The 72,089-nt window shown below is 39.1% G+C and overlaps 2 protein-coding genes across 3 annotated transcripts; one reads left to right on the top strand and one right to left on the bottom strand.

Moving 5' to 3' along the window:
• Positions 1–12,275: 12,275 nt before the first annotated feature.
• Positions 12,276–41,046, top strand: tub (TUB bipartite transcription factor). Its single transcript, XM_085355003.1, has 12 exons — positions 12,276–12,313; positions 22,037–22,088; positions 27,283–27,445; positions 30,586–30,723; positions 32,641–32,793; positions 33,600–33,721; positions 35,469–35,660; positions 35,841–35,953; positions 38,979–39,093; positions 39,879–39,977; positions 40,106–40,277; positions 40,913–41,046. The coding sequence occupies exons 1-12, from the start codon at positions 12,276–12,278 to the stop codon at positions 41,044–41,046; spliced, it is 1,491 nt and encodes a 496-aa protein (XP_085211129.1).
• A 4,076-nt stretch (positions 41,047–45,122) lies between these two features.
• Positions 45,123–49,248, bottom strand: ric3a (RIC3 acetylcholine receptor chaperone a). Of its 2 annotated transcripts, none has more exons than XM_085354981.1 (6): positions 49,131–49,248; positions 46,854–47,071; positions 46,658–46,733; positions 46,417–46,513; positions 46,059–46,216; positions 45,123–45,895 (listed from the first exon to the last, which is right to left on the bottom strand). In XM_085354981.1, the coding sequence occupies exons 1-6, from the start codon at positions 49,246–49,248 to the stop codon at positions 45,123–45,125; spliced, it is 1,440 nt and encodes a 479-aa protein (XP_085211107.1). The 2 variants fall into 2 exon arrangements, with proteins under 2 accessions (XP_085211107.1, XP_085211117.1); XM_085354991.1 differs by having other exon boundaries at positions 46,059–46,210.
• Between the last annotated feature and the right edge of the window lie 22,841 nt (positions 49,249–72,089).

Raw genomic sequence — 72,089 nt, 5'->3', positions numbered from 1 at the left:
CCAAGGAGGACACACATTTTGTATTTGCAAAAAACACAACAACAAAAAAAACTGCATTCACAATGCATTGTGAAAGGGATAAGGGTGTTTAGGTGAAAAATGTTGGTGTTAAAAACCACTCTGAACACATAATTATACAAACGTGACCTTTTTGCATTTGGATGTTTGCTGGCTTTTTCCCCTCTTCTCATACTGTTTCAATAGCGTTTGCTTTTACTTTTGCAAACTGCAAGGGAATGAACACAACTGCACTTGTCATGCAGTATTATAGAGGACACTTAACATTTACACAATACCACACTTCTTCAGCCAGCAACAGCTATGATACAATTTCAAAACGATTCTGTCCAGCCATTGACTTTAGACTGTGGAGTGGTAACAATGTGATATCAGCAGCTGCCTGAAAGGGGCTACTTGTTTCTGCTGCCAGCTGGGAAGGCTTTGCCCAGTTATGCCAGATCGCCCCAGTAGAAATTTGTTGCAGCGGTAATTCACCTCTGCTCAGTGAGGTTATTTTCATCATTTTAGGGCCCCCAATAATATTGATCTTGCAAGTAAATTGGCTTTTTTTCACCCAGCTGCACGAGGCACTGTGGATAAAATCAAAGCCTGCTATAGTGTTTAGAAAATAAAGGTAGTTGTAGCTGTGTAGTTGGTGAACTTTACTGCCTTTAACTACAGAACAGTTGGCATTGCAGAACAGTTTTTCCACCCCGGTGCAGCATTTTTTATTTTCATTCATTTATTCATTTTTGTTTTAAATACGTGGTTTTAAAATGGGTTTTATCATTTGCATTTACATGTTATGATATGAATGTGATGCTGAAAGTATTACATAAACATACGTGTTTGTTTTTGTAGTTATAGTACATTTTCTCAGTATAGATCAGATCTGGAAGTTGATACATACATACACTACAGCAGAACACTAAAAGAGACGTCTAATACTGTGGAGTCTCTGAACAGTGATTACATGAGGGGAAGAAAAGAAAAATCTGGAAAGATACATTTGCACTGTGGATTTCACCTTTTTTTTCTCGTTTGCATTTGAACTGTATTCTTTGCAGTTTTTCCTGCAAATTGGTTTAAAAGGCCCAAAAAGATAAAATATGGTAATTCTGCTTTCTCTAGCTGGTCTCTTTATTCATTTATGCTTCCTCACTTCCACCACTGGTGAATGTGTGTGGGATATGCCCTGGAGCTGGTTGCTATGGAAAAAAACCATGGCGTAAAATATGAAGTTTTTGAGCAACAAGCTTGTGTGTTTGTGTAACAGCAGTGTAATCATAAATCATGTTTTAAGGCCATATCCATACGTACTGTCATATACATATACTGTGTATATTCTCATTTAATCTCTTTCCAAGTTTATAAAAAAACGACGTCATATATGTGAAAATAATTCCTGTAAGTTAAATTTCACTGTTTTAATGCTTGACCCCACAGCTTTTATACTCCTTGATCAGTATGACTTCAAAAGGGACAGTTGTCCTTAATATGGTGATTTCAAACACACAGTGGCTGTGTGCACAGAAGCACCACCCAAATGCTGCTGCAACCAAATGTTTTCAAAGGACAACTAGTCAGAAAGGGAGGTGAACTATGATGACTTTATTCAGTTGATCCAGTATATGCAGTAAGGCACTGAATAGTCTATATCCATGACGAAGCACAAAAAAGGTTTTATAAAGTATTGCTATTGATATTTGAATGGCTCTACTAAGAGCCAAATGTTCTTTTTCTGATATGTGCTAACTCGAGTTCTAACACCAGAGTTCTGAGGTATCTTGAACATGCCATAGGGCTTTTCAGAGCCAGTATAACTTATCACTGGGTTGAGTGGACAACCCATGTGGCATAAGGTCCAGGTTTGACTCCACCCTGAGGCCGTTTAGTTTCTCCTAGTGTTTCTGTCTTCTCTCCACTGTTTTATTGCAATGAAGGTTTAAGAGCCAATTTAAAAACAGTAAAGATAAGAACCCAGAAATTAGCATCATTAGTGGAGTCAGAAAAATTCAAAATGACATCATGAGGATGGCAGCAGCCCTGGCAGCCCCTGGTAATCATGGTCAAACACTTGGTAATAGCAATTCCAGGGTGATCCTGAGCTCCTGGTGAATGGGTTGAAGCCCACAAAGGTCCATACATGGGTGGCATGGTACTGTGTAATTATGCAACCCTCATCCATGAGCAGACCGAGTGTGAGCGCGCAGTCTTATCTCGATCTGTCCTTTCATCATCATCAACATATAGTTGTTTATAGCAATTATTGGTCTTCTGATTAACTCAGAAGACCAACTCAAACTCACCTCAGCTGCCACCCCATGTGGGAATGAAAAGACTGAACTGGAAGTGAGTTCAGTCCTTATATAATGTGTGCCAGCTGAGTTCAGGGTAGTCCAGCTTTCTCCCACAGTCCAAAGTCATTCAGCTAGTGGGGTTAGGTTAACTGGTGATTCTAAATTGCCCATAGGCGTGAATGCGAGTGTGAAAGGTTGTCTGTCTCTCTGTGGTCGCCCTGTGAAAGACTGGCAATCTGTTCAGGGTGTACCCCACGTATGCCAGGTGGGATAGGCTCCGGCCCCCCATGATGCTGAATTGGATAAGTGGAAATGAGTGGACTGAAAACTATATTCTTTTTTAAAAATATGTATATATATATATATATTTATTTATTTCTATTAACCCTGCTTTGTTCACTTTGTTTATTAAGCTGTCTTTAACTGTGTGCCTGACACACACAGATGGAAACTTGCTTGGAAGCACAGAATGTTGCGTAGACCAAGTGATTTGTTTTTTTCACTCCAGTTTTTAATGTGTGATGATGTTTTTAATGTTTAATGAGATTCTCACTGTACTGATTAGCTGAAGTCCAAAGTACAGAATGATTTTTGTTCTGTAATGATTAAGGGATGTAAAAGTGTTGGGTCCACTGACGTGATTAGGTTAGATAAAACAAGACCAGTCAGCATTTCATACTGCTCGGTCTCCAGCACATCTTTTTTTGTGTAATTACAGCTAATTTAAAAAAAAAATTTTTTTCACGTAAACCAATATAGTTCCAAACTTTTTTCATATAACATACTAGAGATGGCACGATACCACTTTTTTATGTCCGATACCGATACTGATATCATAAATTTGGATATCTGCCGATACCGATATGAATCCGATATAGTGTTTTTTAATCAACAAAACTGTTTTTTAAAATATCTTGCTGCATTTTGCAAGTCTGCAAGTTCATACTCAAGTTTAAAACAACAACTACACTAAAGCTATTCTGTTATACCTGTATACAAAAAAAATATTTCATAGTTCAGCAATACTGATCAATCTAATAAACTTAGACCTACACCATCCTCCCTATTCTGGTATTTTAAAGAGTACTTAGCGTAAATATTAAGCAACCTAACTAATAGGGTTCCAACTCCCAGCAACAACAAAAAGAAATAAATAAAAAATAAGGAACCACCCCTCACGCGCCACCTCATGATGCTTAATCGACGTAATCAACCTTAATTTGATGCAGTGTGAAAAAAATGCACAGAAATCAATTATTTTTCAAGAAATATTAAATAGATTCAACATCTTTCTTCAACAAAATTGCAGACTGCACAGATGGTACCTTCCCAAAGGAAAAAGTACTATAGCTTACTAGGGTATATATATTAGACTTAATAGTCACTATATACAGTAATTGACTTCTATTCATTTTACATCAAATTAAAACTTTGGGTGTCAGATAATTATTTATTAAAAGCTCGACATTTTAAATGAGAATAAGAAAGAAAAGTATGTCTTTGTGCCCCCTTTTCCCTGTTCATGCCCTATCGGCCCCCCTGGCTAAACTTTGCTAGATCCGCCCCTGCACAGTTACCAGCCGTCAGCTACGTAGAAAAAGATCCTCGAGTAGAAAGTAATATTAAATACATTCTAACAACAGCTTATCAAGCTTAAACGTGCTGCTGTTGTTCAGCCGCTGGTTTCCTCTTTCTGGTGCAAAGTGGGCCAAAAACAAACAAGAGACACGGACTCGCGACAGAAAAGCCGATCAGCTGATCATTAAGCAGTTTCATGATTGAAGTAGCAGCAGGAGAGGCAGTCGCTTGTTAAGCTTAACGTGGGAATGCTTTACAAACATTCAGAGATGGACTTACACACTTGCTTTACTTCTCTCGGGGATAACTTTGTCGGAGATGAAATGCCGGGTTGCTAGCGAAGCTCCAAATGCTATCCAGACCACCGACAGGTCCGGCATGCCACAGCTGCTCTATCACGTGATGCATACTGCTCCGACTGCTAACGTTCTGAGGTGAGTTACGGCGTATTGCAAGTTTTGTGAGGTGCTTTCGTGATATTTAATGGATCGGATTACATTTTTTATTTTTCTCCGAAATCCGATCCAGTAATTTAGGTCAGTATCGGTCCATCTCTATAACATACCCACACTTCTTTTTGCTACTTTTAGCTGTTTACCATATCTAATATTTTTCAGATGTCAGCTCATCATTTTCTCTTAATGAATATGTTTACAGTACCTAAACATTCAACAATCACTGTAAGCAGCTTTAACTGTTAATGCTTAACTTTAAGGTTGATTATTTCTTGAATAGCATTTTCACTACTTTAGTTACTAGACCTAACAGTTGTTAATTATGTAACAAGAAATCCCAACTTACTGTCCATAAGATAGCAATTGCTGCTCATTTTAATCTCATATTTATCCCTAGTGCATTCCTATTGTCTGTTTTAACTTGTGTAGATTAATCTGAAAAGCTGTAATTTGTATATTTCAGGTAAGTCAAGTTATTAGTACCCACACTTACTTTACTTGCACTCCTGTACTTGTACCCCTGCGTGGTAATAACTGCTGTAAATGGTAAAGAGTAGGGAAAATTGAGTAATGGCAGCAGATGAATGAAGATATATGAATGGAAAGACCCAAAATTGATATGGTGAGTTGCATTATCAACGACCGATACCACTGAAATGCTGTTGAGAAAGACCTTTGTTTTGTTTTTACTTTTATGACCTTCATAAAATAGAAATCCTAGATTGAAATTTAATGTCACTGACTTTTATTGCATTTCCACAATTTTCCACAACTCCAGACTATAGTTGATATTACATTTTCACTTTTCCAGCACTCTAAAGACACCCTAATACTTTTCTAATGGGTATATTAATTATTTTAATTTATGTGATGCTGGTCAAAACCATATGGAAATTTGCAGATTCTTCAGGAACTGCAATTCAAAAAGTTGTGCTATTCTGCAGCACCTCCATGTGTCCACGATTCATCACTACACCCTCCTGTCTGAGTTTGGCGAGTCCCCCTGTTGGCCAAGAAAAATAAACCCTGCCACTGACTGCAGCATCTCAGTAATGTGCACTGCAGGCTCAGCCAGATTTTAATTAATCATAGCTATGGCAACTAGCGAGGTGGTAATGCATTTGTATTTGAGTTTGTGCGTGTGTGTCTTTTCCTGACGTAGATATTGTGGTTAAATAGCCTAGCAGTGAGCTTTTAAGTGGTAATTAGTCTCAGCTGTTGCCATGGTCACAGGAATGAACCAGTGGAGGTGTGTGTGTGTGTGTGTGTGTGTCACAGGAGGCAGTGTGACAAATAGAGAACAAGAGCATCTTATGCCTCCTCATAAAGAGGCTGTTAGGATGTGATGTGTTCACAGTAGTCCCTCCAGTTTTTGGTTTACATACACAGATTAAAATCATTCATAAGGACTGCCAGGAGTCACAGTGACACAGTCAGCCTTAGTTTCCATGGGAAGGCATTTCAGTTTGAACACGAATTCAATGTGAATCAGCTGACTGTTTGTTCACGTGTTGCTTATGAGGAGCAGAGCAAAGGGCAGAAGACAAAAAAAGCACTGCCATTTAAAGCTACAGTTGCTTTTTTATTTGATTTGCAGCATCATGTAGCTCACCATTTCCTGCTTTTATCTGCAGTAAATTGCTGTATTTAATTACTGGGGAGTGGGGGTGGGTCTGAATTAGAAGTGATGGCACTGCAAAAACTAATTTGTGAGTGAAAGATAAAACCTAAAGAAGACAGAGAAGTGCGAGCAAAAAATCGCTTAGAAACGGTGAGTCACATACATTTAATCCGCTAAAGATAGATACAGGACTCACACACTGTATAGCACCTGACAAAATGACACTCTCATTTAACATCTCTGCCTCTCTGCTGTCTTTCTGTCAGCAGGGTGTGAGGTATGTGCGCACATCAATGTCTGTGTGTGGGATGTAATTCCTATCACACTGTTTGAACCAAGGGCAGGGCTTCAACCTCAGACAGGAAAAATCACAGCAAAGTCATACCTGGGAGTACGCTTTTCTCAGCTTGGGAAAAATTCAATGACTGCACTGAAAGTGTAAGAGCTGGAAAATCACACAGAGGAAAAATGTAGGAAATAACTCATCTGTCCACACTGGGTTTCGTGCCTCTTATAAGCTGTGCATCTCTGTCTGTATCCCTTGGATACAACACAGTTTAGCAAAGCTGGAGACATATAGTGTGAGGGATTTGTTTGATGTCTGGGGTTTATTAAGGCAGTGTTTGTGTGATCTTTAGCAAACATCTCAAATGCCTGTCTGTTTTGCTTTGGAGCTTAAAGCTTTTAAAAAACATTTTTGTTACATTTTTCTTGTTGGTTTCTTTCACAGCGGTGATGCTGGTAAACCTCGCTCCATAAAAGCACAGTAGACGGGGCATCTAACTGATGCAAATTTGCAGCTTCCACCCATGCTTAGTCAGACAGACATCTTTTAGTACATAATAGATTAAGCTACTATTTAGGACTTCTTTTTCTTTCTTTCTAAAATGTCCATTTGCAGCCACAATGTGCACGTGTGCATGTATTTACAGTTTACGAGTGCACAAATAAAGCTTTTCTGTGGTTTGGAGGATGGAAAAAAACTTTAGTGTATTGAAGCAGTCCATCTGGTTCCCTCACTGGGACACTGGGACACTGTTTCATCCAGCATGACATTTTCTAATCCAAATCATGTTTTATGCATGCCCTCTGATGGCCACTGAACAATGAGATAGAAGGACTTATGTTGATACAAGAACTATGTATGTTTGTGTGTGTGTGTGTGTGTGTGTGTGTGTGTCCCACATGCTGATTCCCCGGTGTGTACCCAGTTTTACACTTCCCTAGTTCTAAAGACGCAGAAGAACCAATACTAAAAATGTTGCTATTATAAATGTAACCAAATTATGAAATTGTGAATTTAGATTCCCCTACATTTACATCTACGAGTAAAAAAACACTGCATTGTTCCCCTTCTATTGCTTTTGGGGAATCAATTGAAGGTGCATATTAGATTCAGTCACTGCTGGGCGCAAGCAGTTGTGCCCATTCACTTTTTTATTCTTTTCATGTGTAAGCTTACACACAGTTTCTCACTGTGTTTCTGAAGCCGTGAGATTTACTTTTCAGTCACACTCACAAACACACACATAGTCTCTGTTTCTCTCTCCCCCTCTCTCCCTCAAAGATTTACAACACCCCTTAAAAGAAAGATGCCACTGTTTAGACAAAATGCCTCACAGCAACCTTCAGAGGCAAGCTTTTTTGGTTTTTAGCCGCTTGCTGTCGCTCTCGATTTCTTTGAATATCTGTAGGAGTAAAAAAAAGAAAAACCTGAGGAGTCTCCATCTACATCCATCTATAAATAATTATATCATCCAGCGAATTGCAGCTAAGCGTCAGACTGCTGCTGATTCGTATCAGGCCTCGCTCGGCCTCTTGCAGACTCAAAGTGGGAGTTTTCTCTCAGTTAGTTAACGCGTGTAGTCAGCTTTTCCGACAGTGTGTTCCACAGGAATTATCCAGCGCTTTTTTACTGGGTTTATTGTAAAATTGAACAATCAAATGTTATCTGATTATGACTGAGATTTTTTCTCAAGTACATGGAAGTAGCTTGATTATGCTATCCGCCCTCTTCCATGAGTGATAAGAGGGAACAAAAGGTTGTCTGCTTGCTTTCTTGCAATCTTTTGTTAGAGCGATTTTCTATTATATGCACTAATAGAAATCAGTTTGTTGTAGAGCTGTTTTTCTTATGCCAGTCATGCCTTCATGTGTAAATGCAGCATTGTCCTATTATTCAGAAGCTCTTGACAAAGAATGGTTGACAGTCAAGCATGGCTGAGCTTCCGCAGCCCTTTCTTTCTCTGCAACATCAAGTTGTACTTACTCACAAGATGTTGCACCATCCATGGAAGGCTTGTTACTCTACTGTTTTATCTTGCATAATTAAAGCTCTTAATCCTGATGCATACAGGGTTTTTTTTTAAGTTTACACCAACATATTGGCTACACAATCCCTTGGCTCTCAAAAATGTGGCAGCTCCCTTGTGTGATGACATAATGTGGATCCACTCAGTGACTCACTCCTTAGCTGAGGCCTAATTACCTCCTTCGGAGCCCTCGATTCAAGGCTGACTACGTCATGAAAGTCTCGAAAAGCTGCTGGAAAATATAGCTTTCTCTAGTCACAATCTGGAGGGCTACAAACGCTGCACAGCACAGCATTTTTTTTTTTTGTTTTTAATGGTGCATCAAACAGGTCCTGGGCTAGATTTTTGTGATAAGGTTATGAACCACTCCTGAATGGATCGCCTCTAAAGCTGGACAAAACCACGTCAGTTTATAAATAATGGAAACCAGGCGTGACCTCTGTAACATGCTGTTGTGCAACACCTTGGAGACATGATTTGCACAGTGAAACTTTAAAAGCATAAATTTGTCAAAATACTTGTCCACTGTTGGCAATTAACTATCACCTATGCTGTACATTCTACACATTCTTCCCAAATAAACTCATAAATTTCCGACTTTGGAAGTTGTACAGTGCACTAACCACTTTGTATTTTTGGGAGGATAGGAATGCAACTGCTATGGTTGTGTACTTTGGCGCCAGCGCAAGGACTTAAATCTCAAAAGTGCTGAAAACAGCCCGATTCTCTTGCACGTTAGCGGCGATGTCTTCACTGCATTCAGTGGTTCATGGAACTGTTGCATTTGAGCACTGTGCTTTTTGGTTGATTGTTTCTGTCACTCATCAGTTAACTTATGACCTGCACGGCTGATGATCAGGCTACTATATTATTAAGGCTGTGCACTCCGCAGCTGTGCTTCAGCCAGTCTGACGAAGGCAAGCAGATACAGGCCAGAGATCCATTTTCACATCAGTGTGCCTTCTATGCCAGGACCATTATTATAATTACTGATACTGTCTGGCCTCCTGTTACCAACAGAAAAATGCCTCTGGGAAGAACTCTGCACAAATTCTGGACTTAAAAAATTTAATTTAAAAAGAGGATCTTATCATTTGGTTTTTAATGCGGTAATGGTTGTAAAGCCAGGGGGAAAAGATGAGGAACATGATGGAAGAATGGATGGAAGAAGGAAAGAAAGAAAGAAAGAAAGACTGTTTGCTGTAGTCACTAGGAAAGTCAGGCCTCTCAGGACCAGCGCCAGACTTCAAAGTCTTCCTCTCAGCATCAAATATTTATCACAGTCCTGTGCTTACACCTGTTCCTTAGTGGGGTTACTTGTTTTATTTACTTCCACTTTTATCACACCAGCTGACTTGCAGAGAGCACACCATTAACCACAGAGTGAATTAACAGTTCAGTTTATTGACTGTCTTTGACATTTACCTCCTTACCAAGGCTTACAATGCAATGCCGGTTTGCCATACATTATAAATCTCTTGTGCTGTCGTTCTTGGACCCGAGGTGTATGTGAGTCAGTGCCTTGCTCGTGGGCTCAGACAGAGCTGTTCCATTACTGTGTTGTCTTTCCACCAAGATACTGTTACCAGGAAGATAATGCAGGCTGGCATTCTTGGATATTTTCTTTCTTTCTTGAGCTACCTGTTATGGAAAGAGAGAAGGAAGAAGAAAGAAAAAGAGGAGAGGAGAAGGCAGAGAGGAAACTGGGAGCAACCGGGGACCAATGCAATTACAATAATTGTATTTTCAAATGAATTGCAAAACTCAAAACCCAGCGTCTTGTGGGCTGTGAGGAAAAACTACTACTACTACTCGTTCTTTTCTCTTTAAAAGAAAAAGACCTTGGAATGATGATTGTGTAATTTGCAGAAGAAACAGCAGCAGCCTTACTGCCCAATTCAATATAATTCAAACAGTCAACGTTTCACCTGGTGGTTTGATATAGCAACATGTCACTCCTTTTCCAGGGCCAAATAACAAGCTTCCATGTTCAACAGGAAACCAGAATTCTCCTTTATATTCTCGGCCTTCATAAAAAACATACACAAACGTTTTGTCTACCATTTATTCAAACATTGTTTGTGGTTTCTGACGCTGTTGGAAACGACTACATAAGGGATTGATATGTGTGGAATTTTCTGAAAGCTGATATAAAAAAAATTAGTTTACTGAAACATAAACAACAGGCAAGGTGAACCACCTTTGCAACATGACATTTTGGAAAGGCCATACCGTTACAGAATATAATCAATCTTTTTATTGTGCTTTCAGTAAAGCAGCCGCAGTGTGCTTTAATGCTATTGGCTGTACAAGAGGATCAAATATGTATTTATTCATTTATTTGACTGACCGGTTGTATTTCAGACTTTCTGTCAGTTTTAGTTATATAAGGGCATGCTGTTAATACACATGCTGATTTCTGTCACCCCACTAACTAATTTTTCTTTACATGTAGAAACACAAAGAGTGAGAAATCATAAGCAGAATTCATGTTGTAATAACAAGCAGGGTGTTGTGTTTGAAGAATATTAAATCCAAGTCATTCATTTTTATTTTTCAAGGAGCCAAATTCTGTCAAGATTATTTTTAACGCATCTTATTTCTCAGCTGGCTTTTTTTCCCTACCAGTATTCGGTGTGGTGTTTATTTTTAGACTTGCAATGAATAATTGAGGGACGATGCTTGAAAGCCTTTAAAAGTAGCTGCGCTCTTTGTCTGTCTTTGAGTAACACTTTGCACAATAGTGAACTGGAGCTTGAGCATGTAACAAAGATCTGAGCCCTGCATCAGCCATAAGTTTGTGTGCGTCCCACTTCCTGGCTATTTAGGAGGGAGTCAGAAGGCAAAATGGTTTCATTTGTACCCACTGGAAATAGATTTTCTCCCCCCCAAAAAATAATTTTCAGGATAGCTGCAGGTCATTTTCCACATGGCGTCTAAAAAGAAGATTTCTGCGTTTTCATACTAAACTCACTCCTGCACCAGGTTCGAAACAAGGAAGCCACTTGGTTTAACTGTCTATCGATGGACTCCTGAATAACCCTGGGAGCACAGTCAGTGATGTGTGTTTGTGTGCTGACAGTGAGGGGCTGCAGACGGAGGGCGGAAGCAGATGTGTGTGAGAGAGGTTCAGAGCTGTGGCACTATCACAGGGTGCCTTTGTCTGCCCGTAGAGAGTGTTGAATTAAAGGCTGTTAACACTAGTCTGCACAGTCATATGCTAATGCCTCTTACTCTGAAAGAATAAATAAATTATGGGCCAGAAAAAAAAAAATCTGAATGCCTGCTTATCATGCCTCATACAACACAGATAGTGTGCAAGAAAGATACAGGGAGTCTGCGTAAAGAGAGAGCGAGAGAGACAGTATGTGTAGGGCTGCATTAGAACGAGGGGGTGGCACTGCACAAAAATAGCGCTAAAGGAACATCAAAGATGCAAGACAAAAGGGATTCTCTATAACCTTTCTTACTTTTTGCACCTTTGACTTTGCACTCACTGCGAGCGTAGGTGATGTTGCACGAGCAATAATGAGCGATAGATTGGGCAAAGAGGCAGAGATCGAGATTTGGACCGAGAATAAGGAGGGGAGGGGGGATTTAAAGGGAAAGAAACAGAGGGAGATTTAGATAGAGCCTACAGAGTAAGTGCGAGGGAAGAGAGCCAGCGCAGAGAAGGAGCAGAGGCAGCGGATGGGAGAAGAGAAGAGGAGAGGCATTGACTGGAAGCATACACATGGAAGAGAGAAGAAAACGGCTATTTCATGTGTTCACTGTGCATGACTGAAGAGTGCGGCTGTCTGACTGGATTGTTAGTCATCTGCTGCCCCACAACTAGAGGACGTACAAAAAGCACACAGGCAGGCTGGGAATATAGAGCTGTGTGCAGAGGATGAACAGGCGGTGTGGGCTCGCTGGCTGTGATCGCTGTCCTCAGACCCCATAGCCTCTTCCACTGGTGCTGTTGCAGGCCGTTAGCCTTGCAGTTAGACAGCACAGTCATAAATACAGAATGAGCTCCAAGCACTCCTCCGACTGGATTCCCTACAGGTACTGTACCACATTCCTGAGAACACACAGAGGGGGCACAGTGTTCATCTTTTGAAGCATGTGTGATTATTTGAGCGGGTGTTCAGAGATCAGACTGATTAACAGTAACATCGAGCTGGTATGATGACAGAAAAGCATACAGTAATGTGTTTTTTTTTTCTTTTTTTGTGCAGGGTTTTTTTTTTTTTTAATTTTTAGTTTAGGTGGCGAGTTGTTGAAGAATCACCAAAACAAACAAACAAAAAAGAACAATCCCAAAATGTCAACTGCATCAACCTCTGATGATCTCATATTGTTTCACAACTGTCCATAATGTGATTCAGTGCTGTCTCTGATCAGTTTGGATCCAGTTTGATTGCTGTGCATATCAAAGATAGAGCCACGTTCACATTTGTACATTTATTAATGTCCACTTTTTTAATCACTGAGAAAGTTCTTCACGTGTAAATGTGCATGTTTTATGTCTCCTTTCTTACTGCATGTGCCAGTATGAGCTTCACTGAGCCATGCTGGTGCCAGTCATGCCGTTTTGTAGCTCTAAATCTCCTGTTATAAAACATAAGCATTTCAAGTGTAGTACGAAAGCTGGTGGCTCCTTCCTCTAATTGAATGCCCATTGCCATGGTTTCCCTTGCTTGCTTTGAGACCATTGGCTTATGGTTGCTATAAGTTACGGTGGCAATCCGCAAATTTCAGAATGAGACTGCATCAGGACAACAGCAGGAAGCAACCTCTGTGGGTTTTATTTTGAATAAGATTCCTCCTACTATGGCAAAGTTGAAACAAAAGCATTTAATGAAATGCAGTGAATGCACAGACTTAAATAGCTAGCAGCGCAAATTACAACTATCTCTCCATGGCCTCCTTATCACTTGACCAGAAAAGCTGTTAACGAATGCTAGGCAGCAATATTAAATACTAACTAGATATTAACCAGTAAAAGTATCCGTAGCAGTAACAGTACTTGTATATACTATTTGAAAGAGGTCATGCCAGTGAGCAGAATTTTGATTTCATCTCATGAAGCTGACATTAAAAATACATGGGCCTCTTTGCAGGGAGGGTTGGATACAGCAGCACTCTGTAGATCTGTTAGTTCGAGGTATAGAGCGCACAGAAAGCAAGTAAATCAAGGAAACATGTTGCTCAAACATCCACATAGAATTGGTGATGCTTAATTTGTTCTTCTCTGTGTATGAATTATTCATCAAATCAGGGTTGTAGTTTTTTTCCTCTAATGTGGGTATGAAGAAATTATGTTGTCAAAAATCTGTTAATGGTCCGATTCTATTTTTTTTACGTGACCTTTTCAGAAATAACCAATTTAGTAGAGCAAGACATGGTGTCCTATACCACAAAAGTACTTAAAAGCTTTATTATTTACATTCCCACCTGCAAGGTCAATCTACATCTGCACAACGCTCATGAGATTAATTTTCCAGAATTTCATGCATTTCACCATGCAAATGACAAAAATAATCTTGCTTTTGTGTCTCCATAATGGATTGCCTGTAGTGTTGCACACTGCAGATTCATCAGCCAATTACTGTCACATATTTTAAACCTGATGATGCATGCAAAACTATTTTAAAAATATGAGGGTCTCATAACTTCTATTCTGTTCTCCATCCAGTCCTACATTCAACAGCAGCTAAGGCGTCATTCAGTTTATTTATTTTTTTTAAAAAAAGACTGAAAATAGGCAAGCTATTGTTTCAACGAAAATCAGAATCCTGGGCAGTGTACCATGGTATGTTGGTACAGATGATTTGAACCCAGCTGATTTATTGGCAGCCGATATTATCTTGCCACTCTATCAGTATTGACATGTTTAATGGTTAATAAATGAAAAGAAGAAGAAAGACCCTTCAAACATGTAATGAGCGCTTACATTGCATTGTCTGTTCACCAGAGTGCACTCTGCAACTTGCCCGTTTGCTACAGCTGATCCGAGCAGAGCCTAAAGGAGTAAATAAATAACTACAAATGACAAATGTTAGAGAAATCTGTTTATGTTTTGTGCATCTGAAAGAAAAGAATATTGTCCCGATATATCAGAATGTTTGATTTGGAAATCACCAGATATCTGTATTGATATTTGTCTCAAAAATCCTGTATTGGTCGGGCTCGACAGATGATTTCGGCACTACTTCCACAATGTTAGCAACAGTACTTTACAGCATAAATATGTAAATAGCATACATTTGATTTCAGACGCAATTAATTCTGATGAATCTAGGTTTTCTTTATTCATCAGATAGAGCTAAGGTGCCTTTTTCCACCTTAGTATTGAATCAGTCCAGCAGCCAGTCTGTCAGTTTAAAAACCACAATAAAAATACTGAATTTATATGGCAACAAAGACTTTGCAAACTTGCATGCAAGTATTCAGGGATAAGCTTTTCATTTCCTTTCAAAAATTGCTGAGGTGCTTTTTTTGCACCTTAGTTTTAAATGATATTTTATAGGTTTTGTAGAGGTGATTTATTGCAATGGATAGGCCCGGATGTCAGTGCTTTACCTGGTCAGTATGCACTACAGAGGTGTGTTAAAGAATGACCAGGCTCTCCACATAATAATGAGATGTTTGACCTGCACTACAAAAGCACGTGTTCATGCCATTATCTTTCAGTCTTGATCAATAGACACGGAGTGCTTTGTTTGTCTGTATGTCTGACAGCGTGTGGGAGGTAAATACTTTTTTATTGCATCTGTGTGGGCATTTGTCATCAAACTAGAGTCTGTGGCACAGCGCTATCAGTTTATTGAATGATTTTACATGGTCCACATTCAAGACTCCACTGACATGATTCTGACACATGAATGAAGCGTGTAAAAAGGTAAAAAGGTTCATCAACAATGCTCATAAAGGAACATTAGTTTATGCCCAATTACTCTATTGTACCTTCATGCAGCCAGTCATAGTGGGTGATGGAAAGAATTTCGTTGAAGTTTCTGGTAAGCAATCTGAGAGATTGGTTAGGGAAAAAACGAGACGAAAGATTTAAACTGAAATACAGGATTGCATGTGCTTTTAAATGTTGTAACTAAAAAATAATTTCTACTGAAGAAGAGATCAACCAAATTATGCAAATATACGTGCCTCATCATTAGTTGTGTGTCAGGAAAACTGGACATTTTAAAAATTTACAATTAAAAATGAAAAAAGTGCGATATTTAGTCAGAATGTGGGTAATGTTACTGTCACAGTAGGGAAAATAGTGGTGCAGACCTCGACAAGAACCAAATTATTGGGACCGTGTGCAATGAATGACGATTCGAAGATGGGTGGGATCCAGGTCTGCGGCCAATTGCAGCCATCTATCTATCTATTGTGAAAAGTGAAATGACCTAAAAAGCACTAAACTGTAACCTTTTACATACACAGAAATTCACATGAACTACTTGCATTCAGAGTCTGGGCAGAACCTCATAGATTTGCAAACTGACTCAGATCAATTGCAACATGTTTGCAATCTGTGCTTATAAATGGGAAGCCAGTTATTTACAAACCTTCAAATCTGTCTGAGAGTGATTGCAGCCAGTTTGTGTCAGACATGTTTAGAGAGAGGTTGTTTCCCACCAGGGGATGTGCACAATTGCCTTGCAATGGAAAGTGGTCGTCCAGACGTTGAGGGTGTTGCACACTCAAAAAATGCAAACAGATTCAGTGTAGTCACAGAGCAACAACAGATTTTTTCTTTCCCTTTTTAGTATTATTAAAGCCATTAGAGACATTTCGAGGAATTTTGAAACACAGTATTGACTGTTATCACAAGGCCAGAGTGTAATCGAAAGCTTCAGCAAAACTTTACTTCTTCTTGATCAAAAATGTCAGTCAAAAAGATTTTGTGTAACCTTTCAACAGAAACAAACTTTATAACCATGTAATGATAGTCGTAGTCATACTTTGAAAAATGCTGCAGGGTCATTTCTATGACAAACTGAACTTGCTCCTGCTACAGGGTCTCCAGGTTGGGAGAGATTAAAAGGAAGCTTGAATAAAGTGACAGAAGAAGTATGTTTTTATGTTTATAACACAAAGCGATTTCAATCACAAGAGTGGAACGCCAAATCTGAGCTTTGATTCATCAAACATCAGAAGCACATTTTTCTCTCTATCCTTCATCCTCTTCTCTTCTACTCTTCTACTTTAGCTCATTCTCTCAAGCTGTGCTGCAGGAAATCTCCGATTGCCCTTGAATTAGGGGCCGTGGATGTTTGTTAGAGGTCTCTTAGACGCCTGTCCAAGAGCTGAAGGAACAATCAGTGAGCCTGTGGTCAGTGATTAAAAGCTCTTGTGGTAAAGAAAATAAATAAAAAGTAGAACCAGCTAATCACTGGTGCTGAATGAATCCCGTAGCTTTGTTAGTAGGAGCTACTATTTTATTTACTTTAATAAATTATTGGTATTGGAGAGTATTGGAGAGCAGAGGAAAAGGAAGCACAGCAGGAGTAACAAGTTAACTTGAGTGGGGTTTGATCTTCTCCAGCAGTACGTATGAAGTCCTGATGCCTGTCTAAAATTTGCCTCAAATTTGCACAGTGTTAAAAATGTGTGATTAAAAAATCATCCTGTCGCTGTCTTGGAGAAAAACGTTTTACAAGAGCACAAATGAAAGGAAAGGTCAAACAGAATTTAAGTGCTGTTGGCCGGCTATGAGAAACAATGTTTAACAATGTTACCGAGAAATCTGGCATCTGTCAAATTATAACTTTGTTTGTAGAACACAAATTGTCACAAATACATTCATAATTGGATCTGTTGTCATTTTGCTTTTCTTGATCTGTAGTTGTTTACTCTAGTTACGTAGTGCTTTATGTAACAGGGGGATGGACGGACTACAACACTGACACAAGCATTGCGGGTTGCTTTAAATTAAAAGCTGTCGAATCATAAACAGGCAGTCTACAGTTAATTGCTGTATAAATGCTAAGTTTATGACCTGAATTATAAAACATGCAACTTCACGTTCCTCGCAAAAGGAAAGTTTTTTTTTAGCTTTATCTAAAAAAAAAGCACTGTCACATCATGTGGACTTAATTTCAAAGAATCATCAGATTAAAAAAACAACAACTAATGGACACATTTTAAAATATGTGGCTGAATATAAAGTGTTACATTGCATCTTCCTCCAGACCCATGGCATATGCCCATACAATAGTCAAATAGCTCTTCTATTCTGAAGCCCTCCCGAAGGACCAAGCTCCTCATGCTATCTCTAAGGCTGAGCCCAGTCTCTCTATGGCGGCAGCTCATTTCTGCCACTTGTATCTGCATTCTCATCCTTTCACTCACTACTTTAAAGCTTGTAAATATAGGTGAGCGTGGGAACGTATATCGATCCAGATACTGACAGCTTCACTTTCAGCTAGAGCTCGTTTTTCACCACATCATTGCTGATGGCACACTAATCTGTCTGTTCTGGGTACACGAGACATGAAAACTAGCTGTATTCATTTACAAAAATATTAGGAACCTTAACCAAGAAGTTCGTAGACCCCCTTTTGGCTGCAGTTATAATTTCAAGTCTTTTCCAAGATTTACAAACCTCGATCATTGTTCGATTTAACAGAGAGCATCAGTGAGCTTCTATCTTCAGGTTTCTTTACAGATGTGCAGTGCTGTGTAAGTCTGGGCTTTGGTTGTAAGTTTCACAACAGTGTTATGATAAGAGAACTTGGAGTTTTCTTTAAGTACTCCATTTTACTCAATTCATTCTATGCTGTCAGCCTCTCTAAGCCTTCTGTGGAGAAGTAGAGCATCTCAATGCTGCCAGCCCAATGCTGCATCCAAGGAATGGTGTTAGCCAGAACATAAATCCTGTTGGTTAAACTGTTGGGTCCTTGTTTACCTCACAGACCAAGGATATTTGTGATCAGTTACAAAGTTTGTTTCTATAGTCACAAATCCAGGAAAATATGTATTTATAGTCTTGGTCTTTGTCTGGATGTCTGTACAACCTCTCTTGTGTCTCTTAGGTCATGTTTTGGAATTTCTTGGATTCAACTTGTTTTCTGTTAAGCATTTTTGCACCTTGTGGAGTTTGGCTTCCTGCCTTAGTTCCACATTCAGCTGCATTTTTTCCTGAACGTTGACAAGAAACTAACTGCAAATGGTCACAGACTTCATCCCCATCTTAGAAGCAACCATTTCAAAGGCAACAAACTCAAAAGTTAATCGCACAGTTTTGATTGTGCCGTGGCTTCCAACCATTAGCGTGACTGTAGCATAAACAGGGTTCACCACACTGACAGTGCAACAAGTGTCAAAGCAAAGATAATATAGTTTCATAAAAGAGTTCAGCTTTAAAGTAAAGAATATAAAGTAAACTTGTTAAGTAGATTTCTTAACAAAAGCTTCCACTTTGTTATAATGGGCCTTTCACATTGATCTTCAGGGAAAACTGCAATACGAAACATCCATTTAAAATCTAATTTACAGCACAACAAATTTCTGATATTGATCATTTTTGCTACTGACAATAAGGGAGAGGAATAGGAAAGTGATGACTTGCAAGTAACCTCATTCTTCTGTATCTCCACAGTATTGCGTAACCTCCTCATACTTGTGTAACAATGCTCTCCACATTTTAACAAGCACTCCTCCTTTTTTCCCCTCCCTAAATGTCGAGTATAATCATGATAAGTGAGAAGTCAGCTGTTTGATATGAACAGCCTGTCACTTAGTGTATTAGCTCGTTAATAGCATTTGAATCGGTTTTGTTTCCGATTACTAAAGTAATACACATTGTTCAAATAAACATCGCCTTCCCTAACGTAATTATTACCTGGCAATTATTTTTTCTACTTTTGGTCAGTCATTACTTTAAGCTCTAAATCATGATGTGTATTGCCAACTATTCGTAGTATGAAATGTTATCAGGCTGATTAGCAAAGACTAATCGGAAGCTTCAGTCCTCTTATCATCTTATCAACAGTCTTTTCATTTTAAACACTTGATTGTGATTGAAGTGGGTTATTTAAAGATGAGTAAGTGGTTATTGGAGTATTGGTGGTAGATATAATATTAATAAGGTTTATGTCCATCCTCTTCCAATTATCTTTATCGGGGCTATGGAGTCAGGGCGTAGAAAGGTTTATATATTTGCAGACAAAGTGATCGTGCATATTCTTTAATCTAAAATTAACAATGCAGGCGTGTATTTTGTGCTTTAGAACGACACAATATCCCAGGGTGCCCATGCTATGCTGACCTTTAGGCATTTGCAGATGGCAGTATGTCATTATGTCACGTCAAATATTGCTCAAGTGAACAGTGGCGTTCGTGCAGACAGAGATACAGTATACGCCGGCTCTGCTGAGGATAGCTGACTGTTCAGCAAAGCATGCTCAGAGAATCGTTGGTGCAGGATGAGGTCAGGCGAGTGTGTAGGTTATTGTGTGGTGTGTTCTTGCAGTGAGCTTGTGCGACTTCCTTTTGTCCTTAGGGTCTATTTGCATTGCATCAGATACCAAATTCGTTGCAAAGGACACAGGAATGCTTTTGAGAGATATAAAACATTTCAGTGAGCATGGGGATAATAGCATCCTCTAAAAGACCAACACAATACCCTGGTGAAAGGCTCATCTACTAATTGGACTGTGACTAAAATACTGTAGCTAATAGGGAGACTTCTTTATCTAGTTTGTGGTGATACAGGCAACACAAAGCCTTTCACTTTATTGAAGTCATTTAGTAGATTCCATTAGTGTCCAGCTTCCAGCAAAGCTTCTGGATTCCCAGAAGCTATCGACGGCAGACACATGCAGCAAGAGACGTTTCAGTGATTGTCTCCACTGTGAACAATGTGGTCAGTGTACCGGTGACTGCCTTATGTTACCTTTAAGGGTCAACTGGTAAACATGTAATGCTGGATCTGAAGCAATTTCTGTTTCAGTTTTATTTATGTAGCAGAAAAATCATCAATATGCCCCAAACAGCCTTTAAAACCCATCATCCTTAACTCGTCTGTTTTTACTTTTCTTGTGGCAGACGTTCCTCTCCATTTACTCAAGGATACAGTTTCTTAAGTGTTCTTAAGTTTGAGCCATGGATTCAACAAATATCCACAGAAATGTTGTTTGCTTCAGTAGCACTTAATCTTTGTTGACTGAGCGGAGTAGCTGTGTGTATGTGCGTTCAGTCGCTCAAGCTGTGTTATGCTTCCTCGTCACAAAACATTTAAAGCTTTGCTACTGCTAATTAATTTATGGAGATTATATTGGACTTTTGCCATTTATATTCTGTCCATTGCTAGGAAAATCAAAATGCATCATCAACATCACTTTGAACAATATTCAAATGACACCTCTGTTTATGTTTTTGCTGTATTCGCTGAGAGACTATCTGACAGCTTTCTAATAACTCCCCTGACAGTTATTATTGTATGGAACCTTTTTGAAAAGTGATTTAAGTGCTTAGTATGCTGTTATTTAACTTCTGCATGGTGTATCACGATAAACCACCCAGAGGATATAAGTATCTTTATCTAAAATGCTATGACACTGTTAACTCAGCAGAGCCATCTCCTTTATACTCGTGTTGCTGACGGGTGCATTGTTACTATGCTTTGTATCTGAAATATTGTTTTCATGTACTCTACACATTCTCATTTGGGCCGTGTCCATATTCGGTATCTGCAGCAGATACTGTGAAAAAGAAAGATTTCACAGTACTCTTTCCAGTTCTGTGAAACATTAAGTACACTGCATGATTTAGTAGCTTGTAGAGCCACCTTTGGCAGCGGTTACTTGAAGTAATTGTTTTGTGTTTGACTTTATCAGTCTCTCTCATGATTGTGGAGGAATCTGTCCCACTCTTCTTTCTATCATAGCTTCACTTAATTTGCATTTAAATATATTTGTTTATGCATGGCTGTCTTAAGGTCTGACCACAGCATTTCAATCGGGGGCTGGACTTTGACTGGAACATTGTATCACCTTGATTCTTTTCTTTTTTAGCCATTCTGTTGTAGATGTACTTCTGTACTTTGGGGCATTATCCTGTTAGATGGCCTAATTTGGGCCAAGCTTTTGTTATTGGACAGATGGCCTCACATTTGACTTTTGTTATACAGAGCAATTCGTGGTTGACTCAATGACTGAAAAGGTGCCCAGACCCTGTGGCTGCAAAACAAGCTCAATATCAGAGTATTGCTAAAACCTCTTCTTTAAGAGGTGCTTGAAGTTGCTGATGACCAATTAATCAAATGTATTTGATTAGCAGAGTATACTTAGTTTTTCCTAAGTCCTGTCAAAGCTTTCTTTTCCACGTGACTGTAAGTGAAAGCAGTTTTCAATAACAAAAAATGTATGCATTATTTTTGTATCCTTCTCTGGTAAATGGTGCCCAAAGCATAATAATTATTTACATGAATGATTAGATTTTACTTTTCAGAGAATAATGACTTGTATTATGTATTTTTATTGTGAAGAAGTAATCACAGCAGAGAGGATGATATAGCTCATGATGTGAAAACAAAATACCTCGAGGCAGAAACACAGTCATTGTTTTGTGAAATTTGCGAGAAGCTTCATTAACATATAGTGTTTTATTAGGTAACAAGCTAAGACTTTAAGATTTTATGTATATAATGTTCTTCGAAATTCCAGGGAAACAATTTAATTGACTTAAGTAATGTCATTATTCTATTACAGATATAACAAAGAGCTGAAGAGCAGTTTAACCTAATCACTCCTCTTTCTTTGCTCTTTCTTAAAGCACTTTAGATGATGAGGGCACCAACCTCCGCCAGCAGAAACTGGACAGACAGGTAAGACTTTTGTGCCTTTTACTGTACTGATAAAAGAGTCACACCAAGGCTAAATCAATTACGGGAGGGCAATTTTTCGTGACACTAACTTCTGCTGCTGCATCAAGGGACCACAAATAGCCAGCTAGAACTTCTTATTTCTCTAAGTGGTATTCTATTAGTTCTCCCTTGTTGGTACCAGGCTGGGCCCAGTTTTGATCGACTTGAACAAAGTGCTGGAAACATTCCTCAAAGATTTTGGTCTATACTGATATGAGAGCGTCACACAGTTGCTGAAGATTTATCAACTGCATATCCATGATGTGACTCTCCCATTCCACCACATCCCAAAGGTGTGCTGTTGAACTCTGAATACAGTGAACTCATTGTCATGTTCAAGAAACTAATCTGAGATGATATGAGCTTTGTGCCAGAACACGGGTACACTGTGGACATAAAGTGAGGGACATATGTAAACCCCAGAGATGGTTGTGTAGGAAAGTCCCACTAAATCAGCATTTAGTGAAATACTCAGAGTAGACCTTTCAGGCACAAGCAGCCATGATATGTTCAGTCATTTTAATCCCCTTTTCCCCCATTCTGATGCTTTGTTTGAACTTAACTTTCTTTTAATGCACGGTGCTTTAAGTGCAATATAGATTCTGTGCAGTTTTATACATGCAAACTAGCTGTACCTCATAAACACTACACAAGGAAAGTTACATCAGCACAAACTGTGTGCAGTGTGTATTTGTTTAGTAAGAGGAAAAATGTATAATTATGTTTTCATACTTGGCCTAATGTGCTTCTGACGTTGTTTTATACTGCTAGAATTGCAGTTTAAATTAGATAACCAGTTGGTCCATTCATCACCAAGAATATTAAATTAGCGACATTAATTTCACAAACTAGGGGGTTTCCACATTTCCTTCATAAGGCTGTGGGTCAGTGACAGACATGAACATGCTGAGTGTACTATAATGTTAAATGGAAATTGTTTAAAGTTTCAAAAATCTAATGTGCCAAACAGCAAAAAAAACCGTCATCACCGAGAGCCCTAAGTATACTAATTCTAAATTTACATGATTCGAAGCTTTCTGCAGCATTGCTCTCTTGTTCTGTACCAGTGTTGCCCTTTGTTGTTTTTTCCCCCACCAGTTGTTCTGTGATAATGTCTCTGACCGAAGTAGGTCAGTTCTGTACAGAAGAAAAAAGAAATAACACATCAAATGCACCCTTTTATGTGAGCGCGCACACAGCCTGAAGCAGAAAGCCTGGGTTAACAGAGAAAGTTGATAACCACCTTTGTGATACCCATTATCTCTCACTGGGGTTTTAGGTTTTGTTAAGCCAGCTTGCTCAAAGAACTTACTTCGCAGCACGGCCCTCGGGATCCTTAAGTCAAAGTGATGTTTGGCCATTTCACACCCTGCTAACTAATACTGCCGTTGCCATTGTTTGTTGTCAGCAGCACTGTATCCAAACAAAACAAACACTCAGGCTGCAGTTGAAGCATTTTCAGCTCTTATCTATGCGTAGTGCAGTCTGCTGCTTCTGACGTCCTGCTATTTTCCTGAAGTGGATAATGTAAGTGGAGTGCTTCAAACGGGTTCTCGTTCCCTTGTCAGAGCAGCAGAAGCTTGCGGAAGCTTGTCATAGTTCATCAGTGGGTATAAGGTTTTATGTGTTCTGATTCACTCTGAAGTAAACTGCTTTTTATTCATGTGTGACTAAATGAATGAATGAATGAATAAAGAATACAATTCCTAATGTCACTCAGTTGAGGGCTTCAGGCACGTAAGCATCATTAAACAAATTGTTATTGATTGAAACATCGTGTAGAGGCTGTCTCATTTATCCAGGGAAGGAGAAAATTTCTGGACTTGTTTTTGGTCCTTGCCTTTCGCCTCTCATGCTAGAGGCTTCCTCAGTGCCTGCAGCTGGTGTGCAGCTCCAGGTATTCATTTAAGGCTACCAGCGAGTTATCGTTCGCACAAAATTCACACAAATAACCGCGTGAATGAAGGCAAAACCGTGTGTGGGGAGCGTTGCCAGGACTGTTTCGTAATTTGCTGACAGGCGTTGTTGTAAATCACATTTCCTGTTTAGAGATGGTATTTCCATTTTAACACGGGTGGCTTTTTTCCTCTCCTCTCTCAAACCATGGCTGTCCAAATTGTGTACATTGCTGCTCACAGGAGAGTGCCCCCAATCCTTTTGATGCAGGTGTTCGCTGTATATATTTCTGTGCACCCTTTGCCGCATTAGGCTGCATATATAACATTGCTCAGGTTGTGTTTAAGATAAGATAAGATAGATAAGATAACTCTTTATTGTCATTGCACAGTCATACATAGTACAGTAGTACAATGAAATTGGAAAAACTGTCCTACGTCGGCACTACATATAACACAACACGACACGATATGACACATCACAACGTAACAAACAACACAACACAGTATATTAACTTAGTATAAAAAAGAAGAATAAGTGTATGTGTATTGCACACTGTTATTATTGCACATTAATTATTATTGCACCTTGTTATAAATATAAATATTATTGTTATCGTTTTAAACATTGTTACCTCCCCCTAAAAAGTCCAGGGAGGTATCCAGTCAGGTCAGCTATTTACATTGATCAGGGCTATTGCCCTGTTGTAAAAGCTGTCCTTGAGTCTATTTGTTCGGGACCTCAGCAGCCTGAACCTCCTGCCAGACAGCAGCAGCTTAAACACCCGGTGTCCTGGGTGTGTGCAGTCCCGTAGGATGCTGCGTGCCCTCTTGAGACAGCGAGTGCTGTACAGGTCCTTCAGGGAGGGAAGAGGATGTCCAATGATTTTTTGGGCCATGTTGATGACCCTCTGGAGTGCCTTTCTGTGTGCTGTGGTGCAGCTGGAGAACCACACACCGATGCAATATGTCAGCACACTTTCAATGGAGCAGCGGTAGAAGACGGTCAGCAGCTCCTTCTTCAGGTCCATTTTTCTGAGGATTCTCAGAAAGTGGAGACGCTGTTGGGCCTTCTTTAAGACTTTAAGTGTTTTATCCTCTAGCCGTGTGTCTCAGGAACTTCAGTTGGGGGAAAAGCCTTTTAAGTTACTCAAACACTCTAGCCACAAGCAGAATGACAATGTTGTTATGCCTGCTTTTTTCTTCTTTTTTGATGTTGTTGTGTTGTTTTTCCATAAATCTCTTTGACTTGATGTTCTTTGACTTAATGAAGGCCCAGATGGGATAGCCACAGGTTTTAAGTGCTTTCTTCAGACGTCTGTGCTCCTTTGTTCCCTGTGCCTCTCCAGTTCTAGGGAACTGTGGCAGTCCAAATGTAGGTACTGGTCTGTGTGTGTAAAAAATATGAACTAAAATAAGCAATTTGTTTTACCTGACATCCTCCCCTGTGAACTTCATATTGCAGTCACAGTGAACTGATAATTCTGCAATGGCTTCTTCTTAAGTTTAGATTCTGACCCATGCTTTCCCCATGTAGCGATTACAATGGCTGACACTAGTGAAGCCTTGGCATGGCCATGCTTTTATCTGTAGAAACAAATTTTTCATAGGTGGTTGTAAAGCAGAGTTCAAACAGATCTCATCATGGATAACGAGCAGAAACGTGTAGTTAACAAGCAGAACCCGCCGCATAAGGAATACGCAACACTCCTTTGAGGACAGATACACGATTTAAGAAAGGTGAAAGAAGTCTGTGTGATGTCAGATTGCTCCGATATGGGAATAGAGCACCTAAGGTCTGCCTGTATTTCAGTAATTTTCAGCAATTTTGAAGTCACCTAAAGTGAATTGTAGCCTGCTGTGCACTACATGAGAAAAAAAGAAAAATCCGACATGCTGGGGACATATTAGGGGAAGAGATAGAAGCATGCACAATATTGTGTTTTTCAAACCTTTTATGCGAAAGTTTGTTAAGTGCTTTATCCACAGGTGAGACCATTAATCATTAAATAAATTCACTGTGTAAAATGCCTCTGCTAGCTTAACCACCACTGCCTTGGAAAAGAAGTGAGCTTTGCAGGACACAGCGCTCCACTGCTCTGCAGTCTGAAGTTTCCACTAATAGAAACCTTTTTAATATTTGATGAGCTCTGGTTTGAAGACTTGCATAGAGCTGACAGTTGGGCCAAATGAATAGCTTTATTCAGCCTCTGGTCATACTGGTTTAGGCAGCACACTGTTAGATGTCCAGCACTGATCTTTCTATGCTCTTTTATAATCTCTGTCATATCTGCCAAGTACTGTAAAAGGGAATGAAGGTATATATTTCTGTCTTTGTGGTGCTCTTAATCAGCAGCTGAATCTTTACAAAACCGTCAACTGAGGTAATTTTGATTTATATTGCAGTAGCAAGGACCTCAACTTTAAATGTCGATGGCAAATGTTTTTGTTTATGAAGCAACAGGCTAGGCCGGAGGCTGCGGTTTGAGGAAGGCCTCATCGAGCTCCCAGGCCTGGCATATCTCTGATGACTTCGAATGAGGTTGACAAGCAGAGAAAAAGCAGAGGGAGGGTGGGTCGCAGAAATGAGAACAAATGGATGTGTGGCACAAGTAGACATTTATAGACGTATGGCCGGAAGAGGAGTGTTTGGAGTTGTGGTCCAGCTCCTGAAACTCAGATAAATTATCTCACTACAAATTCGATATGGCAATAATAGCTCTTACTGAATCACTGGCGCCAATATTGATATGTCTATGTGCCTACTCTAAATGGATTTCCCTCGCCAATTGAAATCACTACTTAATGACTCCTTGTGGTGGTGCTTATTAAATGAATGAGGGTAAAGTGAACGGAAGTAACTGGTAAAAAAAAAGAAAGATGACGCTCAGCAGGGAAAATGGCGGAAAGCAGGGAAAGAAAATGAAAGCTAATGAATTGAAATGGCGCATTGTTAAATTTCACTACTAATGATGACGCAAACACATTGAGACCATGATGGACTGACAAAACATATCATTCCTGCTTTTTGCCTTCGGTTCTTTTTTCTTGACACCAATTTAATAATGAATTGCAAATGATAATCTTCTACTGAAACGATTATCTACCACTTTCAGACATGGCATGCTGGTACTCAGTCACGGTAAACATGGCGGCATTTGGTCTCTAATGTCATTACTTCAGTGAAGATCAGTAAAGATAGTGACTTTTTCTATTTGTTGAAACTCTACCTTTATTTTTCCATTTGCTTGAAATGTCAGCGAGCACTCCTTGAACAGAAGCAGAAGAAGAAGAGGCAAGAGCCCCTGATGGTCCAGTCTAATGTGGATGGGAGATCACGGACCCGTCGGGCCAAGCAAAGTGAGGAACAGGCTCCACTGGTGGAATCCTACCTCAGCAGCAACAGCAGCACTATCTACCATGGTAAAGCTTGCACTCCTCTATGGCTGTGTTGATTCAGAAAGCTTAAACAGAGAATTAAAGAAAAACATCAGCTGAAGAAATAAAGAAGTCGCACTGTTCGTTTAATAAGTCTTTCTTATTTATAAAGAGTGTTTGTTCTTCCTGACATCCCAATTAGAACTATAAACCAGACATGAAACCGTTTTTTAAATGATTAGTGTTGCATAGCTGTAAAATTTACAGCTTTAAATAAGACATCATGTAGAGGGAATACAACACACTGCATCATCTACTGCAGTGCTGCAAATCAAACCACACAGGAGCAGAAACTGTGTTCCCTTTCAGTCGATTCGAAGTACTACACGTAATGTGGGATATCACAGCCCCGCAAGTCTTGGATGAAGACCTCTTCTGTTCACTGCTTTAAGGCACATGACTTGTGATGACATAGGTGCACGTGGGGCTGTACATATACACCGTGTTATCACATACACCCCTTATTTCTTACGTTCTTTACCTTGCCAAGAAAACCTCTGCTGAGTCGGGCTAGCTAGCTACTGCTAGTTAGCTCTGCTGTCTGTGGCTTGAAGTTAGCTTAACTGCGCCTGATTGTGTTAGCCTCCACTGGTCAGTTGGTGCATAGGCTGTCCACAGAGCACTCATTTTGAGTTTTCTTGTGCAGTAATTTTGCTTTGGATTTTGGTATGAGTAACCAAAACCAAAGCAAGTAAAGCAGAAATTTTCTGTTCACTACTGTCCCCAGGGGACAGTGGGGATTGTCCACGCTATAAGAATGTTTACTGAAACCAAAGCCTGTGCGTTTTGTCACCAAAGGTGCACGGGATTCCACCAGAGGAATAGCAAACTTATGGGCCCTTTTTAAATTAAATAATTTTTAAATTAATTTTTGTGCTGCAGCTAGTTGGTCCATCATCTGGTCTGTCTATCGTTTGGACGTTACATCCCCTTCAGTTGCTCGTTAAGAACTAAGGTGCTGATTGTCCAACTTGTCCTCTGATTAATGTATATTTATGTATGTTCATATGTCCCATGCTGTGTGTGTTGTACTGAGTGAACTGACTGAAACAGAATGAGTAGATATGTTAAGCGGAACAAGGTACAACACAAGGTTGCCGCTTGCCTGGCTCACTGAAGAGCAGCTATTAAACTGAGGGATGACCACGACGAATGCATCCAGCCTCTCCGATCATCTAACTGGTGCCTGATTTTAAAACCTGATCATGCTTTTGAGGTTGTAGTGCCCAAAATGTGGAACACCCTTCTGAAGTCAATCAGTTTGGCTCAGTCTGTTATTTGTTTTAAGCGAATGCTGAAACTCATTTTCATAGGTTAGGGTTTCCTTTATCCGTTCCCCTTCATTTCATTCATGTACACGTATCATCAGTGTGCAGCTTTTATTCGAACTGTGAAGCACTTTGTAACTTGATGTTTTGAAAAGTGCTATATAAATAAAGTTATTATGCAATACTTTATATTTTGTACCTAGTTACTCTCCTTCAGGGAACAGAAGTTATAGACATAACCATTTGTTATATCTGGGGCCGCTGAAGTCTTCTTATTTACACACAGAGGCCAGGCAGAGCATTTTTATTTATTTAATTATTTTTTGAGGGACAGTTTCTGGGATTAAGGCCAAGAACTGTCAAATTTCCTGTAGAGAGAAGAGAAAGATGTTCCTCTGCCATATTCTTTTATTCTGATGCAAAAAAAAAGAATAATACAACAACAACAACAACAACAATCTTTATTTATAGAGCACATTAAAAGCCAGGGGCATGCCAAAGTGCTTTACATGAAACAATAAAACAATAAAATGATTTACACTAAAACATCAGAATCATATAGGTGTAGGATTATGTTCACAGGTAAAAACCACTAATAGGAACAGTCAATAGCACACAGCTGTAGCAAAGAGAACTGTACCATCATACACAGTGATAGAGGACATAGGCAACGCAACAATAAAATAAAATAATTAAGACTATAACGTCAGAGTCATATAAGTGTGAGATTATGTTCACAGATAAAAACCACTAATAAGAATAAACTATAGCACAGAGCTATAGCAGAGTAAAGCTGTAAAGCTGAACCATCAAACACAGTGATGGAAAACATTGACAGCACAGGACAACGCAAAACAACCAGACACATTAGAACATTAGAACAACACACTAGAAGCAAGGCGAGAATTTAACTGGTAGAAAAAGCAAGTTCAAACAGATATGTTTTAAGCCGTGATTTAAAAGATTGAATAGAATCAGACGCCCGGATGCCAATCGGGAGACTGTTCCACAGCTCAGGTGCAGCTAGAGCGAACGCTAATAAACCATAACAATGCTACGGGAAAATGAATAAAAACATTCTAGCCTTCGTTCACAGTTTGCTCCACACTTTTTCTAAGCTGGAAACTCTGGACTGTAAACCTGCAGTGATTTTAGCTACAGATTTGCAGCCCAGTATTAGTCCCACATTGAGTAAAAAATTGATCTTACAGTCACTTTGATTGTGACTGTAAGATCAAATAAACACATTGAACATTTTTACTGCAATAGGTTGCTGTGAAAAAGTGTTTTCCACCTTCCTGATTTCTTATTCTATGGCATAGTTCTAGTGCACCACAAAAATGACCCAAAAACACATCGGCAAGTCCACCTCTGACTGACTAAAAAAATACAGATTAAGGTTTTTTCATGGCTTCAAAGTTGATTGATTGGGATGCTTTGGAGTGACCTTAAACAGGCCATTCATGATGTAAAATGCTCCGGTGTGGCTCAATTTAAACAATTCTGTAGAAAGGATTGCTTCATATTCCTTCACATTGATGTGAACAACTTTGTTGCAGTTCTTGCTGTCAAGTGTGGCACAGCCAGTTATTAGTTTTAGGGGTCGAATAACTTTTTTTGCATTGGGTCAGGTAGGTCTGGATAGCATTTTTCCCCTTAATAAATTAAATCCTCATTTAAAAATGGCATTTTGTATTTACTCAGGTTATGTTTATATTAAAAAATATATATCTAAAAGGGGCAAATACTTTTAAATGGTATTGTGTATTACACTAGAACATAACGTAATGTTTAATGTGAAAGACATATTTATTATAACCCATCATGTGCTTCAGTCGTGTTCATTCCTGTGTTCAGTGCAAGAAGCTGAACAGGAAGAGGTGAAGGTGATGTCGGATCCACAGCCACCACGCTCAGCCAAAAAGGGCAAAGCATCAGCCAGTTCCACTCCACAGACAGGCAGTGAAAAGAAGGAGAGGAAGGGGAAACACAAAGGTCAGTGTGCTGGTTCAAATGGTTAATTAAACTGTGTGAAAAATGGATAAACATACTGTTCTTGGGCTTTGCACATCCATTTTTAAACACCAAATAATCAGCTTTTAGAAGCGGTCCCCTGTGTGAAAAAGAGAGGAGCCAAAATCCTTACTATCCAGCAGCTTCAGCAGTCTATCCAAGCTCTGTATGCCCTCCTCAGATAACGTTTCCCCACTGACTTTTTTGAGCCACAGCTGGCAACAGCACAACTGAGTGAAACTCGGCTGCCCTCTTATCCCCTGCCATGGTGCCAAAGTCGTCAGAGCTCAGTGTCTGTGATGATGTATGACAGACTGACACACCACAAATGAAGACCTACATTAGAAGATTAAAAGAACTACAATTGCTGTCATTGTTTCCCTTAAGCTTCCATGCCGTTCAACCTTCAATGTGTGTTATTGTAGACTCAGCACAATGAAATATAATAGTTAAGGTGTTTGCCAAAAAAATGATCAACAATATCTGACTTTGGAGACATTTGGCATCTGATATACTGCAATACAGCAGATGCTTGCCTTTGGAATGACTTTGTCCCAGGAAAGTGAATTAGATTCAACTGTGGTAAAAGATTATCCAGGCCAGTAGTGCCAGATTCACCACTTATTGATCTGTCTCACTTCTTCTTCTGTCTCGTGCTCTGATTCGTTAAAGCATAAGCAGAAATGATGCAGTCATTAGAAAATGAGCTCTAGCAAGATCAGAGGTTGTTCATTTTCAGTTTAGATAATGAAGATATGAAAATGCAGCCTTCTACATACTTTCATAAAATAAAAATAGGATTCTTGATTTTTACACGCATATCTCTGAAGGAAAAGAAAGACAGGGGAATGAATAAGAAATCAAAAGATAAGACTGACCTAATTTTGTTAAAGCAGCATGTTAATATATAACATATATACTGAGTAGAATATGCAGTCACGTCAAAATGACAGCTGTTACAGGATGTTATGCAGCTATGTACATTCATCATCAGCAAGTGTGAACATTTTTCTAAAACCAACATTTTTTGCAGTTAGTCTGGAGCTTCCGGATGTGTGTTAGCATAATGCCACCCTCTTCCCTGGGTAGACTTCCTAGAAGTTTCATCCCAAGGTCAAACTGTGCTCTTCTTGGACAAAATAAAAAAAAATGTTCAAGTTCATGACAGTACAATCAGAAAAAGTCTGAAAAAGCATGACAAGACAATAGAATGGAGCACTGTCCTTTGAACAGATGAGGGCAAAGTGATGATGTTTGGTTATTATGTACAGCATGATGTTTGGAGAAAAATGAACACCTCATAACAACTGGCAGCACAGCAGTGGAGGGGAGATTTGGACAACTTGCAGTCATTTAGTTGACCGTGAATTTCTTTGTATAAGGTTTTCTAGAGTGAAATGTGAGGTCATCTGTCCAGCAGCCAAAACTTACACCCAAAATTAGTTCATGCAACAGAAGAAAAGAATTAAGGTGCTGCACAACATGATTTAAATGCAGTGGCGGGACCTTAATAGAGCTGTAAATCTGAATGCCTGCAAACTCTATGCAATATTTTCTTTTCTTTTCTTTTTTAATTTTTTTTCATAGGACAAGTGGAGACGTGTTCTTTTTGCCTGAATGCACACTTTAGAAGTTGATTGAATATTGAAGACACAGAGCAAAACAATTACATAAAACAAAATGCCCAAAAGTGGAGAAATGGGAATGTTGTCAGATTTACTCAGGCTGTTTGACTATGTGATTAATGCACAAATTATTGCTGAATGACCTGCCCTTGTTGTACTTTGCAGTGGTTCATTTAGACTTGAATCTTACAACAGCATGAAATACTGATAGTGGAAAAGAAGTGAGTCATTCTGAAAGAGTTTGTTTTTCTTTTCTGGGATTTTGACTCAGCAGCGATCGATGGCCTGGCTTCCCAGCAGGATGACAGTCAGATCCAGATCCTGACAGTGGGTCACCCCACCTCAGAGGAGGCCGAGGCAGAGCCCGTGATGAGCTGCACTCAGTCTCAGAGTAAACAGGATCTTCGCGTGACCATGCTCAAAAAAGGTACTGACAGCGCTCAAGAAAGCTTCTGCCACTGCTTCTGCAATAGCACAACTACAAGTCCTTATTTACACCCACGGCGTTCTGGTCTGCTGCTGCGTTGTGTTGGTGGGAGGATGAAAACCACTGACTCATGTTAAAAAACACACAACTCCAAATAAATAGGCCATTTTAAAATCCAGCATCTGAATGAAAAATAATATAATTATTCGTACTGTAAACACTCAGCGCTAACACACATCAATTGTTCCATACATAATTAACACAAAAACTGTATAATCTATATGCAGCAAAGGGAAATGTGAACTGTTATTTACAATCAAATGCACTGATGCAACAGTGTAGTAGAGAGAGATGTAATAGTGCACGTACTTCCTTGATCTATTATGACAGTTTTTCATCACAGTGTACTGTGAGAGGGAGTTGAGTGATGAGGGTTAGAGTTCAGGTGCTTAACTGGGTTTAACTTTGCAAAATTAAAAGTAAATAAAAAGATTATTTTAAGTGGCAAGAATGTTGTTTTAGCAGTCTCAGCATGAACGCTACGCTTTCTTCTTGTAAGACATCACAATGCTTTAAGTAAGATACATTTTCAGCAAGTTTTATGTGCCAAAAACTACAACAAAATTGCTCATTAAATGAGACTGTAATCAGTGAAAACACACCAGATAAAACACAGCCACAAGTGGATCAGTCTGGTAGTCTCATATTTCTGGTATTTAAGTCTGGTATTTAGCCACAGTTCCAATTTAATTTCTTTCTTTTGTTCTTTCTTCCTCTCGATCCTTCTTTCCATCCTTCCTGTGAAGGTATATCGAGCAGCATGAATTTTGATGAAGAGGAGGATGATGATGATGAAATTAGCTCCAGCTCTTCACAGCTCAACAGCAACACAAGACCAGGCTCTGCCACTAGTAAAAAGTCCAGCAAGGTAAAATTAATTTCACAGCATGAATTTGTGCTCTCTGCATGTCTTTTTGCGCAGCACCGAGCACCTTTTGACAGTAGCTAATAAAAAACAAAAATCTGCTATTTTATCACCAGTTTGGATAGTTTCCCAGCTGAAAGTAGAGTTGCAGACAATTATAGCTTAATTTAAAACAAATTAAGTATTTCCCATATGCCAGGGGTCTCAAACCTGAATACAATTAGTAGGTCATTAGCAAGACTCTATAGAACTTGACTGTATGCTGATGTGGCAGTTCAGCCATTTGATTCATGTTACAGCAGCTCAAGAGTGAATGAACATGGTGCAATAAAAGTAGTTTTAGAAAACAGGTTTCAGAAACAGGTTTATTTTTTCCATGTTTTTCTAGGACCACACATTGTACTTTGCTTCTTACTAGTCTTGTGGATGCAGGTGTGCTGTCATGTTTTGGGGGGAGGACACATACAACTTCAATTTGCTTGAGGAAGACTCAATAACAGAAATGTTAACCAGCTCAAGTGATTCCTTTAAAGCTATGATTGTTCCTCAGTTGTTTTCTTACCTCAGTGAGCATTTTGCTCATTATCTGCATATTTTTTAAAATATGCAGATAATCTTTTAGATAGTGTTTGGTCATAAACTGGACCAACAGCTTCTTTTAGGTAACACGAGAGTTGCAGTGCACTCGTAAGAAAGTAGCCAAAGTACAAAAATGTCTTTGTTTATAGATCTAGTGTGGTGCAAAAGTCTTGAGCCACCCTTCATTTTTTTGCAATCTTTGCTTCCAAGAAGCTAGAGTTTCTAGTTTTTTGTTTTTAACGTGGTATTGGGCCATAGTGCCCTAGCCTTTCATCTTTTCTTTGGATATTAACTGCTTTTTGCTAATGTTCTGTACAGTCCTTGTACCTGACCATTATCAGAGGTTTTTTTTTCCCTTTTTTGTTGAGCCGTTTAAGCCTGGCCTATGAATCATTCAAGCATAAAACTCAAGGGATTAACCAGTGTTGTATTCACACATAAAAGACAACTTAGCAAAGATCCAATTCTGAAATGTCACGTCTTTAAGATATGGGGGGAAAAACAGAAAAGGCATGTCACAGGACAGAGATACATCTGGCCCTTTAGTTGATCCACTTTTTGTTCACTGAACCATCATCAGAAATAGTCTCAGTGGATATGTGGCTTTCAAGAAGCCATTCTTATGGAAGGGAAACAAGGAGAAAAGATTGAGGTATCCCAAAGTACACAAGAATTGTACTGAGTATCAGTGGCAAAATGTCTTATGGAGTTAAAAATAGAAATTTGCATCTGCAGCATATATGGAGGAGTTCAGGAAAGAGGGGGTCTAGTCAAAACTGAACAGTAGCATTAGATGTTGATTCCATATGTTATACCATTCTGGAAAGCGTCTGATTGGCAATGACTTCCTTTTTAAGTGCAAACACACTGCGAATGCAGTAAAAGTATAACTAGGTAGAAAAGCACAGAATGAAACACACAGTTATGGACTTCCCAGCCTTTGCTGTCTCTTTCCCCTTTTGATAACATAATTTCTCTTTGCTCTTCTTTCCACTCTAATTTTTTCCCTTCAGTCATTTCAATGTTCTGTCTCTGCTTCAGGTTCTTATTTTAGACACAGTGTGCTCATTCTTAATCCCAGTGGACAATTTGATTTCCAGACTCATTACTCTGCTTTAATGCTCATCAGTCCACCATTTCACGAGGGCTCTTGCCATATTTGATCCTACAGGAGGTGGCCTCAGCACCCACTCCACCAGTCAGTGAACCTGCCATTGATGTTGATGACCTTGAGGAGTTTTCTCTGCGCCCAGCACCGCAGGGGGTCAGAGTGAAGTGCAGAATCACCAGGGACAAAAAGGGCATGGACAGAGGCATGTATCCGACCTACTATCTCCACCTGGAGAGAGAGGATGGCAAGAAGGTGAGACGAGTCTTTAAGGTTTAAAAACATATTACACAAGATATCTGTCAGGGAATTTTTTTTACAGTAAGTTGTTAACATCTGGACTCTAATCTAACTTATATATTCAAATAATGCAGCTTTGTGGTATCAAACCATGTTGATTGTCTGTAGGTGTTTGACAATATGGTTTGGTAACAGGTGTTCCTGTTAGCTGGGAGAAAGAGGAAAAAGAGTAAAACATCAAATTACCTCATCTCCATTGATCCAACTGATCTGTCTCGAGGTGGAGAGAGTTTTATTGGCAAACTGAGGTAAGTCCTCAGTGGCTTTGTTGTATTAAACACTTTAGCAGCTTACATTAGGAATTAGATATGGCATTGGCAATATTAATCTATATGGCACATTTCATTATATCTAAAGTCAATGTGCTTAACACAGAAGAAAGAAGCGCATTTAAAAAGGTACAATACCTTAAGGTAGTGAAAATAAATCTTTAAAAAACACACACAGCTATTAAGTGTAGGTCTGTGTGAGCAGCTTGTTCCAAAGAACAGGACCACAGTAACCAAACACTCCCTCAGCATACTTACATCTGAACATTTAAAAATTCTGGACCTGATGACCTGAGAGATCTGACTGGGTTATAAACAGTGAGCAAGTCAGAGATGTACTCAAGGGGCCAAACTACTAAGAGCTTTATGAACTAATAAAAAGCTTTTACAGGTAATTCTGTATTGCACTGGGAGTCTATGAAGTGACTTCAACACTGCTTGGTCAAATTTGTGCGTACCTGTAAGGACTCTGTTGCTGCATTTTGAATACGACGAGAGTCGGCCTACTGATTATTTGTGAGAGTCCTGCAAATGGAGCACCACAATAATCTAAACTAATTTCTATGAAAGCATGGACCAATTTCCCTTTGAGATAAGAATCCTCTAACTTTTCTAACATACGAAAAGCAGTTCTTACTAACCTTATTGATGTTTTTATTAAACCTGAGATCACTGTCCAAAATGTTGCCAAGGTTTCTGACTCGCTCATTGTGCTTCAGAGGAAGGGATGATAAATATGAACATATTTTTTGACGATAATGGGTAAAACTATGTATCATCTGTATAAGAATTTCAAGATAATATTATGATTCTTTATGATAGTACCAAGAAAGAACATAAGAACATAAGAACATAAGAACACATCTAGATCCTCTTTTGGTATGATGATAGCAAATCAAGAACTTGACCTGGTAAACCAACTGAGTCATTCAGCCTTTAAATTAAAATGTCACGATCAGCAGTGTCAAAAGCAGCAGTGAGATCAAGCAGAAGTAAAACTGCAACTCTCTGTGAGTCACTGTTGATCTGCAGGTCATTGATGACTTTAGCAGGAGCTGCTTCTGTGCTATGATTAGATCTGAACCCTGATTGGTACTCATCATAAATGCTGTGATTTGAAAGGCATTCATCCGGTTGTTTGTAAACATTTTTTTTTAAATATTTTGAGGAATGAAAGATTAGAAATGCCTCCATAATCATTACCAATGACTCTAAGTTGTTCTTGCTGAGTAGCAGTGTGATTACAGCACATCTGAGTGAAACAGGGAAAATTCCAGTCAGGAGAGAGCTATTGATAATATGATTTGTAAAACAACGAGACACAGATTTGAAGAGTTTGTTGGGGATGTTGTCAAGTAAAGAAGTGCAAGACTTTAACTGATGAATAATTTCTTCCAGATCAGAATACATAATCTGAGTAATTATGCTAAGTGTTGGATTTCTTATTTAACTTTTGTGCTCGAACTACTATTTCTAATCTAATTGTATTTTTTAAAAAACAAACCAAAACAAAACATGATTGACATAATCATTAGAAACAGCTTCAAGGCTCCATGGAAGCCCCTCTAGAGTTTAATCAAATATGGGCTTGTGCAACCTTTTAGTCTTTGGACCACTGGTCGATGTACCGCTCAAAGCTTTGCACTGTCCTGCTTGAATGATGGCGGTCTAAATTGGAACGAACAGTGACCTTTCATCAGTCCTTGGCCTAAATGAGATATCTAAATGAGACGGCTAAACATGTGGCTTTTAAGAAGCATTTCTAAATGGCACCACCTACACCGCACAGGTAGGTGTCAAGTCAAAGTTGTTTAAAATACACTGGACGAGTATAACCGAGAAATGCAAATGTTGTTCTCCAATATTAGATAAATGGTTATTTCATAGCTGGAATTGAGTATAGTTGGACAAATTTTCCTGCAGATTCTGTCTTTATTGCCATTTACTGGTGTGCAGTGCAAGAACTAATGACTGACAGTCTAAAAAGTGTAAGAACTAATTAATGATTGATTGAACAGCACAATACATCAAACATCAGCGCTACAGTACAGCGGAGAATATGTTTTCTAATTCCTCATTTTATAGAAAAAGGTTTCTAAGCGAAAAGCGAGTGCAACATATGAAAGTAAATGTGGTATGAGAAAAAAAGATCGAGTGGGGTAGGGAGGGAGAAGGTGGTATGAAATTAAGCAAAGGTGCTCTCGCTGGGAATCGAGTCAAGGATGTTGTATGCCATAATTTGTCAACTTTTCAGCCAGTGTTTACCTCATGTAAGAACTTGCTTAAAGACAGAGCACTAGCCACTTGCCTTGTCTGTCGGGATTTAGATTGGACCACCCACCTGCCAAAATCCAGTCTATCAATCACTGCTGAGCCATAAGCCAACAAGGACGAACTCGAGTGGAACACAATTATATTTGGAGGGGCATGAAGTCAAAAGCATGCAGTGGTTTGCAAACACTGTACTCTGCTTTTATTTCCCTTTCAGTTTGTATCCACAGACAGTATGTAGAAGGCTCTGGAAAAATCACTCCACTTGTGATTTTATCTGTGAACACCTTCTTGACGATTTTATGATCTCATTCGCTACCTTAAGTCTTACTGAATTCAACATAATTCATTTTGTAAGGTGTGGTTTCAGTTGAAACTAAATGAGATGATAAAGGGAGTTATACTCCAGGGAGAGCACAAAAACACAAGTTTTACACCAGTGACAATTGTTGCAAAGGAGCTCAGGTCATATTTCAAAACTCAAGTGTCAAACCATGCGATCTGTTTTCATTATGTAATTAAACCTGGATACCTGTTATTTCCAGTTATTTGTTTTTTATATATTTAGCAGGGATAGCGCATGTTAGTGGGCATAAGTATTATGAAAAATATAACATGTAAACATGCCAGATTATAGCAAAACTGCTAATTTACGCAGGTAGTTTGAGCCCCACCGCCAGTGTTTGTTTTAGAGAGTCATTATATTCCTTAATGTGTAATGTTTTGTTTGCAGATCAAACCTCATGGGAACTAAGTTCACTGTATATGACAACGGTCTGAACCCTATGAAGAGCACCACCAGCCTCGAAGCTAGCAACTTGCGTCAAGAGCTAGCAGCCATTTGCTATGTGAGTTCATCAAAATGCTAGACTATACTTGACTATACTTGTGTTTTCACGTTGCTGAAAAGATACAGCATTATTATTATTATTTAGATTTTGTTAGAAATATGCTGTAATACTACTGATTTAAAATAATGCATTTTTCCAGTAACCTGTTTAAAACTGCATTAGGCAGAAATGGAAAAAAAGTTGCAGCAGAATTGTGAATGGAGCAGCTCTGTCCTCCCTGTCTAAGCCCTGGCAGCAGACAACCACTGTGCATCCTTTATTTGCAGCACAAGCTGTGATTCAAGCTCTAAGTAGCTACATAAACAGGAAATTAAAATAGCCATAGTTAGCAAATATCTTAACTGTCAGCATAGTAACTGATCATCTGTTTTCATGAGAAATGTACTTATATGATCTGAAAAACCTCCCACAACAACCTCATACATGACAGTACAACGCACTGCAAAAATTCAGATGCAGTGTTTAAAATTGAGATGTGGCCATGTCTCCCTTGAAAAAGAGCGTCATGGTTAAATAAAGGTTAACTAAATGAGCTACATTTTGCCAGGTCATGGTTTAAAAATAGGTCAAAAATGAAATGACATGGACGTCAGCCGGTCGTCCTACGATGGCAGTGAGCAAAACGACAAATATTAGCTAAAGCTAAGGCTTTGAAAAGTACAGCTTTATGTAACTGCATCCAGAAATAACATTCAGTAATCCACCTTAGGATAACATTTGTTTAAGAAAGGGCATTGAGAGGTGATCTGTTTATCTTTTTTAATTCTCTTTTTTAAATGTAGGAAACCAATGTCTTAGGATTTAAAGGGCCTCGAAAAATGAGTGTCATCATTCCTGGAATGAACATGGACCACGAGAGAGTTTCTATTCGGCCACGAAATGTATGTGTTGGCCAATTTCTCAGTAGTCGCAGCTGCTCTGACCAGTTCAGCCTCTTCTAATACTTATTTAATCGATCCGATACATATGGTGTCCATGTCCAAGGCTTTTCTATTCTTCTTCATTACAGGATCATGAGTCACTGCTGGCCAGGTGGCAGAACAAGAACACAGAGAGCGTGATTGAACTTCACAACAAGACGCCTGTGTGGAACGATGACACACAGTCCTACGTGCTCAACTTCCACGGCAGAGTCACTCAGGCTTCCGTTAAGAATTTCCAAATTATTCACGACAATGACCGTAAGCTTTCGTCCACACATAACATTTCTAAATACTAAACAAAGGCTAAAGACTAAGGTCTGTTTCTGTTTTATAATCTTGTTTTACCCAATGACTGTTTGAGACAGCCACATAACCTGATACTGTGGATGCTATTAAATTAGACAGTATTATTTTACATATAGGTACTTGTCAGACAGATTTAGAATTTCTTTCAGGAGTGTTCAGGAATAGTTTTCCAGGTTTCTTGAAGGACTCTCAAAGCTCTTCTTTGAATGTTGGATGCCTTTTGTTCTGTTCTCTGTTGAGACGATCCCACCCTGCTTCACTTGCTGGCATAAAATACAATTTTTTGCCCATCATACTGTGTTATATTTGACTTTTTTCATAGTTCCAAAGAAAGGAACAAAAACTGGATTGAAAATGAGTGAAAAAGCAGCCAAAGAGAAACTACAGAAAGTTAGTGGAACTGTTGCTGAGGGGCAGATTATTTTACACTATACTTTACATCATACAGCTTATTTTGTCAGTTATCTGTATTAATATTGCTATAAAGAAATAGGTACTTATGAGTTTTGTGAAGAAACAGTAAAAAGGGGAAATGTTTCAAATCAGCTTAGACATAATCTGTTTCCTACTTGTTTTCCCCTCTGCAGCTGACTATATTGTGATGCAGTTTGGCCGTGTGGCAGAAGATGTGTTCACCATGGACTATAACTACCCAATGTGTGCCCTGCAAGCCTTTGCTATTGCCCTCTCCAGCTTTGACAGCAAGTTAGCTTGTGAATAGACTCCAGCCTGAAGTTCAGTGGATAACAACTCCTCCTGTTGTCTCAACAAGGGCTGCTTATGTATCGCTGATTTGAGATCACCCGTTACCTTGGAAGTCCCACATATCCTGAAATGCTTTATGGGACTTAACTTATGTGTACGTATGTGTGTGGGGGTGGGGTGGGACCTCAGGATGGTGTTTGTCAGTGGAAGAAAACAAGCACAAAGAGTAATCCACTTTCCAAATCAGATTCATTCATACTGCACTGGCATTATAAATATGTTTCTTTATGTAGTAGTTCTAGTAATTTAACATTTCTTTATCTGTGAACTATAACTAACCGTTATACATCAGTAAGTTTAAAAAAAAAGTTGACTGGGTTTATGTAGTCTACCAACACAAAGTCACACGCTTCCTCGAGCATGGATACTGCTTATATACTTACTGAATTAATAATAACATGCATGTCACAATGTATTTATTTTATTGACATATTTATTACCTGCACATTTTATGTTCTCTGCTGTCATTTGCAACAAATTCTGCTGTAATCGTTCCACGGAACTGCAAGCACATTAAATGTCATGAGAGGAAGATCACTTGTATCCACAGTAAAAACAAAAAAAAAATTAGAGGTATGAAAAGGGGAAAGGCATGTTACACAGTGCTGTGTATCATATACAATATTGTGTCACAGTGTCATATACGTGAATGTGTAGGATGATGGTGCACTTTACTTTGAAGTCTGTGGTGGATGAGCTATAGCTGTACATACTTTATTGTGCCTTTGAAGACTAATTCCAGTGTTACACCTTGGCCGTAAAAGGAGCTGAGCTTGAATTGGTCTTTGCGTTTTTTGCTTTCCTCACATACACCGAGAGGATTTCTCTGTAGCTACTTAGAATTTTTTTTTCTTTAATGAAAGTTCATTTCGACTGAAAAACAATGCCTGAGGTTGCACAACATTCAGAAGATAATAATAAGTGTGCATCTTAAGATTTTAACTTAAAATTATATTTAGGGTCCAGAACATGTTGCACTAAATAGATGGCTATTTATTTACATAATACTGTAAATCAGGCAACAGATATATAGCAGATATCTGAGGTACTCAGGCCTAAGTGTCACGGTCCTGGCTCAGTGTTTTTAGTTTCACTGTTTTTATGTTCTAGTTAAGCTTATCTAGTTAATTTCTATTATGCTAGGTTGCTGTTATTGTTCATTGTTTAGTAGATTCCCCCCTGTGTTTTGGCACCTTTGTTTTAGTCCTTCATGTTGTCATGTCTGCGTCTCGTCATGTTTTCTGTTTATTTTGAAAGTCTCGTTTCCATGCCCGTTGTATTTAGGTTTACATTTTCCTGTGGCATCATTATGTTCATTCTAGTCACCTGTTTCCTCACGTGTCTCCACTGCCCCTCATCACCTCATGTGCACATTTAAGTCTTTTGTCTCTTACTGTTCGTTGTCAGGTCGTCTGCCTATCTTCCCCCATGTCAGTCTTAGTCAAAGTTATAGTCTTAGCTGTCGAGTTAAGTTTTTTTCTTTATTTATGTTTATGTAGTCCTCCTCTCGCCTTTGATTCTTGTGTCAGCCCAAATGAAAGCTCGCCTTTTGTTTAACTTTAGTTCAATTCTCTCACGTCCGCTTTTTGGGTCCATACCTTAAACACACCAGCTGCCCAGCCGTGACACTAAGATTGTGCTGGTATCTTCTGATCTCTGCTTGGAAAATGTACCGAACAGAAATTGACTTACTGCCAACAGACATACTCGTACAATGTGAAACTACCATAGCTTCGATGCATCTTCCATCTTTTGCTTTATGTATTAAATTAGCTCTGTGCTTCACTGAGATGGAGTATGATACATTCCTCATCTGACTGGCAGTAAGTTTCTACATCACGTAGTTTATTGCTGTTCATATTTTTACTCAAACTATTATTCCTCTTGCTCCTTATGGGGCAGTATCCTTTCTCAAATATATGACGGTATTTTGTATTTTACGACCATTAAAAAAAAAATGCTGAATGGAGGTGACGAATAATCTCCACTATTGTTACTGTGGGTTCTGAGCAAATCTTTATCAAATGTGCTATTCTTGTACTCAACTGTGTTCTAACTATTTCAAATTTCTATTTTAAAACTGTTGATACTCTTGCTGTAAAGTCTGCTTTTCATACATGTGTCCAAGAGCCAGAGGTTCTGTCACTTTGTTTTTAGTGCTGTCATTGTAATGTACAGTAAATGGTGTACAATTTACTTTGGTGGTACACAGTCCTTTGTTCATGGAAAAAAGAAATAAAATTACATAAAAATACTCCAAAATATGATTTCTGTTTCCTCAAGAATCCAGATGTTTCAGAAGTTAGTACAGCGATCATAGAACATGGTCATGTGTCTTTATTACACAAAGAAATAAACACTGTTACAATACTTTACTTTTCTGGTTACAAATCCAGGTGTGTGATAAAGCTCAGGTGTAAGTTCAAGAAGGAATATCTGCATTCACTCATCTGTCTGCTTCCTCAGGTGTCTGACTGCTATTCATTACATCACTTCCACCTTCCCGTACCGTAAAACGTTGTCGTCCAATCATCTTTCTGCTTGCTGTCTTCGGCATACCTTAAGTCGCACTGCTCATCTTTCATTAATTTTGCTGTAAAGGGCCATCAGAGTCTAATTGGCAAATACCATAATTGAATTGTGTATATCAATAAATGATGTTGAGTTTCTTCTAATGATCTTGCTTTATTGGACCAACTTTTATTCTAATCAACCTGGATTAGATACTCTAACCATAAAACCTCTGAGTACACACCAAATATTTCGTTGTAAATCATCAAACACATTAGTAAAAACATTTAAAAACCCCAAATACTTGCTGAGATTTCCTGCTACATTGTCTTTTGAAGTTTATGTTAACTCATTCACTGCCAGCCATTGGCAGTGAATGAGTTAAACCCATTGACTCATTCACTGCCATTGACGGCTATAGACGTCAATGGCAGTGAATGAGTTAACAAAGTTGTTTTAAGAAAAAATCCCCAAATTTAGCATTTTTACTGATGGAACTGAAAAGTAGAGTGACCCAATTATGCATAAACAGGTGCAGTCAATACAAATAAAACATCGTAAAATGACTGAATCTTGTATCATGTACTCAATTTTTGTGTGCTTTGCTCTCTTTTTCCCCTCATCACCAACAGGTCACGGCAGCTGGCTGCCCCTTTTCGAACCTGGCCCTGTCTGTAATTATGTCTGTAGCATCATTCAGCATGACTGGTTTGGTGGTGCGTCAGTGATGGTCTGGGGAGGCATATCCATGGAGGGATGGACAGACCTCTACAGCCTAGGTAACGACACCCTGACTGCTGTTAGTATCAGGATGATACTTGGACCCATTGTCATCTGTGCGTCTCCATGTTTGTCATTAAGCACACTCTCATTCTGGAAACATGCAGTGGAAACTAAACACACACTTAGATAGAAAGCTTCACACTGTGCGAAACAAAATGTTTCAGGTGCCAAGATCAAGATTTAATTGAGACTTGCCCTTCAGTTCTTTAAATTAAAGGCTTTTCACACCCACACAGATGATTAAATTAACCTGACTGACTGAACATTTGGGTGAGCACTGTTATACAGATCTCCGCTGACCTAAAAAGTGGTTTAATCAGGCAAAGAAGTGAAAACAGCTGTGAGGGTGAACACCGTGGATGTGGACAGCTTTTAAAATTATAACAGGTTAACACATTGAGTGTAGCGTTTAACATATTGCAAATGTACTGAATAGGTTTTAAAAGAAGAAACCGTGAAATTCTGAATGAAAAAGTACCATTATCCCCTTTAAATCTTTCATAGGGGTGTAATTGTTCTGGAAATGTGAATGTAAATAGAAAACAAAATGCATTGCAGTCATCTGAGGTGCTTGTGGTAAAGGGAAACATTTATTTGTACAAAAGTATCACTTAAGAACATAACTGCATGCCTCTGTTTAGTTTGGATTTTATGGTTTAAACATATAAGGAAGTAATAGTAACACAAGTCTGAGTTCACTGTCTGTTTTCAAACGCATTTGAGAAGCAGGAAAAGTCCTTATGTCTCCCTCCTGTTCCGCATCCTCAGGCCGCTCACCCCGACTTCCTTGGGTGTGTCTGCATAGATTCGACCCTCCCCCTCCACGTTTGCTGACATTAAAATATTGCCTTCTATATCCTCCTCTGCTTCCTCCTCTGGATTTGAACTGCCATCACAGCTGAACTGCAGGCTCTCTGCCTCCATCACTGGGTCATCTTCATCAGCTTCCTCCTCTTCTTCCACTTCTGTGTCCTCGTCCTCCTCCTCCATCTGATCTTCCTTGTCCTCTTCCCCATCCTCGTAAGTGTCCTCTTTAGGGTAGTGGAAGACATCCTTGTGCTCGCTGAAGCTGATTTGCTTCTTCCCGCTATTGTTACACTGCAGCTCTTTCTTCGCCTCCAAACCAATTCTTGTTGTCGTTCTTTCAGGACCCGGCTGGGATGATGGAGGACGGAGCAACTGCCTTTTCTCTGCCTCCTCCTCCTCCTCCTCTTCCTCATCTATGTCTTCCTCTACTCCCATAGCTTCTTCTATTCCCTCCTCTTCTTCCTCTTCCTCTTCATCCTCATCATCTTGTGCTTCTGTGTCCTCCTCCTCCTCATCTTCTTCCTCTTCCTCTTCCTCTCGCACTATGGAAAGTTTCCTTGCCATAACCTCTTCCTCCTCTTGCTCCATCCTCTCTGCTAGGGCCTCAGCGGTGGGCTGTGTGGGGGGTTCCTCTAGTTTAACCATCTTAAACCCACGTCTGAGGCAGGGTTCATCATACTCTGGGTAGGTCTCCTCTGGGTAACCTGCATTGGTGTTCAAAGAGACTTCATCAGATTTTTATTGTGAGGATTTGATAGAGATTAGATTTGATCTCAAATTTAAAATGCATTTCATTTCACGGCTGTAACAACTTGAGCAAATGCAAATTGTGCAAAAAATGGGAGCAGTTCGACATTTCAGATGCACCTTCCCAGTCTGCACCGTATGGGACCTCCTCGGCCTCCATCTCTGGGGAGGCTCCCTCCAATCGGCTCTCTTGAATAAGCTGTGTGATCTGTCTCAGCTGCCTGAGTAATTTCTCCTCCTTTTTTGACGTGGTGGTTTTACTCCTCCTTCGTCTACCACTAGAGAGCAGCACAGAGTGAAGTAAAGTAACCCTGCCTGTGTATATCGCTCTATAAAACAAATACATACAAATGTATTTTATGACTACTTCTTCTTTATTTGTCTTTACTTAGTTAATTCATCACAGTTTCTTTGTTGTTGTGGTGCTACTGGAAGTAAAACACAAGCAGATAAAAATAAATGAATAAATAAGTCTCACCTCCCAGAACTATTGTTCCTCCTGGACACAATCCTCTCCATCATCTCTTCAGTTTGGAGAAGTCTCTCCTGCAGCCTGGCAAGCTCATTAGCAGTGACTACACAATTTACACGGGACAACATTGTTTTGATGTTAAAATATAATTCACTAAACACAATGCACACTTGGACACGTCAAAAAACGTATCCCCCTCAATCTTAAGAAGAAGAAAATGATTTTACATTTCTCGTAGTTCTCTTACTTATTGTGTTCTTCCTGGTTCCCACGGTTACTGCAGAGTTCTTCCCTGGTTTATTAGCCTTCCCCCTACATGTCAGCTGTGAACATAAACATGATTATAATTAGATTAATTGAGTATACAGTTACATTTACCATACTATAGCTCTGCATGAAGTTAATAACAAATAGTATATAGAAGCTCTAGAAATTAAAATTACCTTATGTATAATGTAAAGGATGTAAAGAAGGATCCCAAAGCCATATAAGGGTATCACTTGAGTCATCAGGTTGTACTTTTTGCCTCGTCTGATGCCTTTTACCTTTGCCATTGCCTCCAAACTGTGTGTCATTGAAAACGAAGGGTCCACGTCCCACTGTTCTGGGTCTTCTGGCACTGATAGCTTGTGCATGGCGGGAGGGTAGAACCCAGGTCCAACTGCAAAAATAGTCTTTCATTCAATTAATAAGAATCAATAAAGCAATTTTCCCCCGAAAACATATCACGGGGAATGTATCCTCATCCATTAAACTTTTAGTATCTTTAATTAGATTTTACTTAACGATTATTTAAATGCTATCATTCTCTGGATTAATTTGATAACATTTATCCATAAAATGTGTCTTTTTTCATAGTTAGGCTTCGTTCTTTTTTTCTTTAGTAATCAGATAAAGCAGCCAGAACATTTCAGTGTTTTATAATGATAATGTCTAATGCCTCTTAGATTGGCCCCTAACTGTGCATGGACCCATGGACACATTCCTATGATGCCCACTGGATGGTCCAGCCCATTTGGGAACACTTTTTCCTCTATATTAACTATTATTCATAAAAGAGATCCAATTTGTAACAAATAAAGTGAAGAGATTCATGGGGATCAGATCAATATTTGAGAACAATGTCAAAAACATAAGAAGGTCAAAGCAGTCAGGAAAGCCCTGGGTAAAATGAAATGCCTACATTTGGATTTGTTTTTATTTATAGTTATTGCTTTTTCAGAAGCCTGTTTCGAGAATGTTGACACTCCTCTGTGCAGGAACACAGACCTGCTGATGCTTATGCTCAGCATGTTTCAGCATTTATGTCAAATCAAGCTCGCTGCTGCTCCCATCTGGGAGTTAACTAGCACTACAAGTGGAAGATGTGACTGGGACGCTCGTTAAAATCGGCCTGCGGAAAAAAAATTGCAAAGTGAGAAGGTACACACACACGCGCGCGCGCGCGCACATCTGGTTCCAAGAAAATGAGGATGTTAGCATGCTCTGGTCTCACCTGTCAGAGGTGAAAACTGGCCACAACACACTGAAAAAACTAGCTAACAGCTAAATGTTTGCGTCCCCTAACACTGGGCACATTTAAATGTGGCTGTAAAGAAGAGAGAGGGTCTCTGTTTGGATTAATAAGGTAAGAAACTGTGTGGAAAGTTTGCAGCTTTATATTCGTGTGCTAGCACAGACTGTACTGTTTTATACAGTCAGTGGTTGCTAGCAGGCATAAATTGGCTCAGTTACAGCAGTTAGGCGAAACACAGCACAGAGAGTAGTCTGGAAAACTGCCATGTCAATATCTGCCTGGGAACATTTTGAAATATTTAGTCTCCTTGGGTTGTTTGTTGGCCAGCATTGGTTACTGTTTGGGTAAATTTTGTAACCACCCATTGCTGCTTTTAGCTGAAGACAGTCAGTGAACCTAAAGCAAGTTGTAGTTATTAGGCTGTGAAAATGTGTAAGAAAAGCAAAGCAAACTGTGCCCCAATGTCTAAAACCAAATCACTAACCACATTCCTTGTTCTCTAAATAATAATAATATAAATAATATCTAAGAATAACGTGCAATCCACAGTAGCTTTCTATTTTTGACTGTAGTATGTTCACATTTCGTATAAGGTCACCAATTTTCCTCTTATTAGATTTGAAAATTCCAGTTGTTTATGGTCTAGTGTGAAATCACTACCAGTTTATATCTGATAAGATGCCCCTGCTGTGATGACTGATCCGTTTTGACAGCACCTCTGGGTGTTTGCTCGTGACTGTGTGAAACTGATATCAGGCTAAAGTCAAATAACAAATAAGTCACATACTGTGTTTCTTGTGAATGTTTTTTAACTGCTTCAATGAGAAGTTTTGAAAAGGCGCTGTCTGTTGGAGTCAATGCACACCTGTCTCTGTAAACACAGCCGCTCATGCTTAACACGATGGGAAACGTACAAAAACACATCACTTGTTTCAGATTTAGATAAATGGTCAAACTGATTCAAATGGGTTTTAACAACCAAATTATTTGTTCTTCAAAATATGGTGAATGCAGTTTTTTTTTTTTAACTCGCTGTACAGTGTAAGATTTCAGCTAACTTGTGTGGACTATGAAGGATAGGGCCTCTGTGCCTGGCATGGTCTGTACTGAGTAACAGCTGGCATTAACAACAGCAGCACTGACACAAAAAACACTGGAGATGGAGCAGGATGGGGATGGATGATGATCTGATAAGCCGTCTTACCCTCAGGCTGCCCCATCTCCTGTTTCGCTCTGGGCAAAAGCATCCTGGGCAGAAAGAGAGAAACACAGAGAACAGAGCATGATATAAGAGTAACCTTCTGGCAAGTTGTTATCGACATTTTCTTCCAGAAAACGACAGCAACGCGTTAATTTCACTTGAACGGGAAAGCTGGTATCCACAGATGTTATTGCTCATCTGGTGATGCTGCTGCCCAGATTAGACCAGATTAGAGCAGCTGCATTCAAGTGCTGTTTGAAAAAGTGAGCAGCAGATGGGTTGAAATTCTCCAGAGACTGAATACAACCCCCCTATTATTATTATTATTCTCATTAATATTAATATTGTTATTGTTGTTGTTATTGTTGACTAAATATGAGTATCTTCACCTACAGCATTCAAACATAGGCCCAGATCTCATAAACTGACAGACTGGGTTTGGATCTGAATCCTACTAAACTAATAACAAAAAAAATACCTGATTTAAGGTAAGAAAACACAGTATGTCATTGCTTATTGTTAGTGGTATAGTGAGAGTCCAGTCAGTGCTTTTCTAATTGAGGAATATCAGGAAACTACAGTTCCAATTCCCAAGAAGTCAAATCAGAATGATTTCACAGCAGAACATAGAAAACATATCAAATGTTTAAAGTGAGACATTTTAGTATTTCATGACAAATATTCAATTTTTAAAATAATTTAATAGCAGCCAGCAACACATCTTGAAAAAGTTGGGAAAGGGAGAAATGAAAGGCTGGAAATGTAACTACAGGGGGAACATTTTACAACCAGTTATGTTCACTGGCAACAAGTCAGTAACATGATTGGGTGTGAAAGCAGCATCTTAGAGAATTTCTCAGGAGTAAAGATGAGCAGAGGTTCATCAATCTTCAAAAACCTGTGTCTACAAATTCTAACAATTTAGAATAATGTTTCTCAATGTGAAGATTTAATCTCATCACTTATATTAGGCCTACGTATCATCATCAAAATATTCAGAGAATCTGGAGAAATCTCTGTCCTTGTGATTTTTGGCCCCTCAGGCAGCACTGGATTACAAACAGGAATAATTCTGGCATGGAAATTACTGCACGGGCTCAGGAAATCATCGTCTGTGAACACAGTTTACCGTGCCATCCACAAACGGAAGTGAAAGCTTTAACATGAAAAAAGAAGCCAAACGTGATCCATCTTCTCTGGGCCAAAGCTCATTTAAAATGGGCTGAGGCAAAGTGGAAAACTGTCCTGTGGTCAGATGGGTCAAATTTTTAAATTCGTTTTGGAAAACACAGACGTCACATCCTCCAGACTAAAAAGGGGAGGGACGACCCGGCCTGTTATCAGCACTTAACTCAAAAGCTCGCATGTCTGATCGTGTGGGTATGCAGTAGTGCTGATGCAACTGGCAGCTTAAACATCTGGGAGCTTACCGTCAGTTCTGCTGCTATCCAGACAACGTGTTCGGAGAACGCCTTGTATATTTCAGCAAGACAATGTTAAACCCCATACTGCATCTATTACAACAGCATGGCTTCAGAATAGAAGCGAGCAGCTGCTGCCTGCAGGCCAGAGCTTTCACCAACTGAATACATTTGGTGCACTGTGAAATGAAAAACTCCACAAAGAAAACCCAGGACCGCAGAGCAGCTAGAATCTGATATCAGAGAAGAATGGAAGCATTCCTGTCGACTGTTGGTATAAGAAGCGAAACTTTTTTGTAACATGTTGCTGCCATCAAATTCAAAATGACCTTATTTTTTTCATAAAATGGTGCATTTTCTAACTTTAAGCACATGATATTTCTTCCTCTGTTTTATTGCAAATGATTTTCAAATCATTCCATTCCTTTTTAACATTGAAATTTTATGCAGTATCCCAACAGTTTTAGGAATCATGGTTTCAGTTTGTGTTTCCAGCCATGTTTTTGTATCCCATATTTGGTAAGAGTGGCAGACTGAGAGAAGCAAGCATAAGCTTACAAGTGTTTTGCAGGTGCGCCACGCTTGATCATCGATATTGATCTAGTAAATTCATGTCATGGTGTTACACTGCGGCAAATGACACTGAATCGGTATGTTTACTTCACTTGACTGCCCTCTATTTTTCAATAACTGTGCCTTATTCCATTAAAAGTAAAGAGTTGAATAAAAACAAAGAAATAAAACCTCACCACAACAAGAGGTTACACCCCTGATATGCAAAGCGCCAAATGCAATTTATTACAATATTGAATAATTATTTCCTAATGAAAGCTTTAAATGCAAAACTTACAAACATTAGTTTATTTGTTTGGTCTTTTTTCCCGAGACAACTCACATCATTTATCAACATTACTTTGAATGTTCCAGATGTTAAATCAGCCATTAAAAGCAATAAAACTTAAAAGAACAACATTTAGAGCCATTACTGGAGAAACCAAGAGAAACAAGGATAAAAAGCTTAAGAGAACAGAGCAAAGAAAAACACACTTATGATACAAACAGCAAATAGTAGATACTGTTGAACAAGAATATTGTACAAGCATTATTTTTAATGCAAAAATAGTAAAAGCAAAGGGGGAACATTTACATTGCAGGGTTTTTCTTGGCTTAAAATGGGTCTTTAGGGGTGACTCTGCAGGTAAGCACAGCTGTTATTTCTTGCCATTTGATAAACAAATTTGTATTTTAAACTGAAGTAAATGAAACCACTCATTCCCTTTGAGGAGCATACAAAACCTCTTTTACCCTCGGACATCTACTAGCAGTAACCCTTGTTTCTCTTTTCTGATCTGAGTGGTTTTTGTTACACTTTAGGCCTCATTCCAGGCCAATATGATTGGGTATACATCAGAACTCAGGGAGGGTGATCTCTGTGTGTACAGCTTACTTTCAGGGCTACCCTAAAAAAGACCCTGAACCTGTTCTAATGACCGTCAAACCACATCTTTGCTGATATATCCTGATGTGTAAAACCTCTAGATTAAGGGTAAAGGGGAGGTCATCGGGCAATGAAACAAGGGAAGGATGCTCCAGAACTGGGAAGCTGGCTAAAGGATATTTTCTTCATTTGAAAACAATCTCATTCCTGATCTTTTTAATCTCTCCAAGTCGTTTTTCCAAAATACGAATGTAGTAAATAAAGGAGGTGCTAGTCCTTTACGGATTTAATATATAAATAATTTGAAGGTTAGGTTTTTACAATAGAACTTGAATGCAACACATGACCTATCACCCCACCCACTCTGCAGGGCCTCTGGCGTGATTTTAAATCATAAAGCAGCAGATGGCAGTGTAGGCTCAGGTACAAAGGTATGGTACGTGTAAGACAGGAGATCAGACTCCCAACTGTCATATGATATATAATTATGTTGTTCAACAGATTTGTCTTGTAATTTTGTAGTGACTAAGGAGGATTTATCAAAATTGATTTTTTTTTTTCCACCCACTGTGCAGGTTTACCACATTTGCAGCTCAGTGCAGATGGTTCAGCTCGTGTGCTCCTGCCGACTCTAGCAGGGCATCGCTTCACCACTGGGAACCCTGTTAGGACCGTGTTAATCGAAACCTTGCAATCGTTGCATTTTTATTATAGCTTTGTTTTGTATGCCTTTAATAAATTATATTATTGGGAACTTAATTGTCCGCAGTGCGCAGCACAAACTAAAAATAAAACAAAGAGCATCATCAACCGAGTACAAACTGAACATTAATGACTCACATGACAGTAAACAAAGCACAAGGAGACACACAGTATTCTAATTAGATCCTGTGATATTATACTCTAATAGTGAGAGAGCTGCTTTATTGTGGGGTAGAAGGGGTGGGGGTATTTTTGTCTCAGTCTTTCAGTCTGTTGGGTTTAAGATTGTAAGTGTGAAAAAAAGCAGGACTGATTATTAGCCAATCATCAGCTACACTGACTTATGAATATTTTTCAACGATTTCTGGCATTAGGTTTAATTCATACTGCGATTTTACCAGTTTAGCTCTTGAAGTCACTGTAGTCAGAAGTATTTTGACATTTTTTTTATACAGTTCTGTATTTAAGCACATTTAGGCTCTATTGAAGGCTTTAATTAGTAGGTTTGGGCGAGTATTTGTGTAAAAGACATATCCTTTCATTACATGTTGCTCCAAGTTCAGAGCTTTAAAAGTTGCTAGGCAATTACCACGAAGTAAAGAAAAATGCAATTTCATTTTTAGCTCATCTGGTCAAGGCACCAATCAGCTTATGCCTTGATGAGTTGTCCTGCTGTCCATCTGTCTGCAGTTCATAAGAATTGTTACTCATCCAACAGTATTTGTCAGAATTTACTCAAACTTACACCCAGTGGGTCATCACCTGAAATCTGCACAAGGTCAGGGTCACATTTGTTGTTTTTTATGGGCACTTTTCCATTTTCAAAAGAGTCCATGCTACTTCTGTGTCAGATTTTGGTTAAAATTTGCACACAGTGGTTAGCTAGTAGGTCTTCTTTTTACGGGAAATAAGCTGTGAATTCTGAAGAATGATGTACTGGATAAGCTACTACACCATCGATGTTTTGGTGTGAACTTTCTGTCTGCGCCATTAGTCAGTACCCGTCTGTATCCCACAGACATCGCCCAACACTGCGTATGCTCAGGGGTGATGTTCAGACCAGCCGTTGTCAGCTCTAGCTTGTCATGGAGTCCCTCTGTCTTTTTCAGATCTTCAGCAAGTTGAAGACACCCAATTTGATCGAAATCTTTGCAGTTGATTGGACCAAGTGGGGATGTTCCACCTTTTTAGCTTGAAAAGCTTTGTTGTTTGTCTTGCTGAGTTTGGCTCAACACAATACTCCTGTGTACCTCTATATTCATATTATCGCTTTCTTAATTAGTTAAAATCATCAGTAGGTGCTGGTCTGCCAGGTCCCCTACTTGTCCAAGTTATAACAATAACGGCACCATGTTTGACAAATAACACGGGATGCTTTTGATCATAATCTCCTTATTTTCTCCACCGGCATTTGCCCTTGCTTGTCATTAATAATCCTGGAATGACACATAACTGCTCATTTAGTTTGACTTCCTGTGTGGCAGTACACTTTGGTCTCAACACCTAAAGTCCAAGCTCACACACACATCTGAGTTGTGGCGCAATTCAGATTAAATATACAGAGGACAAGAAAGTGTCTGAAAAACAAATATATGTGCAGCTGTCTGAATACTGTTGTGTGAGCTGCATGTTTAGTTATAAATTTGAGTTGATTTGGATGTTTTCGTATTGTTGATGCATTTACACACAGTTTCAGGCCCCCCTTTTTTTTTTCAGAAGATGGAATGACACACAGCTGAAAACAAGGACAACAAACCCGACTGATGATATTATTGTACGCGGTGTGTGCATAGAAGAATAGGTCGACTTTGTAAAACAGATGGCTAACCTTGTTAATAAGGGTTAAAAAGAGAAAATATGCAGAAACAATATCACTCTATAAGATCCACACAGAAGTCAAACTGTTTATGTTAACAAGAATCAAACAGCACAAGGCTGCAGAGTGCAAAGTGTGTTGGAATAAATACTGAATGGACGTGGACAAAGGTCAAGTAGTGTAGGAGGGACCTATGGGACTTATTAGCGAAGACCATTGCGGAGATGATCCCACTTCCCATCGTTCACAGAATGCTTGATCAAGAGTTTAAAGGGTTTTTTTTGTTTTTTTAAGATAGTGATCAATGTGTTAATCCCTTCAGGGGCCAAATAAATGATTTATGTTATACACTAATACCCAAAAGTTTAATTCACCTTTTTCATTAAGTCTCTTACTTTTATTCCTCAAATGAGCTGCAAATTGAATGGAAAGTTTAGTCAAAATAATAACTTATAATATATAACTGGACTAACTAAACTATAACTGGAATTAAGATCTAGTAAAGGCACTGGCCACACATTCATATACCAGCTGACTGTCTCCTCTAATTAGTTCTTGCATACTTTTGAGGTTTGCTTTGGGCCTTTTTGTAGGAGGAAGTTAGTTCCATCAAACATCGTCCACATGGCATAGCATGGCGTTGAAAACCAGACCAGTAGCTGTCCTTGCTGTATCCCTTTATCCCGTACTAATCTTCCATTTCAGCAACACCAAAGAACCCTGAAACCATCACATTTTTTCCTTGAAAGATGGTGTCATGACCTCCTCCCGCATCTTTTCATTTGTTTTAAGTCTCACAAATGTTTTTCTTTCTGACCCAAACACCTCAGACTTATATTATTCTAGCAACATCACTTTTTTTTTTAGCTTATCCAGGTGAACGTCTGATGCGCTTATGCCATGGGAGTCTTTCCACATTCACATAAATCACTACTCACCAGATTTTAGTGAAACTTGCACAGACTGATCACCTAATAGATCTTCAGCCACATTGTGCTCAAGGTCAAGGTCGTGTTTGTTGTTTTATGGGCAGTAATCTATGAATAATGCTGGATTGTGACCTGCATGAGCTCCTGTGTCACTGATGTTATGGTTTTCCAGTCTTCCCATTGTGTGTGTTCTTTTGCTTGTCTTAATTTCTCTCTGACACATCCTGTGGGGCGTACTATGAAGCAAATTCAGCATATTTATTCACGCTAGTTGGGCTGATTTTAGGCATCACGTCAGTGGTTAACAGCTTTCTTTGTTAACCCACGTTTCCTGCTTTAGTATCTATGTGGGCTCACGTAAAACAAGGTGCTTGTATGTTTATCTCAAGTATGTTGAGATAAACATGCTTGCAAATAAGGCAACTGAGAAATGCAGCAAAAAATGTTCACTTCACGTATTAATGTATTTTTTTTAGCACTCAGTGCACTCTTACTGCTCTGTCTTTTTTTCAGGTGACAGTTGCACATTAGAGCTGTTAGCTTTGAAATTGATCATGTTAAACATGATATTAAAGAACTGCATTCAGATCTGATATTGACATAAACTTCATTTTTGGACAAATAAAAGTGAAATTAATTTCCTTAATTAAACATATTAATAAAAATTTGTCAGTTTTCTAATCTGTGTGCATTTATTTAGATCTCAGTAGTGTAAAATGGGGACATGCATAAAAACATTTATGCATATTCTACGTTAAGTAAACGCACATTCATCACAGGATCGATGTAACCCAGCAATATGTGCTGCTCTAATTTTTCTGCTTGGCTTCATTCATTGTAAAACTAACCTACACATTCTGTCGGTCTGTATCTGTGGGAAAAAATGATCAGAAGCTTGTTTAAGTAATTTTAATATGGCACATTTTATAAAAGTTTTCAATAAAACCCTGAGGATAAGCTCTTCAGGAGAAGTTACCATAGTGATGTAGCCAGGTTAAAGAAAAGCCACCTTCATGACATTGAAAACTGGCTGTAGGTCTAGATACTGTGGTAACCCATTAATCTTGTTACACCACTCAGGAGTCACCTCTTGACTGTTGACGTTGAGACTGTGTGGTTTTTTTTTTTGTTTTTTTTTAATGGTAACATTTTGATAAAGGTGCCAGTTGAGGCTCTTGGAAGCAACTTTTTCTCAAACTAGAGCCTCTCATGTTCTTGTCATCTTGCTCAGTTGTGCACCAGGCCCCCATGTCTCTTTCTGTTGAAGGAAGCAGTGAACATTTTGATTTCTAGCATGGAAAAATGGGTTAATATCTTAGAACTCTGATGAGTTTCAGTTTCCTGTCATACTTCATTTATTGCAGATCACTTATTGCAAAATGAAAATAATGGTTTTAGTTAATTTATTCAGAATTTTGTCTTCACCAAATGGAGAAGAGCAACATGCTTAAAGTAATTTGATTCCGGCACAGGTTTTGATCTGATTTGTTGACCTCAGTAATGTATTCTGCACTGCTAATCATGCAGTCCTTTTAACTATTGTTGGACATGTCACTTGCTCTAAAAACATTTAGGGTCAGGGTGTTGAGGGCATATGAAGCTTTTCTGTGCCAATTTCAGTTCTCTGTTGAAAATTTAGGCCATTGCATAGACTTATTGTCAGTACTTTTTATTATGCAGATGTTATGCAGCTCCACCTATTATGCAATTCTAAAAACCCACAGGGGTTTGACTGTCATCATAACCATCTCGGAGACATTCAGAAGTGGATGGCTCAATATTGAACTGAAGCAGGGTAAAAATTGCACTGAAATACAGTGTTTGTCATTTCTAATGAAAATAGAAATGTGTTACTTACATGTTGATTTACTCCCACACAGTATGATCCTATACTGAGGAAAACATGGCATATTTAGACAGGACAAGACAAGATTAAAAAACACAGAAAAAGGCAAGGTTACATTCAAGATTTAAGCATCACCCTTATAAAAATGGGGATGCTGCTGTTTCCACTGCTTTTTAATTGTTGGGGTAAACACTTACAAAGCTACCCCTTACAAATTCTTGAATCCCTTTACTGGGGATACAATTGATTAGAATTACAATGAGAATTGATTTTTGTGTGTTGTAGATCCATATAGCCAGCACATCTCTCGGGGAGGTAGTGTGAAAGATTGCCTCCCCAAGTTTGACGAATATGTGGTGGCAATTGCGGCTGGCAAGGAGCCAATTGCTAATTAAAAAGCTATTAAGAGGTGTTTAAAAATGGGTGTCCTGTCTGTTCCTTGGTAACCCAGAGGAATCTGTGCCTGTGAACCTTTAGCTACACTATATTCATTTATTTATTTATTTTCTAGCTGTAAGTGCGGTACAGATTGAAGCATTGTTTGGCCTAGGGCTGCCACAAACGATTATTTTGATAGTCGACTAGTCACCGATTAATTTTGCGATTAGTCGACTAATCAGATCATCATCCATTGGACGTAAAACGTACAGCTTATTGCACCAGCAGCATCTGCTCTTATATAACGATCATTGGCTTACAGCTTTAAGTGTTTAAGGTCTGTGCTAACTAAAAATAAAGACAAGATGATAGTTTATTAAATTTTAATGAAATTTACAGATTGTTTCGGTGAAGTTTTATAAACTCCTTGCTATCTAAAATATAACGGGACACCGGAGTATATTCTCGAGCATCTCACACTTCTGATAATTAGTTGTCTGCTTGATGTTTATTCAGCTGTGTAAAAACTATAACTTTAATCTCAGCCAAACCGATTTACTCAGGAACAAATAAAATACTAAAAAAAGCCAAACAATAACATTTTTAAATTATCTAAGTGACTTATATATGTTTAACCTGAGTAGCGAAAGACGGCGGTGGGTTTGAAAACGATTTGCCGGGAGTCCGGTGTTCTCACGGGCTCTAGTGAGCTTTGCCCCCGGCTAGCTATCGAGCTAGTGGGTAACAGACGTCTCCGAAAACGTCGGAGCGCTTTTAAAAATATGTGGTGTCTTGATAAACTGAGCAGATATTTGAGGTTTACACAGCTACATTCTCGCCTGAACACATGTTAAATGTTTATTTTGTGACCCAGAAGGAATAATAAGAGTAATATTAAAACTAACTAGCTGCCGCCATTGTTGGAAACTGGGCTGCGCTATGAATTCTGGGACAGAGCTACTTCTTCTTCTTCGGGGTTTAACGGCAGCTGGTAACCTTGTACATGCAGTGCTGCTATCTTCTGTTTCAGCCCGTTATCACACTCTAAAATTCTACTACTTATTCCTGCGTCTTTTGTGATCTTACAAAGCAGAGTGATCTTAGATGCGTCGACTATTAAATCAGTCAGATTTTGATAGTTGACATAATCGTGAATAGTCGAATAATCGTGGCAGCCCTAGTTTGGCCTACATCTTGTTTGCGATGCAAGGTTATCCGTTTTATCTTTGAGATGATGCTCTTCACATTCAACAAGTTTAATACAGCTTTTATATATTTATATACATATATATATGTAACAAGCCATCGTCTGATTAGGTAAAGAAAGCAAGTTATTTCAATATGGGTTTCTTGTCCACTGGTGTTCAAAGAAAAAATACCAGTTGTCTACCAAATAACCTCAGAATACAACATTTCTTTCAGACTGTGCAAGACGAGATTGACATGAGTATGATAATAAAATAGTCCACCGGCTCTTACTTATAGCTGTGTAAAAATGCTTTGCAATAGTTTCAGTGATGCACTCATTCTTTGCTTCTGCCTGGATGCCTCTTGGTAAACATTTCACGTTTTTTCCTTTTAAAATGATAGACTGAAGCAACTTGAGGACTTGTGAAAACATTTTAGTCATGAATGTTTTGTTTACCAGAAATTTTTAATCAAGATTGCCAATGATGATTCTGGTGAAAGCTTTTGACCAAATCTAAGTTAGGTTGACCTAGCTGTTAGTGATATATTATTAGGAATGTGAACAGCACTACAATCCTGAGAATGTGATGGTACTTGGTACTTGAGCGATCGTGGCTCAAGAGTTGGCAGTTCGTCTTGTAATCGGAAGGTTGCCGGTTCGAGCCCCGGCTTGGTCAGTCTCAGTCGTTGTGTCCATGGGCAAGACACTTCACCTGTTGCCTACTGGGCAGCTGTGGCTACAATGTAGTTTGCCATCACCAGTGTGTGAATGGATGGATGACTGAATGTAGTGTAAAGCGCTCTGGGGTCCTTATGGACTAAGCACTATACAAATACAGGCCATTTAATTAGCAGCTACAAAAATGGCTACAGCAAAAATAAGTGTTTTTGCTTTTCCAACAAGAAGGATACCTACAACACAGGAAAACAATGGATGATGACAATCAAAGACAACATCAAACGTGGACGTAGCTTCCAGGTCGGAAAAATTAAGCCATTTTGGAAGTGCCTAAAAAGCTGCATTCTGTCTGAAGGCCATCAGATGGCTCTAGCTCTGGTTGCAAAAAGACTAAGGTCAAAAGATAAATGACTTCATGACTTCTGTACATACATTCCTGCTGAGTTTATGGACTCATGGAGGTTTGTCTGTGATGTGAAACTGCACATTCACTGGCTAGCCATTAGCCAAAGACTAGCCACAGTCAGATCTGCCCTTTTCTTGTTGCGTCTTTCTTTTTCCTACCAGTTGGAAATGCTCAACTTGGGGCTTGAAAAACAGCATTTCAGAAACCAAAGGGTGATGTCATGGTAGCTATGGTAGCCATCTTTTATACTGCCAATGATGACAACAACTGCAGCTACTGCAGTAGGCCTGTCTCACTGATAAGAAAGGCAGTAAGAATCTACTGTGTATCTATCAATCTATGTTATTCAGTCGCCATTGGTAGAGATATCCTGACCTATATATTAGCAGGGCTCTAGACTAACTTTTTGACATGGGCGCACCGGTACGCCTAACTTTAAAAATTTAGGCGTACCGGCACAAAAGTTAGGCGCACTCAAATTTTTCAACCGCATCGCTTAACACCGCAGTTTTACATGTGCACTTTCTTTGGGGGGGGAAGTCCATACAGACAATATTAATTTCTAAATTATTAACTAACAAACTTGTGCTTAAAGTGCTTTGTCAATATTGTAGAAAATGTTAAAAACTTAATCATCATCTTGGCCTCCTCTGACGACCTGTTTGCTGCTGTCTGCTGCTGAAAGGCCGTGGGGAGAGGGGACACTTGGGCAGTGCATTTACTGCAGCATATAATGTGTTTTCTGGATACACTGTGCTTTTTCAGCATTCAAATATTGATGGCACCGTGTCAGAGCACTGGCTATGAATTTCAGACAGATCAGGCCTTAACTTAACAAAAAAGTTATCAATAGTTCTTTTCATCTTTTCTTATTACCCACAGCTACAGTACATCCACTTCTCTCAGGCCTAGGCTGCTCACTAGGGCTGAGTATCATCACTGATTTCTATAATCCATTCAATTCCGGTTCTCAAAGTCCTGATTTGATTCAATTTAGCCTCAGACAGTCAGAAATATTATAATTCTGATCATTTATCAGTACTGATACACATGAGACTTCATCAGAATTGTGAAAATCACAGCAGATGCCTTTGTGTGAAAGTAACTGAGAATAAAACACAGGAAAACATGAAGGAGATTTTCCTGGTCTGGCTTTTTATAGCAGATAACCTTAAAAATATTCTGCAATTTTGCATAATTTTAAGAAATTTAAATTTCTTCAGTATTGAACAGCAGAAATTAGGCTTTCTTGTCCGAGGTCATTTAAGTGAAAAAAGAAAAAGCGCTGTAAACAACGCTAGACTGGTGGGTAATAAGCGAATGAATAATGCAGAAAACAGATTTGAGACGGGAAACTGTTCCTGAAGTACAGAGAGAGAGAGAGCTGTGCAGGAAGTGTGATTTTTATCGTGGTGGAAGCAAAACAGCAAAAGTCAGAGGGAATTCATGACGACATTGATCAAATGTGAAGCGCAGTTTGCTGCTTCTTTTGCTGCAGGCTCGGTGAATTTTGGTTGGAGAGAGGCAAAACCTGCAGCTCAGAATCAGCGCAAAAAGACGTAAACACAGCGCGGACCCGAAGAATCGCTAAGCTCCAACAGCGTGTCCGTGTTCAGGCCGTCGGGTGAGAAAGCCGAGAAAGACGAAGCTGATTCTGATGTGTTGGGTCCGCTCCGTGTTTAGGTCTTTGTGTGGAATCCGTTAATGAATTGATATCGCTTTATTCAAGCTACTCACCTCTCTCTTCCACCTGCACTTTCAACTGGACCACGGCCAATCAGAGAGGTCCCGCCCCTGACTATCTCTGATTGGTTTAGTCCATGACAGGGGCATAATGTGTGTCTGTTGTTGACCACACGGAGAGTTACAGAGATTTTTTTTTGTTACCGGAACAGTTGGTCGCACCTGTGCGACCAAATATTTATTTTTAGTCGCACCACTGAAAAATTTGGTCGCATTTGCGACCAAATTGGTCGCACTCTAGAGCCCTGATTAGATTAATGACTAGCATCAGACATGGAAATATAAACTATTTAACACAGCAGGAAAATATTTGAAATGAAATTCCTAATAAAAGCCACCAGGAAAAGGTACTTTTACTACCACTCAAGAGCAGACCATTAAGGCCCAAGTAGTAGCCTGTAGTGCATCACATGGATTGACTTTACTGCAATGTCAGTGTTGAAACCATAGTTGGTGTTTGCAGTTGTCTTCTTTGTTCTCACTATCGTATTTGTTCAGCAGTGTAGTGTGGCTTCATTTCAGTCAAAGAAGGGTCATAGATCTTTTCTATCTTGTACTAAGTCCTGGTGACCTTCAAACTGCAGCTCAAGTTAGCAGTGATTATTTCCTTAACACTTATGCAGATCCCCATAGATTTGTCACCAAAAGCAATATTTTCCTGACAAAATATTTTCTTTTGATTTGAAGTATTGCATCCGTTTGGTCCCTGTTCTGTGTCCATATACTTCAGATACTACTTGTGACTTAAAAAAGAATCCTGCATCAACAGTAAAGCTAAAAATTCTGACATAGCTGGCATGGATGAACATTATTGGCCATGCCATACACCCTCCATAAGCTTTTAATCCTAGGAAACAAATATGCATTTGTGTACCCTCTCTGGATGAATGGATTATAGATTATCACTGCCAACCAGCATATGATGCCAACAGAGATTATGGCTGCTGTATGTAGAATAAAGCAGATACCACTGTTTGGGAAATTGTGGCACCATAAACTACTTCAAGGTAATGTGGCCATGCTTCAGCATTTGACACATTGAGGGTATTAGGGATTTTAGCTGTAAGGATTCTTTCTCATAAACCGGCTGGTATTTTAAAGACAGTTGAGTTTCGATTTGCCATTTTCACCCTTGTTCCCTGTTTCTGTTTTCTATTCCTATTATTCCAGGCAACTCAGCTGTGAACTGACTCAAAATGTATTTCCATATTTCCCCATAATTGCAGCATTGTTGAAATAAGACTTTCATCGTTCTCATGGAAACCCCTGAGTACACATCAAGCTGTGCAATTACTCAAAAAATAAAACCCGCTAATGTCAGAGTGGTGAAAATATCAGAGTGCACTCCCATTCCCAAAATCCAGCTGGGAAGTATTAAATTTTAACTTTGACCATGTGCATATTCACAGCCACAAGCTCTTTAAAGAAATGACATACAGCCTGTTGGCCTATTTTGGGTGGTGTCTTTGATGCTTTGTCTTCTTTTGGTGAAGCTATACTGGAGGTATGTCCAATTCACTTCCCAGTTTGACAGCACTGTTAATACCAGCATTGGTCTTTTATCTGTTTACTGTGCCACTCTCTTATCAAACCTTTAATTACTTAATTATTCTTCATTGGGTTCAATTAAAACACAATGGACTCTGCTGCTATAAAAGTCAACTACTTCTGCTCTTGCATGGCAAGATATACAAAGAATGGGAGATAGGCTGTTGCAGTTGGCCTTCTATTATGCACTTGGAATAAATGAGATTCTGTTATTCTTTGGATGAAAGTCTGGCCTTTCTGATTATTATGCTAACAGCAAATATAACATTGACTTTTATAAAATGTTCAGGCTCCTCGAGTCGAGTGAGGAATAGATTCACATACATGGCAATCAACACACCTTTCCCAAACAAAATTACTTTTTAGAAATAGAAATCGTTTTCTTTCTCTATTCATGCAAGTGATTTGTTGCGCAATGTCACCTCACTCAATAGTAGCGAGCCAGGTTTACATCAGTTTTTTTCACTCCTCCCTGGGCCTCTATCTAAATCAGTCAATTTATTTCCAAATTGCATGTCGAGTGTAGGAGCAAGGGCTTATGGCAGTATATTAAATCACAGCACTCCTACAGTATATATTTTGAGAAGGTTTAATTTTTTCCTCTTTTTTCTGATATTGATGGGGAAGCACCTGGCTTTGAGTGTCATGAAGGACACAGTGTTACAAATTTGAATCCGGTATATTCATAGAGCAAAGACAGTTGTGAAAAGTGAATGAAGTGAATTAATGGAGTCGAAACATGTTTTACAATACGGGCCAGACCTTGACTGTCTTTTAGTTGTATGGTTGCCAGTCTGCACACCTTAATTTATTAGTATGAGAAGGACAGACAATATCACTAAGGGATGCAATTTAAATTTGTGTTGCTTTTATGGACTGGCATGAAGAAAACTTCTTTCTCTGGGAGATTTGAATGTTAGTCCTTCCTAATGAATGCACGCCAGATGAATGCACTTAAGTTTGCAGTAATTAATTTTTTTCGGTGTCGGTACAGTTATATCTACATCATTTGGTTTTTGAGGAAATAGCACTGCCTAATTTTTTTTCAGATATAATGATTTCGGCATATAGAGTATGTTGTGTCATTTAATACGGATTTATTCTATGGATAATAGTATAATATTGCAGAAGAAGACCCTTGGAGGTCGTTTACTGAGCATTTACTTGTTCAGTGAAGGAGCTCTGAATCCATTGTTTGCAATACATTCATCACTTTCTGCAGCACATGTAGCAGAGTAGCAAAGCTGCTGAGCAGAATTAAGCAGTGTCTTCAGGTTAAGCTGTTTACTAGTTAGAAAATAATGAGTTTGTTGGGGGTTTTTTTATCTTAAATATAACATTAACATATGGTATTCATGTCAAAAATGCTCTGTTTTGTCAACTACATATCAGGGATGTACCAAGCTGATATTTGGATCAGATACTGGCTGAACACAGGCCTAGAAAGATGGATTATATATTAGTGATGGATCTTATCCATTCCGTTCAGTTCTATGTTGTCCTTCCTCACTGGAGCAGCTAGCAAAGCAAACGTTAGCAAAGCTAACATACGTAACATAACTTAAAGAAGCTAACAATAGAGGGACAGCAATTCAGAAAAATTTTATGGTGTTACACCAATTTGACATTTTTATTTTTTGGTTGCTGCACCCTGAAAAGTGAGCTGTTGTAACTGAAAAGAGCACATCGCTCTGAGGCTGCTGACTTATTTGTGGTCCCTAGGGTTAGAGTAGAAAATAAAGTGGATCTGAGGCTTTCAGGTCCCTCTTCCATTCTACTTTTAAGATTAACTTAAAACTTTATTTTTTTTGATAAAGCCTCTAGTTAGGGCTGAATAAGACGACCCTCTACCCTCCCTCAGTTATGGTGCAATAAGTCTTGCCTTTGGGGAGTTCATTCACCCTTTTCACTCTGTCTGTTCATACACCACTTTGCATTTAATCATCAGTTATTATTGCTCTCTGGCTCTCTTCCACAGTGTGCCTCTTGTCCTGTCTTCCTCCCATCAACTCCAGACTTCCTCTCCCTGAGCCGGGTTCTGCTGGAGCTTTCTTCCTGTTAAAAGGGAGTTTTTCCTTCTCACTGTCACCAAGAGCCTGCTCATAGAGGGTCCTCTGATTATTGGGGTATTCTCTGTATTATTGTGGGGCTTTTACCTTACAGTGTGAAGCACCTATATAAATAAAATTGTCTAAACTGAAAAGATCCAATGTTAATGAGACTTTCTCTCTCACTCCGTGGCTCGTTTAGCTTATTTCTTTTCATGTTTGGTCAGGGACCGTATCCATTGATAAGGTGTTAAGCTAGAAAGATGCTGGTTTAGTGTAATTTTATGGTGAGGAGGAAGAAAAAAAACTACTGTGATTTTTAGTAACAACACGTTGCTCTCCAATGATCCTCATTTTGATCCAGAGCAAGACGAGTGTAAATAACTTAGACGAATAACACCAGTGCATTATTTATTATATCACTATATTTATAGTGGGCCTGCTTTCACTTGCCAGTTCACTAATCAATGTCAAAACTCAGTAAATGTTTATAATTTGACTATATACATTTCTTTTTCATAAGTTAGTAAAACTGCTTAAGTTAAGCTTGATTTTTCCTTGCACATAAAAGAATAGATATCAGTCTCTTCTCACAGTGAGATACAGATTATTTGTTTAAAACTGCGTGGGTACTTGATAACTGCAGACACACACACATACACACAGTGTATTGGTATAGATATCAGATTGGAACTGGAAAATGCTGGATTGGGCCATGCCTAATTGCTGCTCAACAAACACGAAGGTATTCTCTGTTATTTTTGATCTTAGTTAAATTACACTGTGGGCTGAGCTGCAGTTTTATTTTCCCTATTTTATCCCTATTTTTTCCTAAATAATTAATAATGAATAAATAGTAATAATTTCCTACAAATTATTTTTTTTGCCCAAATTCACAGCTGTTTTGTACTCTTATTTTTTTTTTTAAACCTACTAACATGCATGAGAACATTTTAACAATAGTATCTGCATGTATGGCTCTCATAGTTATTGAGAGTCATACATGCAATGCAACCTGAATATAACCTAAAATTGTATCATGATATTTCAGGAAAATTGCAATAACTATATTCCTGATGAAGCAAGAAAAACAAATACTGAACAATGTTTTATTGATGTTTTCCATTTGCATGCAGGCACCAGCTTGTAAGTAAATTAAGGGCATTTTCCATCCTTTTCTAATTAGCAGTAGAGCAATAACAGTGACATGGTATAAGTCAAATGTGAGCACAAAAGTAGTCTAGGCAGTGTTTTTCCTGGAAATTGTAATTAAAAGTATAACACGATTGCTTAACACTTTAGCTTTGTACTAACTGAAGTACCTTAGTCTTGTAACTCTTCAGGAACTGCATAATATTGTCACACAACAAACCTGAGAAAATATTTCTACCTTTCTTGTCTTCTTGTTTGCTCTGTCATATGAGTGCAGCCAGCGACACTCAGTCGATTCATTTGTTTACATCTGGGTCACACATCACCAGCTGCTAATATGTCCTGCTATATCCTGGCCTTACACCTTTAGTTGGAACACTTTTCTTGCACTACTGTGTACTACTCAGCACTGTGCTTTGTTGGAGGGTGTTGAAGTAGCTCCTTTTTTAGATACTAGATTTATTTTTTGATAACATGTAGCTCTCGCTCTCAGACAAGCCCGGGCTTGTCTGAGAGCGGGTTAAAGGGCAATGCACTACAGAATCCAAAGGTGCAATGTTATAGCAATGATATCATGGTATGCCATTTATATATAATGTAAAAATGTATATGAGTGAATAGACTTTTAACAGGGCAGAGAGTTTTACTTATTATAATGGGAAAGGCACAAGTGAAATGCATTTCATTAGCATGGTTTAGTTCCTGTCTGGGTAAGCCATGCCAGTAAGCCAGACTGCACATACCAGGACTCTGGAACCAACTCAGGTTGGTTTTAATGTTAGACCTCTGCTTTGCCTGCTATGACAAGCCAAAATGTCTGGTGTGAAAAATGATGATCGTCAAAAATTCTTAAAGCCCTATCATTAGATGTCTTGTTTTATCAAAGTAAAAGCACAACATTGTAATAACATTTTGGTAAAGTAAATTAACCAGCTTTCAAAATATGTGCCTGTTAAATTTCTTTTGAGTAAGTAGGCAATTGTTCATTTTGCAACATGTTTAAAATGGTCTTGTTATTGCTGTATGTTATATATTGTGTGTCAACCTTCTCTTAGATGGCAGGATGAAGGAGATAGTGAAGAGGCTTCGAGCACTTTTGCCTACAGAGCACACTGTACAAAGTAGCATTTTTAAAGCTGCTAAGTTTAGCTAACATCCCTTTCTCTTGTTCATAAGGGTTGTCTTTCTGCATTTGGGTGACAAATTATTTCTCTCTCTTTGGCTGTTTTGTGGTGTAAATTAACTGGTGATTTTATGCAGTTAAAATTTGTGATTGGACGAAACAGCTTGTGTTTTTGAGAAAGTTGTTGATCAAAACCTGGTGTGGATCAAAGAAATGGAGCAAGACCAGGTTTCTTCTTCCAAAGGGACTTTTTCTTTGTTTGTGGTCAGAAAGCATGCAGACGATTTAAGCATGATAATAACTAAACTACTAATTAAATGTGAATAAATTCTTTGTAAACTCTTCTGGGATGAAAGAAAGGAGAAAAAAAAAAGCAGTTTCCTTGACCCCAATGGTGAAGGCATCCTACAGCTGTGCCATTTTCCTGGCACAGTTTCAGTTCATTTGTCCCTTTCAGAGGAAAGGGTCGCCACACATGAGTACAAAGTTTATCACCTTTATCTGGTGATGAAGTGTCTCTTTATTTCCACGATGACAGCATCCACATCCAGATGGCACGCGGGGTAACTGACTGTTTTTCTGAGAATTAAAAATTACAAGAATTATATGTTGTGGCCTTCACGGTTACAACATCTCAACCCAGCTGAACACAAAGGTCCAAAGTCTAGAGAGACTTTAAACCTTTGTGTTAGACGGGACTCTGCATGTCTGAATATCTTAATGTAGTGTGGTGTTTCACTAAGACACTAAGACATTGTTTTTTTTTATTTAATTTGTCATTCATCTGCATGTGGACTCATGTTGCACTTGAATGCAATGACTTTACTCTCATATGTGACCCTTTTTCTGTATATTTCTCTGCAGAACACACAATTTTCAGTTGTTTCATAACATGGAGTTGATCTGCAGACTAGTGCAGTGATGAAGATTACAATTAGTGCTTTGTGACTTCACGTTTACTCCTCTTTGCTTAGTGTGCATAGAGAAGTATCACAACTAAAAAACAGCAGACAAGTTTCAACATGCTGCCAGAGGTTAAAAATTTCAAGTTACTCAGGTGGTTTGATTTTTACTGCTGAAATTTACAAAGTTCATTGTGTCGCATATATGCACTTCATTTTAAGTATTAAATAGCAGCATGCCTCCCCTGTGTGTTTTAGGCACCTTGAATGCCCTTAACCAGCACTAATAGGAGATAATGATTGGTGCTCAACAAAAAGAGAGATTCATTTTGAATTATTAACAAGTTAACTTTGTAGTGGAGGCGCTTTATCCCTGAGGACAAACAGCCCAAATGTTTGCAAAATATAATTAAGCCGAGGCATCTTTAAATGTCATTGCTGCCTGTGCCATGTTTCAAATTGTTCTGCATCAACAGAATTTAACGAGATGGCTAAGGAATCCATTTCCTGCAAGCATGTGATAAGCCACACATACAGTGGAGCACTTTCATTGATTGCCAAAATAAAGCATTTTGTATGCAAATGGGGGAATGGAGTGGCTAAGCTGATTCAGCCTCATGGACACCAAATAATGGTCTTTACAATTAATACTTTTACATGCTATCCATTGAAAATTTCATCTTCCATTTAATGGCTCTAAAACATTTACACATGCCCAGAAAAGAGGGGAAACTGCGCTGTGTTCCAATGGATTAATATGAAAGCCAACAAACAAATAAAGCCATGCATCCCTCCCTCACCCCCCCAGAGTACTGGTCCCTTTCCTGTTGTCTCATGCTCCTGCACATTTTGGATTAACAGATAATCTTTGAACATGAAGGAAGGTCTGCTAACCCCGAGGGGGTGAGATGTAGTGAGTGAAAGAGAGCACAGGATTGGAGGCAGTGCTGCATTGTTTGAATGTAATGTGCTTGTCTTGTTCTTGTAAACATGAGGCTGTTTTTGTAGTGGTGATAGAGCTTTAAATGCTTCTCCTTTCACTATTGCAGGTTGTGTCACATTGAGACCTACAGGTCTACATAGATAAAGGGTGCTACACGGACAGGAGGTAGACCACCATTCGGAAGGTTGGGGGTTTGATCCTTGGCCCTTACAGTCTTCATATTCAAGTGTCCGTTATTCCTGTATCATTTATTATGGAAAATATTTTGGCTCCTCCTGGTTCTAGCCTTTGTGTTGTGTCCTGGTTGTGTCAATGTTGTTTAACTTGTAAGCCAGAGTCCAAAATTGCCAAAATATTCCAACTGCTCCCCTTTTCTCAAGTGGTCGCCACAGCAGACTGATCTACATATTTGATAAGGCAGATTTTTACACTGTTTGCCTTCTCCGTATGGTCTCTAACTAGGGATCTTTTGTGTTTTTGGTGGTTTCGGTTCATCTATAGAAGTAATTTTACCTAGAGACTGAGTGCCACATGTTAAACTCTGGAAAACAGCGCCCACTGGAAGGAATAGCAGTCCCACATTTTGCAGCTGATTACCTTTAGCTGACTTAAACTATTAGATTTCACAAAGTCAGAGAATCATTTAAGCACCCTTCGTTAGCGCTGTCAGAAAATGAATGGTAACTATGTGTTAGCAAGCCTATGTAGTTAGCATTAGCATGATTTGAACATTTAACAAGCATTCTTCAGAGATTTTGGTCCATATATGATGATAGTATCACACAGTCGCTTCAGATTTGTTAGCTGCACATCCATTATATTAATATCCTATTCCACTACATCCCAAAGTTTATGCTCAATCTATTGGATTACAGAGCATTATCATTCCCATCGCATAACATACCAACGATTTGTCACGCCGCTAGGCATCTCATAGCAATGCGACAGGTACCCTTCCTCATGGATTCTCAATTGAATCCAATAGAATGCTGCTTGTGGCGGTAAGACACGCTTCAAGCACAGGCACCAGCCGTCCATGCCAGCCCTAACCCTAATCTTAACCCTGTCTTTCGTCGGTATGTTATGCGTTGGGATGAGAACATGTTGTGGATTAAGACCTGGTGACTGTGGAGGTCATCTGAGTTGAGCTGGAAGCAGCCATCGGAAGATAGGTATACTGTGGTTATAAAGGGATGACATGGTCAGCAACAATACGGTACTGTGGAGTTTAAACAATACTCAGTTGGTAGTAAGGAGGCCAAAATGTACCAAAACATATCCCCCACACCATTACACCACCAGCAGCCTGAATCATTGATACAAGACAGGTTAGATCCATGCTTCCGTGCTTCTGACCCTACCATCCAAATGTTGCAGCAGAAATCAGATCAGCCAGTATTTTGCCAACCTTCTGTTGTCCAATATTTGTGGGTCCATGCAAATTGAAGCCCCAGTTTCCTGTTCTTAGCAAACAGGAGTGGTCTTCTGCTGCCTTAGCTAATCTGATCGATATGTTGTGCATTCAGAGATGCTCCTCTGCATAGCATGGTTGTAAAGAGTGGCTTATTTGAATCACTGCTGTCTTCTTGTCTGCTTAAGGCAGTGTGGCCATTCTCCATCAACAAGGTTTCTCTACATGCCTAAATGCACTGAGCTGCTACCAGGTGATTGGCTGAGTAGATATTTAACTCAGTGCCAGGTTTCTTGAAATATTCAATTTAGGTTGTTTTTTAGATCTTTGTGAATAATTTTACCCTTTGTAATAACTCTTGTAAATTATTGTAAGCTTTATTTATGGTTTAGTGTTGTCTGTCAAACTATATTCAATATTTAACTGTCAGACCTCATCTGCTGTCCCTCTTTATCCCCCCTTTTGCTCCCGAAGTGTGTCATTCTCAAAATTTGAACCCTGTGTGGTTTTAGAGCCAAGGACAGCAGCAAAAACTGTTGACAGCAGTGTTTGAAGTAAATGAGAAAGCTGAGCCCTTCAAGAGTTACTGAAAGGCGACGAGAGTGCAAGATGGGCAAGAAGAACGATGATGATGGGGCTGACCTTCTGATCAGGTAAGTGTGAGGAGGCCTGCGGACAGAATCCCCTCTCTGCTGCCCAGGCTGGAATTTTGTGCTTGAGAAGTGTTTAACTTTCTCAAATCCCAATTGCACTCAGTGGGGAGTGTTCTCTTTCCCTTTGCCCACAGGTTTAGTGACTGCCCTCATGTGTGGGCCTGAGTAGGAGGGGGTGGGCATTTGGAGGCTGGGGATCAATAGCATGGCAGCTTGTCTGTTTAACAGAAGTAAAGTAAAGCTAGAAGAGAGGGAGTGGGGGTGAGATAGTGAAGGCTATAGATATCTGAGTGGGAATTATCCATGACACCTTGGCTCTCAAGCTGCAACCTTTAAGCACATGATTTAGGATCACCTCCATTTGTGGGATAGCCCTCGCACACTCAGCACATTCAGTCCGAGCCATTGTGCTCTGTTAGCTCTCACAGCTGAAAGCCATTGTCAGTTATTTGTTTAGAAATGCTTTTACTGTGAAACCCTGCTACCTCCATTGTTTTTGTCAGGGAAATTTAATATTATTGCTGCCTTCTTTGGTTTCACTTAGTTGTCAAAAAGATGTGGAAAATCTCTTTTAAGCCATACCAGTCCATCCCAGCCTCACTTTTCAGCACCACTGAACTGAAGTTGTTCAAGCAA

This window comes from Diplotaxodon limnothrissa, linkage group LG1 (genome assembly GCF_057381915.1).
Source record: "Diplotaxodon limnothrissa isolate DT_005_m linkage group LG1, D_limnothrissa_male_GT1.1, whole genome shotgun sequence".
NCBI lineage: Eukaryota > Metazoa > Chordata > Actinopteri > Cichliformes > Cichlidae > Diplotaxodon > Diplotaxodon limnothrissa.
The sequence above is the reverse complement of the archived record's forward strand: the minus strand, read 5'-3'. Positions and strand labels throughout refer to the sequence as shown.

Bases quoted from the DNA above. Each gene is read 5' to 3' on its own strand.
- tub (XM_085355003.1), top strand. From the start codon at position 12,276: ATGAGCTCCAAGCACTCCTCCGACTGGATTCCCTACAG. The intron at 33,722-35,468 runs GTAAAATTAATT...TTGATCCTACAG, and splicing joins CTAGTAAAAAGTCCAGCAAG to GAGGTGGCCTCAGCACCCAC. The intron at 35,954-38,978 runs GTAAGTCCTCAG...TTTTGTTTGCAG, and splicing joins AGTTTTATTGGCAAACTGAG to ATCAAACCTCATGGGAACTA.
- ric3a (XM_085354981.1), bottom strand. From the start codon at position 49,248: ATGTCGATAACAACTTGCCAGAAGGTTACTCTTATATCATGCTCTGTT. The intron at 47,072-49,130 runs GTAAGACGGCTT...CTATTTTTGCAG, and splicing joins GGAGATGGGGCAGCCTGAGG to TTGGACCTGGGTTCTACCCT. The intron at 45,896-46,058 runs GTGCATCTGAAA...ACACCAATGCAG, and splicing joins ATACGGTGCAGACTGGGAAG to GTTACCCAGAGGAGACCTAC.